At 37.9% G+C, this 72,089-nt stretch overlaps 1 protein-coding gene and 1 long non-coding RNA gene across 2 annotated transcripts; both read right to left on the bottom strand.

Moving 5' to 3' along the window:
• Window positions 1-46,379: 46,379 nt before the first annotated feature.
• Window positions 46,380-47,713, bottom strand: LOC149388420 (uncharacterized). The gene is made up of 3 exons (XR_016300956.1): window positions 47,601-47,713; window positions 47,428-47,486; window positions 46,380-46,848 (listed from the first exon to the last, which is right to left on the bottom strand). It is a non-coding gene; the product is annotated as an uncharacterized LOC149388420 (long non-coding RNA).
• A 5-nt stretch (window positions 47,714-47,718) lies between these two features.
• On the bottom strand, window positions 47,719-58,422 carry LOC149388419 (uncharacterized). The gene is made up of 5 exons (XM_089622428.1): window positions 58,312-58,422; window positions 58,135-58,239; window positions 57,790-58,071; window positions 47,897-47,973; window positions 47,719-47,791 (listed from the first exon to the last, which is right to left on the bottom strand). The coding sequence occupies exons 1-5, from the start codon at window positions 58,420-58,422 to the stop codon at window positions 47,719-47,721; spliced, it is 648 nt and encodes a 215-aa protein (XP_089478554.1).
• Window positions 58,423-72,089: the final 13,667 nt, after the last annotated feature.

Raw genomic sequence — 72,089 nt, 5'->3', positions numbered from 1 at the left:
TTGGGTGCACCTTATCATGAGATGCGTTACCTCAGTCAGATTTGCTTTCAACATCAACGGCTCCATTCGAGGCAGTGTGACTCCTTTCAGAGGCCTCCGCCAGGGGGACCCTCTCTCTCCTTTCCTCTTCCTCTTCTGCTCTGAGGGTCTCTCGAGCCTCTTTCGAGCGAGTGAGGATTCCGGAGCGATTTTAGGAGTCCGGTTCCGGGATATCCATGTGTCTCACCTTCTCTTTGCGGATGATAGCTTGGTTTTTTGCCGAGCGACTCCTGACGAGTGTGAGAGGGTTACTGACATTCTTCGAACTTATTCTATGGCCTCGGGCCAGATGGTGAACTTTCAGAAGTCCGATGTTTGTTTCGGTACGAAGGTTAGCGATGAGGAGGGTGAGGTGTTGGCTCAGATCCTAGGTGTCAGGAAGACGGACTGCCATAAGCGATACCTGGGTCTTCCCGCGTTCACGGGTCGGCGGAAGGCGAAGCTTTTTGGATTTGTGAGAGACCGTGTTTGGGCTAAGATTAAGAGTTGGAATGGCCTCTCCCTCTCACAAGCTGGTAGAGAGGTCCTCATTAAATCCGTCCTTCAGTCGATCCCCAGTTACGTGGCCTCGTCCCACAAGATCCCGCTGCGTTTGATTAGAGACATCCACTCGGCGATCGCCAGATTCTGGTGGGGGGGGGTGGAACGGCGACGAAGAAGATCCACTGGTGCAAGTGGGAGGACCTCACGCGACACAAGTCAGAGGGCGGGATGGGCTTCAGAGATCTGGAGAAGTCCAACCAGGCCCTTTTGGCTAAGAGTGTCTGGAGACTTCTCAGGAGACCGGATAGTCTGGTAGGTCGAGTCTATAGTCAGAGCTACTTCCCCGACGGTGATATTATGACAGCTCTCCCTGGCTCGTGCAGCTCTTCCATTTGGCGCAGTCTTCTCTGGGGACGTGAGATCATTCAGTCCGGTTCGAGATGGCGGATCGGGGACGGGGAGTCTGTGTTGGTCATGGGCGACAGTTGGGTTCCGAGGGACAGACCGGCCACCTGGATTGACCCCCCTTGGATTCCCCCCGATATGCGGGTAGCTGAGCTTATGAGACCCGACGGTAGCTGGGACGTTGATCTTATCACAGCGATGTTCGGTGAGGAGGACGCTGCGGCGATCCTGAGCATTCCGTGTGGGGGCGAGGGCACTCCTGACGTGCGTCGCTGGCATTTCACTGAGAACGGAGAGTACTCCGTCAAGAGCGGCTTCCGTGTTGCGATGGAGAGAGCCAGTACTCCGGTCGCCAGCTGTTCAGATCCGACGGTGATGGAGAAGTGGTGGACGAAGTTCTGGCAGCTGAGAGTCCCTCCTAAGGTGAAACTCTTCTGTTGGCGAGTCTGTTTAGGCCAGATCCCGGCCAGAGCAGTCTTAGCCAAAAAGAGGATCACCTCTGACGACAGCTGCCCTGTCTGTCAGGAGGCGAGAGAGACTGTTTTCCACAGGTGGAGCAGGAGAGTCTGGAAAGAGGTGGGCTTCGGCCACATTCTTCCGCCTTTTAGAGACAGCGATGTTTTCGACGCTATCCTCAGAGCGATGGAGACCCTTGAGGATCGTTTCCATGAGCTTTTCATTACCATTATTTGGGAACTTTGGAACCACAGGAACAATGTCTTGGCCGGGAGATCAGCTTGGAGCCAGCCACAGCTAGTCCAGTGGACGGCGAGCTTCCTCGAGGAGTACAGAGCGGCTATGGTTGGGGAGTCTCCGACGAACACGAGGGTGACTACGACCCCCAGATGGACCCCCCTACGGACGGGACCCTCTCGATTAACGTCGACGCGGCACTCGCTCGCGACCGTGGAGGCTTCGGTGTCGGTTGTATTGTTCGAGACCACACCGGAGAGGTGATCGCCTCGCAGACGCTTTTCCTGGCTAGGGGGTTCTCCCCCCAGCTTGCGGAAGCGTATGCTGTCCTCCAGGGCATAGAGCTAGTTCGCAGCGTCGGTGGCAGGAGAGCAGAGATCCAGTCTGACTGCTTGGGGGTGGTGAGGATGATTGATGAGGGCGTGACGCCTGCGACAGAGCTTGGGACGATCTTGCTCCGCATCTCCAGAGAGGCGAGGGAGCTTGAGGTTTTTCGCATTATGCATATTTCTCGTCTTTGTAATGTTGCTGCGCATAATCTAGCGCGTTATGCGGTTAACCATCACTCGTCCTCGACCTGGCTGGGTTTAGTCCTGCCTTGTTCGGAAGAGGCCATTAGGGCCGATGATCGCGAGTTGAGGTCCCGCATGGTCTCCTAGGGCCCTGTTTGTTTTGAGCTTCCTTTTCCTTTTCCGTTGGTTTCTGTTTATCTCCTATCTTTGTAACCACGGTTTTCCTCCGCCATACGTGAGGGCTTTTATGAATTTTCGTGGCTCCGACCACGTTTCCTCAAAAAAAAAAATATAACAGACGTCAAAGGTGCCATGGCTGATAACCAAAAGAATTTAGGGTATGTTTGGTTGGTGACTTTTTAAGGGAATGGAATGGAATGGATTCCTTAAATTTATTATTCTTTTATTTGATTCATTTTTAAATGAGGTAATCATCATTATACGGAATGATCATTGCATTAATTTGATTCTTTATAAATTGGGATGAATGAACCATTCCACCGTGTAATGAAATATTCTTCCCAAACTGACCTTTTATATCATTTAATATATATTTATATTTGTAATCTAAAACTAAAACGAGCGCCTTCTCGTAGAGCACGACGGAGACGATCATTCCCAGGGCGGCGACAGTGAAGATTGACGCCGGAGGGATCTCGAAGGCGCCGTCGACAGCCGAGCCACCGCAAATGGTAACTTTGATATGGGAGGTTGTGAAGGTCTTTGACGAGACATTCGGCACCACCCGCCTTCGCCGCCGTTCTCTTGCCGGAGAAGATGCGACGCCGACGATGAAGACGACGGAGACGAGTAGTCTAGAGTAGGTTCATAGATGAACGCAAAGCGATTTCAACATATTTTCATTTTTTTCTTTTATCGATTCTTTTGTCGAGTTTGTGTATGGAAATTGTTAGGCATGGGAGATTAACCAGTAAAGATCCAAAAAAATTGAAACTGGTTTTGCCTGCACAACACCCAATGAAAGGGAAAAAAAATCGGGCCCTCAGATTATTCTCCTAAATAGACAATGGATTTGAAGTTTTATTGAGAAATATGGTTTAAAGTCCATTTTAGTTCATCTTGTTTTACTGTATCAGTCCATGCTGAGAAGAAGACGAAGTGGTAGTGATAAAGAAGAGAAAGTTGGTAAAGTTATGAAAATGGTAATATGGTAAATTTTACTTTCCATTCTTTTGGAGTTAATATTACAAACCAAACAAAAAAATATAATACCATTCCATTGTCATTGCCATTATCATTCCCATTGCCATTAACATTCCATTTTTTATTTTAAACCAAACATGCCCGGCCTTCTAAAAAAAACAATATTGAAACACTTAATAAAATAGGTATAAAATAACACATATCAAATAGCCACATTTGTTTGGTGCTGATTAATTATTAATTTCCGTTCAAACAGCAGATTGCGTAAAATCACATTTTGAAACAACGTGCAAATTGCAAAGATGCAATGCAAATGTGGGAACCACAGCCCCAGGTCCATAAATGATAAATCATAGCGAAAAGAAACAGTGGAATTATTGGTGAGGACCTACAAAAACATAAATTTCTTTCATACAAAAAATGTTAGCGCTGCTAATCAATAATTGTAGATAATCAGTCCAGTTATGCATCTGTAAGGTTCACAATGTTGTAAGGAGTAATTATGTGTGTGCGATAATGAGTCCAGTTAGGTGCGTGCGACATTATATGTATAAATTCATTACAGAATTAAAACTACAGCGTTGCTCTTAGATAAAGTGACGCCAAAAGTCTGTTTTCACATCATGATCAGTCTCTTTGAGTGGTGGTTTACACCAGCCATAATTACCAATTGTCTTGTATTTTTTATTTCTATTTGATTGTTTGTTAGTTTATCACTTTGAATAAAAGATTAGAACTGCTTAAAAACGATCAGCTGGTCAACAAATTGTTTCATTCATAGTTGAACAACTATTTTACACCCGTTTAGTAATTTCAGAGGATTACTAGCAAATAACTAGTTTTCCATATGTTAACAAATATTTTATTTACTGTTTCCGAAAGAATCAATTAGCATATTAATTTATACGCACACCATTAATTTATTTTTATACGCACACCATTAATTTATTTCAAGTGATTGTTTCATCATTAAAATAAATAAATTAGGCTTTTTATACGCACACCATTAATTTCTTGGGCAACTACCAAGACTAGACAGATAGATGCTTTGGATTTTTTTGTGAGTGCATAGAGATAAAGTGAAATACGCACACCATTAATTTCTTGGGCAACTACCAAGACTAGACAGATAAAGTGATATGGTAGATAAGAAATGAGTGCAGAGATGCTTTGGATTTTTTTGTGAGTGCATAGAGATAAAGTGAAATATTTGTCGCACACCATTAATTTCTTGGGCAAGTTGCAATGGTGTCAGTATTGGAAGGTTAGAGAGAATGAGAGTTTAGAGGGCCAATCTCAATCACTTATTAAAGAAACGCTATTAATAAAAACAACAGCTTTCGATTTATATAAAGTTATTTAACCCTCGCGTAGTTGCGGGTAAGTGAAAAAAAAATAGAGTTATGCTATTTAAAAAAAATATTAGCTTATGAATATAATAATAATAAATTTTATGATATTTACATAACCAAAATTTAATATATATATATATATAATATTTGAGTAATGCATGCATAGAGAGATTAGAGACATAATATGCCTCTCAAGACTTTGTCATGAAGACCCAATCCAAAATTATTTTGTTTTCCTAAAATAAATAAATAAAATTAAACAGGAACGTATATAAATTATAGCGGGTACGAGTAACGACATCGGTGTACCCGACTTTACTCGTACCCGTTGCCATCCTATTTGCAGTTTGTGTTTGCATTCATTTCCAACTCATTGAAACAGTTTCCAACATTACTGTCGTAGCACAGTCCTACTATGCTAATGCTATTGCTAGCTAGTCCATATGAGACCAACTCAAACAATGCTGCTATTTTTATTTTTTTATTGTGGTATTAATTTGTCTTTTAAGCTGATCTCTCTTAATGATACATATTTATTGATCCCCAGCTACCTATTTTACATCTATAGCTGTTTCCTTTCTACCTATATCTATCTGCACCTCTCATATCTATCTCTCTCTCTCTCCACAGATCGTCGTCTGTTTGGACAGTTATCGTTGTACACTACCGACGTGCAAAGCATTTTTAATAGCCATAAATATTGTATTAATATTTCTTCTCCAATAATAATATACTCTTACAGTTTTAACGAAGAAAAAAAAAAGAACTATTATATATATTACAGATGTCTATACTGTCGGCTCAGATTGGTTTTTATTATTAACATTATCATTATGCAACTCATTTTTTTCTTTTTTTTTTTAAAGGGGGAATGCATCTGGTTGGTTATTAACTTATTACTATCATAATTAAATCTAATTAAATCAGATAAATGACAGACATGCCACATGAGAAGAGACAAAAGAGAGGTAAAGCATGCTAGAACCCCCAAGTTTAAAACGTGCGTGGTGACTTTTACCTTCATTTTTTTTATCACTCATACAATTTAATCGGTAAAAATTTCTATGTACTAATAAATTAATTTAAGGGCTCTCTTCAGATATAAAGTCATATGTAAATTTAAGTTTTGTCATATCTCCAAATTTTTATGGTATAGTTATTGTTATGCCGTCCTTTTCTTATGGTAAAAACGACGCCTCAATTGCAAAAACGACGTTACAATATAGAAGGACAATTTAGTCAAATGCTAAAAATACGCATGACTAAAAACAAGCGACAAGCGAATTTTCAACAAGCGACAAACGAATTTTCAACAAGCGACAAGCGAATTTTCAACAAGAGACAAGCGACAAGCGAATTTTCAACAAGCGGCATGTTTTCCCTATAAATAGCTCACTCACACAAATCAAAAGGAATAGAGAATCCTTTGAACTCAAAATTCTCTCAACCCCAGAATTCTCTCAGCCAAATACTCTCCCAACTTCAAAATTATCCCGGATCATAAACAAAAACCGAGAGCCACCTCTCGGCGGGAGGAAAAAAAAAACAAAAATCCAAGAATCCATTCACATAGCAAACACACTCGCCCTGAACTACGTCATGACCTGATCCCACAAAGCGGGTGCGTAGGCAGCTCACGAAGAGCACGGTCACACCCCCCAGGATCGACCTCCAGCCAGGTTCGACCTCCAGGCGAGCTCGACCCCCCAGGCGAGCTCAACCTCCAGGCAGGCCCGACCTCCAGCCAGGGTCGACCTCCAGGCGAGCTCGACCCCCCCAGGCGAGCTCAACCCCCAGGCAGGCTCGACCTCCAGCCAGGGTCGACCTCCAGGCGAGCTCGACCCCCCAGGCGAGCTCAACCTCCAGGCAGGCCCGACCTCTAGCCAGGGTCGACCTCCAGGCGAGCTCGACCCCCCAGGCGAGCTCAACCTCCAGGCAGGCTCGACCTCCAGCCAGGGTCGACCTCCAGGCCAGGCTCGGCCTCCAGGCGAGCTCAACCCCCCAGACGAGCTCAACCCCCAGGCCAGGCTCGACCTCCAGGCGAGCTCGACCTCCAGCCAGGGTCGACCTCCAGGCCAGACTCGACCTCCAGCCAGGGTCGACCTCCAGGCTAGACTCGACCTCCAGGCGAGCTCGACCTCCAGCCAGGGTCGACCTCCAGGCCAGGCTCGACCTCCAGGCGAGCTCGACCCCCCATGCGAGCTCAACCTCCAGGCAGGCTCGACCTCCAGCCAGGGTCTACCTCCAGGCCAGGCTCGACTTCCAGGCGAGCTCGACCTCCAGGCAGGTTCGACCTCCAGGCAGGCTCAACCTCCAGGCCAGGAATCAAAGACGAAGAACGCATTCCCGACGAAGAAGAAGGCAAAGCATTATTTCCCTCTTTGCGATTCTAAGATCCTCTGAAGCTCTTGGACGCTTTGGGCTTTGTCCCGAACTTCCTTGAGCCCTTTGGACTCTCGGAAAGTAATTTGGGCCGATCCAATACTAGGCACGTGACTATTGCAGGCCCACCACGTGTCCTCAAATGTTAAAACCAAAAAACGGCTTAACATTTTGGCGCTAGAAGGAGTGGGACTCGACACTGTCTTCGTCGAACGAGACAGTCGCATGGAGCGCCTCGAGAACAGTCTTTTCCTGCTAGCAAGCGAGTTCGCTAGAGATCGAGAGGAGATGGTCATGACTTTACACCCCCATGCAAGAGAAGGACGCCCGCAAAACGCTAACTCTGGGGGTGAAAGGCGCGAACAAGGGCAAACACTAAATGCGAACATCGAAGGCAGACAAGACGACGACCCTGACCCAAGTATTCGAGACATCGACCGCCACCACCAGGCAGAACGAAGAACCGCTCGGGGGCTAGATCAACATGGACCGCAGAACTTAGGCACCGACCCACAACGCGTCAGTATCCCCCAGGCCGCCCGCTCCGTCGTAGGAACCGGAGCCGAATCACGAAGGTCTGCTCTCGATAGATTGGGCCGCGACGTACGGGATCGCCAGGACGCTTAGTGCCCAACGTGGATCTACGACGTCACCTCAACGCTCGATGGGAGATCCCGGGGCGCCAAGTCGTCCCCGAAACAGGCGAACCACAAGAAGTCACCCCTCCAATTACGGCAACGCCGCCAGCAGCACATATCACTCTGATCGATCAAGCATCGAATGAAAGAGAACGTACCACCAGATTTGCGCCTACCACCATACATGCCGGAAATAATGAAGTAACTAACATGTTCCACGTGTTGAGAGAGGAAATCCGAGAGTTGCAGGCAGCACATACAAGAACCCCCTTGGTGAGAAGCATGATCGAGGGCGTGGCTTCGCCATTCGCGGCACACGTGCTCGCTAACGACACCGGGGGGAGCTTCCGTCCGCCCACCATGCCGCTCTATGACGGAAGCACAGACCCTCTTTACCACATCCACCAGTACCAGACCAACATGAGGATGGCGGGACAATCCCCGTCAACGATGTGCCAGGCATTTTGTCTCACCCTCACCGGTACCGCGTTCGAGTGGTTCCAAAGGCTCGTGCGAGGGTCCGTGCAATCGTTCGAAGACCTCCAGGAGAGGTTCCTCACTCGCTTCTCCGCCTCACGGGTCCGGAGAAAGGAAAAATCATACCTCCTGACGATCAAACAGGGCGGCTCCGAGTCGCTCCAACACTACCTCAACCGGTTCATCGAGGAGTCCAACAAGGTGGACAATTACGAGGACGGCGACGCTGTCTACGCCTTCATCGACGGCCTACGGGCTGGCGACCTCCTGACGTCGCTGGTGAAGCAGCGACCCGCCACGATGACGGAGCTCATCTCCCAAGCTACCCAGCACATCTCCGTCGAGGAGTACTACGAGAGTCGGAGGATCCGCGAGAGGGGAAACCGGCGCAGGGACAAGGACGAGGTCGACGACGAACAACGAAGAAAGAAGAGCCGGGGCGCCAGCGCCGCGGCTTCGAACGTCCGACCCTCGTCAAGACAGAGACCCCTACTAGTCGAGAAGTTCCAGAGGAACGCCGACTTCACGCCACTCAAAGCTACGCCGGATCGAATTCTGGCCTTGCACGGGGACATGTTCACCGAGCCCCGACCCATGGCGAAGGACCCATCAGAACGCAACAAGAACAAGTAATGCCGTTTCCACAAAGACCACGGTCACCTCACCGTCGAATGCTTCGAGCTCAGGAGGCAGATCAAAAGTCACATCCAAAATGGCGAGCTGAAGGAGTTCGTGATGGCCATGGTCGCCAATCCGAACCCCGCACCGAGGAGACAGGTTCCCCAAAACGACAGGCGGCAGAAACGTGGGAAAGAAGTTGTCGCGGGTGGAAGCAACAACAACAACACCCGAGGTAACGTGGCCAACGCCCCACTCAACTTGGTAACCACTATCTTTGGGGGGCCATAAATGGGAGATACCGCGCACGAACGAAGGAAATATGCGCGAGCGGCGAACGGAGAGGGTCCCTCCCACCATATCAACCTCACCCAGAGCACATGCCCGATTACGCCATACGAAACAATCCACTTCACCGAGGCAGAGGCCCGCCAGGTGATGCACCCGCACAACGACGCCATCGTTGTCAAGATGCAAGTAGCAAACAATATGGTGAAGAAGATTCTCATTGACAACGGGAGCTCAGCCGACATCCTATTCAAAACTGCCCTCGACCGGATGGACCTTGGAGAAGTTCGTCCAACCCCAGTCAAGACCCCGCTCTTCGGGTTTGCAGGAGAGTGCGTTTACACAGAAGGTTCCATAAGCCTCCCAGTCACATTTGGACAGGAGGGGGGAGCCCAGGTCACGCGCCTGGTGGACTTCCTAATTGTGGACCGACCTTCCACTCACAATGTCATTATAGAGCGACCGACGCTCAACAGGCTGCGCGCAGTCACCTCAACATACCACCTCCTCATGAAATTCCCGACACCGAAGGGAGTAGGGGTGATGCGATGAAGCCAAGTCGACTCCAGGGCATGCTACGTCCAGGGATCCCGCATCAGGAAAGGCGACGCCATGGTGAGTGTCATATGTGAGGTCGGAGACGACCTCTCAGGCGAGATCGGCAAGGCGCAAACACTCGAGGACCTGGACCCGCGAGAAGAAGCCAACTCCAAGAAAGTAGAGGCGTCGAGCGACCTCGTACCTGTGATACTCGACAGCGCCAACCCCGAACATGTCGTCATGATCGGAGCACACCTGCCAGCCGAACTAAAAGATCGGCTCGGAGCGTTCCTCCAAGAACACAAAGACGTCTTTGCGTGGACACACGCAGACATGCCGGGGATCGACCCGGAGATTATCACCCACAGGCTCAACGTACTCCCTGGAGAGAAGGGAAAAATCCAAAAAAGAAGATCGTTCAACCTCGAAAGGTATCTCGCGATCAACAAGGAGGTCGAGAAGCTAATCACCGCTGGATTCGTCCGCGAGGCCAAGGCTTGCCCGAAGGATTGCTTCCCCCTGCCGAGGATCGATCAGCTGGTCGATTCCACCGCAGGGCACGAACTCTTGAGTTTCATGGACGCCTACTCAGGAGACAATCAGATCAGAATGTACGGACCGGACGAGTTGAAGACCACTTTCACCACCGATCGAGGCCTATTCTGTTACCAGGTGATGCCGTTCGGGCTGAAGAACGCCGGAGCCACTTATCAGCGCTTGGTAAACCAAATGTTCGCCAAGCAAATCGGGAAGACGATGGAGGTCTATGTCGACGACATGCTCATCAAAAGCCTCGAGGCGCCTGACCACGTCAAAGACCTGGAGGAGACCTTCGCCCTTCTCCGAAAGTACAAGATGAAGTTGAACCCGAACAAGTGCGCGTTCGGTGTAGAGTCAGGGAAATTCATGGGATTTATCGTCAACCAGCGAGGCATCGAAGCCAACCCCGAAAAAATACAGGCACTCCTGGACATGAGGTCCCCAACCAAGGCGAAGGAAGTCCAAAGCCTCACTGGACGCGTGGCTACGCTAAGTCGGTTCGTCTCCAAGGCCACCGACCGATGTCAGCCTTTCTTCCAAGCCATCAAAGGAGGAGCCGACTTTAAGTGGACCAACGAGTGCGAAACCGCATTCCAGGACTTGAAGACATACTTCGCCACGCCACCGCTCCTAGCGAAGCCCAAGGACGGCGATGCCCTCTACCTGTACCTCTCTGTGTCGACGAGGGCGGTCAGCGCTGTCCTCGTCCGAGAAGAAGAGAAGATACAATGGCCCGTGTATTATGTAAGCAAGGCGCTCCTGGACGCTGAGACACGATACCCGGAGATAAAGAAGCTCTCCCTTGCTCTGACGATGTCCGCAAGAAAGCTTCGACCATATTTCCAAGCACACCAAGTCATAGTGAGGACCGGGTACCCAGTCAAGAAAGCTCTGCAGAAGGGCACCTCAACGAGAATGGCCGTCTGGTCCCAGGAGCTAGGAGAATACGGGGTGGAGTTCCAGCCAAGGATCACGATTAAGGGACAGGCCGTCGCCGACTTCATCGCCGAATTCACTTACGATGTGAATCTATGCAAAGACGAGGAAGACAAGTGAGAAGAAGAAACCGCGGGGGACAAGGATCCGAAAAAGAAAAGGAAGGCCGCTCCCGATGGGCCGGTCTGGAACCTGCACGTGGACGGAGCATCCAATGTCCGCGGGTCAGGGGCATGAATCGTCTTCGTCAACCCGGACGGAGAAAAGCTCAAGTACTCCATCCACTTCCAATTCAAAGCCTCGAACAACGAGGCCGAATACAAAGCCCTCCTAGCCGGACTCGACATAGCCAGGAAGCTCGGGGCCGAAAACCATAAGATCCACTACGACTCGCTCCTCATCGTCAACCAAGTCAAGGGAGAATACCAGGTGAAGGAGGAGAACATGGCGGCGTACCTGGAGGAAACCAAGCTCCGACTAGAGGCAATCTCCTGGTACGAGATCGTGCAGGTCCCCAGGGGTTCGAACGCTGAGGCCGACGCCTTGGCTAGGATGGCATCTGGCTGCGACAGCGAGGAGTTAGGCAAGGTACCTGTCGAGACCTTGAAGCTCCCGTCCATCACCAAGGAAGAAGTGAACCTGATCGAAGAAGAGCCCTAACCGAACTGGATGACACCGATCATCAAATACCTCCGCGATGGCGTCCTCCCCACCGACCAGGCTGAAGCTAAGAAGGTGAAGTATCACGCACACAAATATGTTTGGCGAGGATCCACACTCTATAAGAGATGGTATTCGCAGCCACTCCTCCGATGCCTGGACGACGCCGAAGCCGACTACATCTTGAGGGAAATCCATGAAGGAATTTGCGGGAATCACTCCGCAGGTCAGTCCCTGACCTTGAAGGCGCTCAAGCAAGGCTACTTCTGGCCAACGATGAAGAAAGACGCGTTCAGTTGGGCGCAAAAATGCGACAAGTGCCAAAGATTCTCGCATATTCCGAGACAGGCCCCGGCCCCATTGTGCCCGATCCTCGTGGCACGTCCATTCGCGAAGTGGGGGTGGACCTCATAGGCAAGCTCCCGATGGCGTCCGGCCAGCGAGTCTGGGCGATAGTCGCCATCAACTACTTCACGAAATGGGTGGAGGCGGAGCCTCTGGCCACAAACCGAAGCAAACACTACAAGCTTTATGTGGAAATCGATCATATGCCGCCACGGCATCCCCGCCTCGATCGTCACCGACAACGGCAGCCAGTTCGACAACGCGATGGTCCGAAGGATATGCGAGCAATTGAAGATCAGCAAGACCTTCTCCTCACCACGCCACCCACAGGCAAACGGCCAAGTTGAGGCCGTGAACAAGACGATCAAGGAGACTTTGAAGAAAAAGCTGGAAGAAAAGAAAGGCGCATGGGCCGACGAGCTCCCCCTTGTCCTTTGGGCTTACCGGACAACCACGCGGACCGCCACAGGCGAAACGCCTTTCTCCCTCACTTACGGGGTTGAAGCCGTCATCCCCGTTGAGATCGGAGCGCCGTCATTCCGAACAGAGACCTTCGACGAAGACAGCAACAACGAAGCCCTCCGAATGGAGCTCGACATGATCGAAGAAAGGAGAGCTGAAGCGTTCGCCGGCATGGCCGCGCAGAATAGGATCGTTGAGAAGCATTACAACACAAGGGTCAAAATCCGCCGTTGCGCCGAAGGAAGCCTCGTCCTGAGGAGGGTGTTCCAAAACACCCAGGTTCACGGAGCAGGGGTACTCGGGCCGAACTGGGAAGGGCCTTACCGAATTCGAAAGGTGATACACGACGGAACTTACCATCTCGACGAGATGGACGGCAAGGAAATTAGACACCCGTGGAACGCGGAGCATCTCCGCCAATACTACCAATAGGCCGTGGCGCCAAGGCACCTGAAGGTTAGCAAGCGACGAAACCTGAACAACAAATCAAGTCCTTTCAAATTTTTAGTTTTCCAAAAGCGACCACCGGCCCCAATGAACTTTGAATTTTTCAAAAGCAGGCCATTCGCCCAATTAATGAATGAAGTCGAAATTCGCGTTCAGTTTGCAATCTTTAGCTCCTAACTTTTCATACAATTTAAACAAAATTGCATAAAAACTGGGGGGTTAATAGAGTAAGACAAACACCAAGCACCACGGAAAACGCAACAAAAAAAAATATATGCATACATGTGAAAATGCAGGAATACAGACATAGCAACCGCGACATCGAGCCTCAAACGCACCTCAAAGCGTCCACGGAGTCCGAGATATGGGGTTTCGCAACGTTGAAACCCCGAGCATATCGCAAAGAACTCCGTGCGACCCGAGATGAGGGGACTTGCACCATCAAGTCCCCGACCGACCTCAAAGCGTCCACGGAGTCCGAGAAATGGGGTTTCGCAACGTTGAAACCCCGAACGTATCGCAAAGAACTCCGTGCGACCCGAGATGAGGGGACTTGCGCCATCAAGTCCCCGACCAACCTCAAAGCGTCCACGGAGTCCGAGAAATGGGGTTTCGCAACGTTGAAACCCCGAACGTATCGCAAAGAACTCCGTGCGACCTGAGATGAAGGGACTTGCGCCATCAAGTCCCCGACCAACCTCAAAGCGTCTACGGATCCGAGAAATGGGGTTTCGCAACGTCGAAACTCCGAACACATCTAAAAAAAATCCCGTACGACCCGAGATGAGGGGGCTTGCGCCACCAAGTCCCCGACCGACCTCAAAGCGTCCACGGAGTCCGAGAAATGGGGTTTCGCAACGTTAAAACCCCGAACGTATCGCAAAGAACTCCGTGCGACCCGAGATGAGGGGACTTGCGCCATCAAGTCCCCGACTGACCTCAAAGCGTCCACGGAGTCCGAGAAATGGGGTTTCACAACGTTGAAACCCCGAACGTATCGCAAAGAACTCCGTGCGACCCAAGATGAGGGGACTTGCGCCATCAAGTCCCCGACCAACCTCAAAGCGTCTACGGATCCGAGAAATGGGGTTTCACAACGTTGAAACTCCGAACACATCTAAAAAAAAATCCCGTACGACCCGAGATGAGGGGACTTGCGCCATCAAGTCCCCGACCGACCTCAAAGTGTCCACGGGATCCGAGAAATGAGATTTCGCAACATTGAAACTCCGAACACACCTCAAAGAATCTTGTGAAGCCCAAGATAAGGGAACTCGCGCCATCGAGAACCCGACCCACCTCGAAGCCTGCTCAAGGCGCAAGAAGGGAAAAGGCAGCAGGAGCCCCGCACAAGCTCAAAGCATTTCCATACGACAAACACGAAAAAGACGTTTGGACGAAGTGTCGAAGTCATTCCGGCTCGTCACGGACTGTGTGACGAGCTCGACTAGACGAGGAGACAAGCTCGACTAGAAAACGTGACGAGCTCGACTAGACGAGGAGACAAGCTCGACTAGACGAGAGACGAGCTCGACTAGACAACGTGACGAGCTCGACTAGACGAGGAGACAAGCTCGACTAGACGAGAGACGAGCTCGACTAGACAACGTGACGAGCTCGACTAGGCGAGGTGACGAGCTCGACTAGTTGTTGACGAGCTCGACTAGACGAGGAGACAAGCTCGACTAGACGAGGAGACAAGCTCGACTAGACGAGAGACGAGCTCGACTGGACAACGTGACGAGCTCGACTAGACGAGGAGACAAGCTCGACTAGACAACGTGACGAACTCGACTAGGCGAGGTGACGAGCTCGACTAGCTGGTGCCGAGCTCGACTAGACGAGGAGACAAGCTCGACTAGACGAGAGACGAGCTCGACTGGACAACGTGACGAGCTCGACTAGACGAGGTGACGAGCTCGACTAGCTGGTGACGAGCTCGACTAGACGAGCGGACTAGAAGGACGCTCAAACAAGCTGCGCCACCAAAAGGAAAAAACCAACAAATGACAGTTTTCCCAAAAGCATACAAACACAGAAACTACGCAAAAAAGGGAAAATGCCCATTCGTCAGAGTTATACCCGAAATCGGGGCCCGCAAAAAACACAACGGGTCTTGAGAGACGCACAACCGACCGCGCCATCAAAAAGAAAAATCCTGACGAATGGAAGTTTGCCCGAATTCACATACAAAAAGGGGCGATAAGGCCGTTAGTCCATCACAAAAAAAGGTAAAATTCCAAATTTTATGACCTAAGGGAGATATGAGGTTTCCCTTACCTCCGGGTATTGACGAACACCGGCGAGGTTCTCGCCCTCTGTCTCTTCCTCGAGCAATTCGGCCGGAAACTGTGAACGAACAAAACCCCCAAAAATTCGAATTTCAAATTTCAGTTCATCCAAGAAATTGTTCTTCAATTTCGGGCAAAAGATGAAGAAGAATTTCGAAATTACCTTAAATGATTGTGACCTTTCTGCCTCTTCTTCTTTTCCAAAAATCCGACCACAACCATGAAAAGAAAAGCCCCAAACTTTGATTTCGAAATACCCTCAAAATAAGGACAAACCTCCGGCGAGAATCTCTTTCTCTCGGCTGACCCACGGCGCGCGCAACCACGGAGAGCGCGAGCTCTGATCTCCTCGCTGGTCTCTTCTTCCTCCCGCCCAATGTATCTCACTCTCTATCTCATCGTTTCTCTCTTTCTCAGTCTCTGATCTCCCGCTCCCTCTCTCTCTCTCGGTTACTTCTTTTTCTCTCCCGATTTTCTTCTTTCTTCTTCTTCCCCGTTCTTTTCTTTTTTTCTCGTTTTTTTTTCCTGGTCTGGTGGCTACTTTGGTCGGCCAAGAGATAATCACAAATGAAGAAGATGATTCCTTAAGGTAAGTGGTAATGTTGACGTGGCATAAAATGAGTGGATGAAGATAAGGCAAGAGATAAGACCAAGAGAGCATATCTTCGAGAATTACAACTCAGCCCTTCTTTGTAAATTCTCTTCAAATAGGTCCTGAAAATTGTTACAATTATATCCTTCATCGCCTAATTATATAATTAAGTCCGTAACCGATGGCACTTTTAATTATATGTTTCAAACCGATAATTTTCTCGTTCGTTCTCGATTAATTCAAATATATTCAAGGTTTCTCGGAATTAATTCTCGTCCTTGAGAATTTATTTTCTTAAATTAAATTCCGGAATATCTCCTCGGAAAATAATTTATTATACGAAACGAACTCGAAAAATCCTTTATTTTATTCCGAGATTTCTCCTTACCTTAATATATTTCAAATCCAAAAATACTGGAAATACTTCTTAGAAAATTAATTTACATAATTTTCTCGTCCTTTGTTTAACTTAATTTACGACATTAAGCTTAAATTTCGAGTCGCTACAGAAACATAAACCTAACTTTTCCAAAAAGAATCAACGCAAAAACAATTTTTTTGAAACCTTTAAGAAATCGTTTTCAAGAAATCCGAACCAGATAAAAAAGGAAGCATACCTAAAAAGAGCTGCGAATTTCTAAACCAAGAGAGGGATAAGGGAGATAGAGCAGAGAAGAAGCGTTAAAAGAAAAGATTGGGATGCTTATATATGGTTTAATTAAACCCTAAAAGCCCAAACCCTAAAAGCCCAAACCCTAATCCTACTTTTAATTATTAATAAAAATATATATATAATAATTACTATTATAATAAGGACATACACGCTGGCTGATTGTTATATTATATAGGACCACCTAATATGTATATATTACTTACAATAATATATATATATATATATATATATATATATATTATGATATATATACGTAATATGCATATATATTATGTATTACGTTTTTATCTATATATATACATTACTTACGTACATGATCTTTAATACATAACTATAATATATGTGAAATATGTATATAATTTATACCAACATGATTTATTCATAATATATATAACTTATATATACATAATATCCATATTTGTAATCTAAAGAGTATATTATAATTTAAAAAAAAAAACCCTAAAGCATACGTAAAAGAAAAACTTCAAAAACTACCACATGAATAAATAAATAAAAAAATCATTCAATACTACTTTACTTAAAAAAAATCACTCGAACACAAATATTTTAGCCTTTTAATTAAGCTTGATATTTTGGGATTTCACAATTTTAGTTAGAAAATAATTTTTGATATATGAGTTGGACATCTTCGATATATATTCCAGGTTTAGTAAAAGCAAGGTTTAAAATATCGTTTTCGACGCCGTTTGAGTATCCTGAATTACGAAAAAACGATACGTTGACGGAAAATCGAATAGAAAAAATGTGAAAAATGACAACTGATTTTCCGTTTTCAAATGACATTTTCTATGAAAAATCAAACGGAAATAATGTTGCATAGTATGTTTAAAATATATACATATATACACATATATTTTTCAATTTTTTCAATTTGCAAAATACTATATGATCAATAGACTTAATGCTAGTACGTATAATTTTAATAAGTAGACAAAACAAATTATTTTCATTTTAATTCTTTCGGACCCATAAACTATAATAACCATAAAATAAAAAGAAGACTTGGATTAACTTAAAAATGTCTAACATATTAATTTAAATAGGTCACTATATTTTTTCTCAATAGATATAGATAAGTTTCTTATTTCATTTTTTTTTATACATTTTAAAAATCTATTTTTTTTGTCTTAATTAAAATAGAATAGATATAATAAAAAAAAAAACCTAAACCAACCCATACAAATCATAGGTCAAGTGATTAGTATTATGTATTTGGACCAGGATGTTGCATGTTCTGTCTATGAGAGAGCCCATTCCTTTTTCTTTGTTTCGAACAAGTAAAAAACGACATCAAAATATATGTGAAATCCAGAATATTAGATGAAAAAAAAAAATTAGTTATGGAATTTTGTTTTTTTTAGTAAATATTTATGTGCTTTTATGCTTGCTTTGGATGGGTTTAGATAATATGGAGTATTGTCTTCAAAAAAAAAAAATGAAATATAGATATACGTTTAAAGATATATACATATGAATATGTATGCATACAGTAAAAGTTAATTGTTTCTAGTGAAAACATCCTCTATAATATATATATATATATATATATATATATATATATATATATATATTCCTTATAAAATATATTGTTTTGCACATACACGTGTTTTTTTTTTCCCTACTTAAAAGATATATGAATATTTACTTATATATATAGATACTATGCTGAGTGGTTATTATAAATTATATATATATATCTATATCTATGTATCAGATAATTTTGTGTACGTAGTTATCCATTAAGAGCTTTTGACGTAATATTTTTTTTCTGATCTTGATATTTTCTTGCTTACCGACTTTGGACAGCCTTATAAATAGTTTAGGTTAGGGTTACAAAAGAAGGTTACGCTCCCAGCCTCTCTCCCTCTTCTTCTCTCTACTGCTCTCTCTATCTCTATCCCTCCTTCTTTTCCAAAATAAAAATAAAAACCCTGATCACCAAATAGTCACTTTATTCTCTAGGTTTTGGTTCAAGAAGTGTTAGTGAGTTTTTCCAATCTCTTGTAAGGTATTTTTTTTTCTTCGTGCTCAGTTCATACTATCCCTTTATATTTTTTTTATGCTTTTATTTCGTTTTTCATAAGAAAAATTAGGTTTAATATTTCCTGTTTAGAAATCAGTTTTAAGCAGTGTCAAAATCGCACGTTTTAAAATATCTAAAAACGGTTTTTGAATCTAATTTTTTTACAGAATATACTTTCACATGTTATTTAATTGTGGTTTAAATTTCAGAATTTTTCGAGTTATCAATATTATTTTATGAATTAATTACGATCAGTGCGCAGACTAGTTTTTACCCTGATCTTTTTACAACAAAACGTCTTGTTTATATATCTACAAAATTCTTTTTGAGCTAATTTTTATACACGGCCTAGTTCTATATGTTTATGATATATAAACCAAATTTTATAATTTTTAAATGCCCACAGAATATATTTGGGATAAAATCCAAACGGTGCGCAGAATCGTTCCAAAGCAGTTTTTGTTTTTAAAAAGACTAAATATTGCTTTCTTATACCTTTTATTTTTTTTAAATAATCTGAGCATATTTTGTACATGTCTCTGAAGTATGAAGTGTTCAAAATATTATTTCGCTCTCACAGTAGTTTTTATAGATTTATTTTTCAAAAAATATTTTATCGACCCCAAGGGTATTTTTGTAATTTTACACCTTCAGCCGAAATTTTGAAATTTCCAAAGACTAAGTCATGTATTAAATCCTTTTCTTACCTGATAAGTAATAGTCAACCTTTTCCGTTTAGGTTCCGAGTCATTAAGAGCATCATTTTCCTTCGACGGTCTTCGATCGTAATTCCGATATCCAGGTGAGAATAATCTCACTGCAACACGGATTAGTTCAAAATATACTAAATATAATGTGATATGAAGTATTTATGTATTGTGTGAATTTTTGTGTGTGTGTTTGTTCGGAATGTTCTTGGTATGATATGGTATGACGTTATATGTGAGTTATGTTATCTTATGTTGTGTATTAGAATATCTATAACACATCTTATCTTGCTAGCTATGTTATCATGTATGTTTATTTTATCTTATGTCGCTCATGCTTTTAACGTAATAAACACGGTTAATAAGTTAAGTAAGCAAGAGAGTCGTACCGCCTCGAACTACGGAGGTAACTAGAGGAATTTCTCGAGCCGAACTACGGGCTCACATAGAGAGTTCCTCATATGTTTATGTATGTGACGGGGCGTTCTATGGGAGGTCGCAGCCCCATGGTTCGTTACCAAAGTGTACACTGAAATCGGTACGGCTACTCTAGGGGACCCCCGAACTAAAATACGATAGACTTTTAATAGGGTATCTCATGTCACGGTTAAATTTAAAGTACTAATAACCGGTTCATGCATTTTATTTTATTACTTATGTTTTGTGAGTTATAGTTATTCTCGCTGAGCGTTAGCTCACTCTATGTTTATACGTCCGTGTTGTAGGTAAACAACATATGAACAAGTGAGGAGGGTGGATCAGCGGCGGCGATAGCGAGAGGGTTGGGTTATGGTTGCCGTTTTCGAAAATAAAAGACTTCCGCTTTACTTTCAGTTTTTCAATAATCCAAACCCAAGGTTTTATTGTTCATGGTTAAAGTTATGTTTTTCAATTTCGTTAAAGGTTACGATTTTATTTATGGTATTTATTTACAATGGTATTTTTGGGTTTTAATTTCCGATTATACAACTTCGACTTTTGGTTGTTTTTGTTCATTAAGTTTAAATGAAAATTTATTTTTAGGTTACGATTTTTCAAATTTTATATTTTAAGTTATGTTTGAAAAAAAAATTTTACCTCAAAATTTCTAAAGTTTTTAAAAAGTAAGATAAGTAAGATGGTCCGAAAAGTCGGGTCGTCACAATATAATACGACAAATCGAAACGAAATAAAAACTGCAAAAATCGAAAATCGACAAAAAACGAAAAAATCGACATTCGTCGGTCGGACAACCATCGGCAGCGGCGCTGCCGTCGGAATTTAAAATTATAAAAACAAAATAGATTATTGCAATATCAAAATCTAAGTGTCATTGGACAAGGAAACAAGTATCTCCTTAAGGTGATTATTATACACAAAAGGCCTCTCTGCTTGTACAATATGGCCTCCCTTCTCTATGCTTTTGAACGTTATTGCCTTTTCTCCCAAACATCTACAATTACATTATAAAATTGAACGTCAATCAAATACATAATTAATAATATATAAATAAACGGTAAAATACTTGTTTTTTTAAAACCAAACATTTTTTAATCATATATCTTATATGTTTACACATTACAAGTATATACTTATAATCATATTTTTTTAATCAAGTGAACAATTAAATGAGTTGAAATAATTAAGCATATGATAAAATAATTATTTTAATTTACCCTTATGAAATAAATTTAGACACATCTGCCTTTCCTGAAATTTTATTTTAGCTCAATATATATACACACACACACACGCATATATATATATATATATATATATATATATATATATTGGTGTCGTATTATATATAATGTTTCATGCCTAAACATGGCTTTTTGAATAGAAAGTGGATATTTATTTTAGTTCACATTCATGTGTCTTGAAACTTCACAGTGGCACTTGCATGGTTAATTCTATTCGAACCATTAGTTGTTTGGTTAGAGTGAAATGTCATTTAATGTTATGTCCAACAAAATAACTAATAAAACGAGGTGGGACATGAATGAAATGTAAAAAATTTCGGTTGGCAGAAGATAAAAGCATTGAGGTAAAAAAAAAAAAAAAAAGGCTGCAAGAGATAAGTTTTTTTTTTTTCAGAAAGAGATAAGGTTAATAATTAATGTTACAATGACAACACTCACGTTGCCAAGAGATGACAACACAAAAGAGAATCCCTCATCACACATGTCATATCTCTAGCTTGTCTTATTGATTCACACACATACGGGTTGATAAAAAAAAGAGAGTATTCAATCAGAAGTGTACTCAAAATCAAAGTTGAAAATGCCATTTTGGACCACTGTGTGAATGTAATGCGGTGGTTGAGTTTGTTGACAAGTTATATATTAATATAATTTCTTCCATAGTTTCTTCCACGCAAATATTCGTATACCTTTATATTTGCTTCGTTCACGTTATTAGGTCTCATGAATGTTTGACTGCAAAGCAAATTTTTTTTTTAAAGGGATACGTAAATGAAAATGTAATGCAATGCACGTGCACCAACCCCTATATTTATTGTTCTTCAACACGCAAGTCATCGCAATTATTGATTAATTATTTAGAAAATAAAAATTGATAAAATGAAAAATGATTCATGAGATGAGACTAATAACGATTTATTTTTTAAATGAATTATTATTTTAACTTAGTGTTTAGCATATGGTGGATGTTAACTCATAAAAATATTTTTACAGAGACTTGTCCTGGGAACAGCAACTGATTTATTTATTTATCCTATAGTGATCATTACAACAAATCATGGAAATCAGGCAGAATAAATGCGTATGTATTTATTGATGATATCAAGGAATCAGCGACGACATAGTCCCCGCGAACCAAAAAAAATCATATAACAAATTGTAAAAAAAAAAATCATATTAAAAATTTTGTTAATTCACAGGTCTGTGACATTATTTGATCATGCGTGGCAATCAAAGAATGTCAAAAATCTAAATAAATTTTGTGATTATTTGGTGCTATATTTTATGAAATCTTTGTCGGTATATAATTTTGAAATATTTTAGGAAGATTCATTTTATGTTTAAAAAATTTGGCATTTTTAAATGAATTATTATTTTAACTTAGTGTTTAGCATATGGTGGATGTTAACTCATAAAAATATTTTTACAGAGACTTGTCCTGGGAACAGCAACTGATTTATTTATTTATCCTATAGTGATCATTACAACAAATCATGGAATTAAGGCAGAATAAATGCGTATGTATTTATTGATGATATCAAGGAATCAGCGACGACATAGTCCCCGCGAACCAAAAAAAATCATATAACAAATTGTAAAAAAAAAAAAATCATATTAAAAAGTTTGTTAATTCACAGGTCTTTGACATTATTTGATCATGCGTGGCAATCAAAGAATGTCAAAAATCTAAATAAATTATGTGATTATTTGGTGCTATATTTTATGAAATCTTTGTCGGTATATAATTTTGAAATATTTTAGGAAGATTCATTTTATGTTTAAAAAATTTGGCAAAATCTTAAGCCGTGATTTTTTTTCCTTTTAATGTTATTATTGAATCTCGATCACTTTACCATCAATGATTTTTTATATTCTATAGAGTCATTGTCGACAATGTCGCTACAGTCCGACCTATAGGTTAAATCAATGTTCGGATTCTTCTTTTTCCCGTCTCTCAATTGATTTTTTCACAGGTTTTTTTTTTTTTTAAGGCAGCTTTGCTGCAGTGGAGATTGAACCGACGACCACCACACGGGAGGTGGTGTGGAATTACCACTAGGCTATTCTAGGTACCACGATTTTTTCACAGTTAACCGTCTTTATATTCGTGTTTGAGCATTGTATACGAAAATAGTGAGAGATTTTTATTACCTTTGCACACATTTGACCCTTTTTTTTTCTCTCATCCACTGTTTATTTTATTGAAATACTTAATCCTTGTAACTAATGTCACAAAAATGCGCGAGGGAATATTTGGTCATCCAACGGAAAACAAAAGTATAGATTCGAAATTTGATTCAAGTTTTAACAACACATCCTTGAAATGACAAAAATAAAATAAAAAACTACATTAATAAAAATATAAAATTATAGATACAACACCCACCAAGCCTTTGACATAAAAACGTTTGGTCCTCCAACGAAATACAAAATTATAGATTTGACTTAAGTTTCAAAAATGAAAAAAAAAAAATTCCCTAAAAAAATTTACATTTATGAAAAAAAAAATCATACACATACCGTTGGTATATGTACTAAACATTTATTATCGTAGTTGAAGTAAAATAACAAATAAACACACTGTCCAAGTCTTTGACGAAAAAATAGGATATTCACACCGCTAGCCCTTATTAATAGCGCGTCGGTTTAGCCAAAGTATGATCGGTTAAGTTTAACTGCACCGTTATGTTTAACCGCCAATCATGGTTATATATATAATCAGCTAAACTTTATTTGATCGTGGTGGTAAATTATTAATCGGCTAATTAGCCACCTTCCTTCTACCGGCCCACTTGATCATACATAAAGTTGGCCATATATATGGAACCGAGGAAATAGGATCCCTTTATCCATCTCATAGTTCGCGGAAAATGGAACCCCCGAAATCATAAAAAACGGTACCAATGAATTCCCAAACCATTTTCCACGGAATCGAAAATTTCTTGTACCATATTTTACGATTCTAGGAGTTCATACTTTTATTTTCTTTTAGTTTGTTACTAATTAATTCAATTTTAATGTATTTTATATAAGCAAAAATCATAAACAACTTAAAAAAAACACTACAACATTACGAAATGGGAACGAATGATGATATCAATTCCGTCCTACTTTCCGCAGGATACTGGAAAAAAAAATCTCGATATAATTTTTTAGAATATTAGTTTATTTTTCAGATGGTACTAATGTTACAATAAATGCGTCCACATGATCTAATATGAGATCCGACACGACTCGTATCTCCTTCCATCGCATCTTTCGTCGCTCGTCCCTTTGGCAGGAATTTCCTCCGCCACGTCTTGGCTGTGCCTCCTCGTATAAATTATTAAAAAAAATTCTTCATGTTTTTTCGTCATTTTCTCCCACCGTAATTGTGGCCGTTATGTGGTCGCCGCATTCTCTTTAATCCGTAAATTTAATTTTGTTATTTATGACTGACTGTTCCAAACAGCACTCTACGGTCTACATCAAAATATATTTATATGCCAATTTGCACTCTATAAATGAATAGTGATGTAGTTTGTTATTTTCCACTAAGCTTTAATGCATATTAGTTAATATTAAGAAACTAAAATGTTGTCATCACTTTTGACTATTTGATAGTGAAATGAATTGACCAATGATATAACAATGAATATGTGTTAACATTGAACATGCTTATAAATACAGTGTATTACATTGCAAACCCTTTTCTATTTGTTTCTCTTCCCGTTATATGCTATGAATTGTTGTATTATGGTGAAACCTTATCACTTCATCAATATGGGAAATAAATGTCTCATTGAATGAAAATACAGACAATATTAATTAATATCTACAAAGGCATATATATCTTAACTCATTTTATGGTTATCTCATTAGCTATGGCTGATCGAGGCTGGCAGATATACACCAAACATAATATAAATAAGTGAGAGAAATGGCTTTTCAATGTTTTAGTTAGATAACAACATGGACTTTAAAATGAAAACTATAGTTTTGTTGGTCGTTTGCTTCTCTTTAAGAAGCCATGAATGTAGTGCAGCTCCGAAAATGAGGAGAAATTATGTCTTCATATATAACTATAGTTTTTTTTTTCTTCCTTTTTTATATTTATATTAGTTTTTATTGACCGGTAAAGTAGTGAAGTACTAACATTCATATTTCTATTATATGTAATTTAGTTTTAAAGCATTTACTTCCTAAAAACCCGGCAGCACTGATTATTTGGCTTAATTAATCTTTTGCTCCTGGACAATATTATATAAAAAATAAAATAAAAAAATTCACTTAGCCTACGTTGATTTATTCATTCATCTTGATTAACTACATACATACATATAACTGAATTTTAGGTATATGTGAACTGTGATAATCACCAATATAGTAAATGATTAACTGATAATATGTATGTGTGGTGATTTAGGATTCGACGTTAGCGTCCATGCTTTTAAGGCCAGGACCTCTAACGGCAATCCTATCAGCCAAACTTTGTTACGATGAAAATACGACAAATTGCAAGATTTTTTCCATTAAGAAAGATTGTGATCCACTGTCATTAAAATCTGGTTTTTTTTTTGTGACATCTTTGTCACTAAATATAGTTTTCTTCATGACATTTGTTGTCATACTTTTGAAATAACTCATGAACATACCTGGGCAAGTCTGCGGCGAGCGGGGACTTGCCGGTGAGAATCTCGAGGAGGAGGACGCCGAAGGAGTAGACGTCGGACTTCTGGGTGAGCCTCCGCGGGTCGGCGGCGGCCTCCGGTTCCCAGTAGCCGAGGGAGTGGTGGTGGCGGTGCGGCACCGGAGGAGGAAGAATAGGGGCTGTGAGTGGGGAGAGGCCGAAGTCGGAGACCGAGGCGTGGTGGTCGGCGGAGAGGAGGATCTTCACTCTCGATTCCCAGTCCACCGGGGCTCTGTCTGAACCCTTGAATCCTGTTTATCCCTCGGTGACAAACAAACAATGTCTATGTCATGATGTGTTTCTTATGTTCTACCATTGAAATTGCAAGAGACTTTTGTAAATCAAGGCTAAATCAAGGCTAGCCCTAGCCCTTACTTATTGAAATGGAGGGTTTTGTGTTAATTGTGAATGCAGCGTGGCTTTTTGAGAGAGAGAGAGAGAGAGAGAGAGAGAGAGATTAGAGATGTGGTGGTTTTGAGGTAATATAGGAATAAAGGGGTAAATAAAAAAGTAGAGATAACCTATGTATAAAAAAGTGAAGAAGAATCTATGGTAGATTGGTGGTAGATAAACGCCGTCAACAGAAGCAGTGAATGCTTTTTTGTGTGTGTGTCCGTACAAGACCCCTGAAAAATCTCATCCTCTCTCTCTCCACTGCAGCCAATAACGACATGCACACACTTAGACAGCCAATCATAGATCGACAACGCATCATAAAAAACCACCGTTGATTTTACCTCAAAACCACCACATCTCTAATCTCTCTCTCTCAAAAAGCCACGCTGCATTCACAATTAACACAAAACCCTCCATTTCAATAAGTTTTCCTTTTTATTAATTACCTAACCCTTTCTTTAAATATAGTGTACCCATTTATTTCTCATGCTATCTGAGACACCGTCACATTTGGCAAACAAGAAACGCTTTCCTTTCCCTCTCTTAAATGGGGGGTTTTTAGTTTCCAGGTTGGGTATTTGTTTCTTTTTATGTTCGAGGACTTACCTTCTTTGTGCTTTTTTATTTTCCCCACAAGCAATAATAATAATAATTATTAGCGAGAAAAATAGAATTGAAAATAGTTTTATTAGGGATGGGTTGCTCAATTGATATAACATTTACTGTAAAATTAAGTTAAAAAAAAAATATGGAGTGGTTCATTGGAGATGCAGACAAATTGCATAATGTTTAAGCTATTTCGATATTTAATTATATTATACATAACTTTTATATTTTTATTTAATCATAATATATAATAGAGCTTGATCTGAAAGTTGTAATAGAGCTTGGTGTGAGTGAATGCTTGAAGGTAAATGGTTACAATGCACAGTTTATTATAAGAAAACCTATAGTTAGGATTTAGGACTTAATCTAGCTAGTAAATTAGACGTAGACAACACTAATAAAGCATGTGAGCACCACACATTCGAGAGAGAGAGAGAGAGAGAGTCCTTTTCTTCAAAAATATATATCCCATGAAATTATTGGTCCAATCCAATTCTATGACCCAATTCTTCGAGGCTCATGCTTAATAATGCCCTCATAAATGACAGCGAAATAATGCTTCCTAACATATAAGAATCTGTGGTTGAGCTATACTGCATTGATTTTTTAATTGCTAATTTTTAACTATATATAGATGTTTCGATTCAGCACATTTTATTTTCTCGAGTAGGTAAAGCCGTACAGGTGATTTTAAAATGGACTGTTAGAGAAAGAGTGAGAGAAAGAGCTACTTCAGCTACCGTTGGAAAAAAAAATACAGTTGTTTGTGAAATTCCAAAAATACAGCCTTTAAGAAATTTAGAAATTTTGTCTTTAGATGAAATTATTTGTATATGATACGTGTGAAGTGTTATTTTATTTGAATGGCTCAAGCCTTACTAGTTAATGAGAATTGTCTTCTTATTAGTAAATATATATATATATATATATATATATATATTGTTGACATAAAAAATTAGTACAATAAATGTCTCACTAAGAGTACATGATTTCGAGAATGTAGTCTCGAGAACTCCGAGCGTCTATGCAAGATTATTTCTAAGGACCGACGAATCTAGCAAAAGAGAGAAGATAAATGATAGGTGAGACTTCTAACATGTGAATTGTGCGTGCGTAAAAGTGAAGTATCCTTTCTTCAGTGAGCTCATCTTCTATTTATAGGGGTTTTGCGTCGAATATGTGGGGTCAATAAGTCCCAGCTCTTGACGGTTATTGAGTAACCGTTCTCTGGACGTGTGTAATGGGTGGTTATTCCTTATATTATCGGTGCATAACCGTTGGAGTGTTCGTTTTTCTTTAGTTTTGATTAATTTATACGTGTTTGTTTTGTTTTGACTAGTCTTTGACCTACTATATTCTCTCATCTTCGAAGTTCTACTTAATAGGGTTCATTCTTGACTTCATATCGTTCATTAACTTTCATGAGCTATTGGTCTTATTTGACTCCGGCTTGGTGTTGGATTCCTCTTGTTCTCGGTGCTTCCGAGCTCGTAAACAGACTTATGCAGTTTATACGAGTAATATATATGTATTTATATATATATATATATATATATATATGTATATTAACGACAAGAAATAAAAAGAGAAAGAAGTTAGTGGGTCGTTTTAATAATGTATTACGCATCCAAGCAAAAAGAAAGAGATATGATTGAGTTATAATTTTTATTTTTTCATACCTTCTTTTTTGGTAGAAAAAGAAGGGTGTTACGCACTTGTACGTCAAAAATTTGTTAAACGCAATATTAGGAGTAGGTTTTGTTATATTGTGTTTTAAAAAATAATTCCTCGTAGTCCCAGTCTCTCAATTCTCCTAATCCGTATTTCTCTCTTATCACTTCCCATTCTTCACCATAAAACCCTAGCCACCAAAAAAATATATCTTTATCTCTTTGTTCACAGATTCTAAAAGCGTTAAAGACTAATTGTTTCACCACCGTTTGAAAAACTAGATTCCGAGTCGGTTGTTTGAGCTATAATGTTATCCTCATATATTTCATCCCACTTTTGGGGAGAAAACAGTTCTCACATCCACCTACCTCATAAATCGAATGTCATCTCAAATCCTTAACTCCAAAATTTCAGTTAGTGTCATCCTTGACAAATACACTAAAACATGACTCATTTTCAAACTCCCTCCAAAAGTATTCGGTCGCTCCGCATTTATCCACGCATACAATCAAGGAAAACTCGAGCCCAAACAATGAAGTATAACTTCCTTGATTACTCGACAACTCAAAAAAGATATAAGTGTTTATGAACCCGTAACCAAAAAAATTCATAGTATATATGGATGTTACCTTCCACGAGCTAAGTCCTTATTTTCCCAATTACGGTCGTCAGGGGGAGAGCAATAATGACTTGCCGAATTGTCTGATCATTAATCCGGACTTCAGCTCGGTCGGCTCCGAGCTCTGACCTAGTTATCCCAGACACTGATCCCATTTCCAGTCTTCCAAAACCTTTTTGATCTCCTTTTGAGCTCGGAACACTCAGACCCTAACTCGGATGTCCCTTATAGTTCAAACCTCACCCAGAATCAGGCTTAAGCTCGCATCCACGAAGGCTCTCCATCCTGGACACCAAAAACAGTGAACGAGGTAATAGTGCTTCTCTTTCAGACTTATCTATTGCCTTAAGGAAACCTAGTCGGTCATGTGGTCCATACAAGATAGAAGATTATGTGTACTACGAAAATCTCTCAGCGAGCTATCAAGCCTATGTGACGAGAATAAATTAGGGAGTCGTGCCCAACTTCATCAAAGAAGCTCCCCAGATTCCAGCTTGGTGAACTGTAACTCATGCAAAATCTAAACTCTCGAATAGAACGATACTTGGGAGATCACCGAGTTACCACCAGGAAAGCGAACTGTCGGATGCAAATGGTTGTTCACCATCAAACTTAATCTTGATGGCACAATGGAGAGGTTCAAAGATCTTCTTGACGCTAAAAGGTACACTCAGGTTTATGGCATTTATTATCAAGAAACATTCGCACCGATAGCAATAATCAACAAACAACATCAGGGTCATTCTCTCTCTAGCCGCCAACTTAGATTGGCCTCTGCTCCTGCTTGATGTGAAGAATGCTTTCTTGAATGGAGCACTCGAAGAAGAAATCTACATGCAAATTTCACCGGGTTTCGAAAGCGATCAGAATGCCACTAAAGTATGCAAACTCAAGAAGTCCTTATACGGATTGAAACAATCACCACTTACTTGGTTTGGTAAGTTTACTCACGTCCTCAAGCAATACAACTACTCAAAAATTCAAGCATATCATACAATATTCTTAAAAGTCTCAGCCCAAGGCAACCATTCCATCCTAAGAGTATATGTTTATGGCATCGTCATAACTGGAGACGATCTCGAGGAAATAGCGAGATTAAAGCAGATCCTGTTATCTGGGTTTGAAGTCAAGGATTTTGGAAACTTGTAATATTTTCTCGGCATGGAGGCCATCTCGATATCTCAGTAGAAATACACTATTGACCTTCTCTAAGAAACTAACATGCTCGATTGCACTATTTCCTGAGCCCCTGTCAACATAACCCGTGACAGTCCTCTGATCAGAATGGTGCACTCTCCACACCCTTATATATATACGATTGCACTCTCCGCTTCATATATATACGTTTCCGGCTCTATCAGGATATACAAAACATTTTCTTTCGCAAATACGGGATATATGTATAATATCGAAAATATTCTCAACTTCATAATCGGATATCCCGAGTTGAAGTTCCGCCACATTTTGAAAACGATTCTAGGTTTCGTGGCACGTTCACAAACATTTTCATTTCGAAAATAATATATACTTGAGGCCAAACCATAAAATCAGGAGAGAAGGGTTATAATAACCTACCTCGAGAGTAAGCGTCTATGTCGCTCTTCCACGAGACGTTCGCTCGTCTTGTGAACCCGAACGTTCACTAAAACCGAGAATCCAGACGTTCACTTACTCCGTGAACCCTCTAAACGACTTTCAGTCTTGAGTCCTATCACTGTAAATCAAACCGATCCTGAATCAGAATCCTATGAGTAGTCAACAATACTCAAACTCAAACGTACGATTTAATAATCGTAGAACCCAAAGACATATCCAATTATAAGGAAACCAAGTCCTCGGAACAAAGCCTCAAACGATACGAGAACGTGTAAACTCGAACGAGAAACTACGATAAATCTCAAAACCGAGAAATAATTCTAATAAGCAAGTTCGTTCTCCTTTGAACGAATCTAATCTCATTTCTATAACGAAAACCGAGAAATCAAACATCAAACTAATGTCGAGTTTTAATCCAAAAACTCATAAACAAGTCTCAAATACATTTCTGCTTAATTTCTTGAAATCCAACAAAACCCGTTCAACAACAATTCGGGAATTAATATCGTCGTACAACATAACCAACTTTTGAATTATTACGTATCTGAGTTCAACGAGTGTAAATTCTGAGTTCTCACAGTAATTCTCAAATTCTCACTTAGCTCAAAAATTAAATCCAAATACAACCCAAAGAAATTTCCAGACATCTCGATAATAAACTCGACCCGGAACATATAAATTAGTCATTTACTTATAATCTCCATATCACAACGAGTCCAATGCTTCCGCGTAGAAGCATCAACTCCGAACCTGTGACACGAGATAATCCATTAATTCAGAATCACTAACATTTGTCCAATACCTCGATGAAACACTCAACCCCTAAAATTTCTGAAACTCAAACTCAAAAATTAGAAACCTAACCATCCAGAAGTTTGAAACCAACACGCAGCAAAACCTAACATCGATCGGACCACTCGCACCCAAATTTCCGAAATTAAAATTCCAAATTTTATGACCTAAGGGAGATATGAGGTTTCCCTTACCTCCGGGTATTGACGAACACCGGCGAGGTTCTCGCCCTCTGTCTCTTCCTCGAGCAATTCGGCCGGAAACTGTGAACGAACAAAACCCCCAAAAATTCGAATTTCAAATTTCAGTTCATCCAAGAAATTGTTCTTCAATTTCGGGCAAAAGATGAAGAAGAATTTCGAAATTACCTTAAATGATTGTGACCTTTCTGCCTCTTCTTCTTTTCCAAAAATCCGACCACAACCATGAAAAGAAAAGCCCCAAACTTTGATTTCGAAATACCCTCAAAATAAGGACAAACCTCCGGCGAGAATCTCTTTCTCTCGGCTGACCCACGGCGCGCGCAACCACGGAGAGCGCGAGCTCTGATCTCCTCGCTGGTCTCTTCTTCCTCCCGCCCAATGTATCTCACTCTCTATCTCATCGTTTCTCTCTTTCTCAGTCTCTGATCTCCCGCTCCCTCTCTCTCTCTCGGTTACTTCTTTTTCTCTCCCGATTTTCTTCTTTCTTCTTCTTCCCCGTTCTTTTCTTTTTTTCTCGTTTTTTTTTCCTGGTCTGGTGGCTACTTTGGTCGGCCAAGAGATAATCACAAATGAAGAAGATGATTCCTTAAGGTAAGTGGTAATGTTGACGTGGCATAAAATGAGTGGATGAAGATAAGGCAAGAGATAAGACCAAGAGAGCATATCTTCGAGAATTACAACTCAGCCCTTCTTTATAAATTCTCTTCAAATAGGTCCTGAAAATTGTTACAATTATATCCTTCATCGCCTAATTATATAATTAAGTCCGTAACCGATGGCACTTTTAATTATATGTTTCAAACCGATAATTTTCTCGTTCGTTCTCGATTAATTCAAATATATTCAAGGTTTCTCGGAATTAATTCTCGTCCTTGAGAATTTATTTTCTTAAATTAAATTCCGGAATATCTCCTCGGAAAATAATTTATTATACGAAACGAACTCGAAAAATCCTTTATTTTATTCCGAGATTTCTCCTTACCTTAATATATTTCAAATCCAAAAATACTGGAAATACTTCTTAGAAAATTAATTTACATAATTTTCTCGTCCTTTGATTAACTTAATTTACGACATTAAGCTTAAATTTCGAGTCGCTACAGAAACATAAACCTAACTTTTCCAAAAAGAATCAACGCAAAAACAATTTTTTTGAAACCTTTAAGAAATCGTTTTCAAGAAATCCGAACCAGATAGAAAAGGAAGCATACCTAAAAAGAGCTGCGAATTTCTAAACCAAGAGAGGGATAAGGGAGATAGAGCAGAGAAGAAGCGTTAAAAGAAAAGATTGGGATGCTTATATATGGTTTAATCAAACCCTAAAAGCCCAAACCCTAAAAGCCCAAACCCTAATCCTACTTTTAATTATTAATAAAAATATATATATAATAATTACTATTATAATAAGGACATACACGCTGGCTGATTGTTATATTATATAGGACCACCTAATATGTATATATTACTTACAATAATATATATATATATATATATATATTATTATGATATATATACGTAATATGCATATATATTATGTATTACGTTTTTATCTATATATATACATTACTTACGTACATGATCTTTAATACATAACTATAATATATGTGAAATATGTATATAATTTATACCAACATGATTTATTCATAATATATATAACTTATATATACATAATATCCATATTTTGTAATCTAAAGAGTATATTATAATTTAAAAAAAAAACCCTAAAGCATACGTAAAAGAAAAACTTCAAAAACTACCACATGAATAAATAAATAAAAAAATCATTCAATACTACTTTACTTAAAAAAAATCACTCGAACACAAATATTTTAGCCTTTTAATTAAGCTTGATATTTTGGGATTTCACAATTTTAGTTAGAAAATAATTTTTGATATATGAGTTGGACATCTTCGATATATATTCCAGGTTTAGTAAAAGCAAGGTTTAAAATATCGTTTTCGACGCCGTTTGAGTATCCTGAATTACGAAAAAACGATACGTCGACGGAAAATCGAATAGAAAAAATGTGAAAAATGACAACTGATTTTCCGTTTTCAAATGACATTTTCTATGAAAAATCAAACGGAAATAATGTTGCATAGTATGTTTAAAATATATACATATATACACATATATTTTTCAATTTTTTCAATTTGCAAAATACTATATGATCAATAGACTTAATGCTAGTACGTATAATTTTAATATGTAGACAAAACAAATTATTTTCATTTTAATTCTTTCGGACCCATAAACTATAATAACCATAAAATAAAAAGAAGACTTGGATTAACTTAAAAATGTCTAACATATTAATTTAAATAGGTCACTATATTTTTTCTCAATAGATATAGATAAGTTTCTTATTTCATTTTTTTTTATACATTTTAAAAATCTATTTTTTTTGTCTTAATTAAAATAGAATAGATATAATAAAAAAAAAACCTAAACCAACCCATACAAATCATAGGTCAAGTGATTAGTATTATGTATTTGGACCAGGATGTTGCATGTTCTGTCTATGAGAGAGCCCATTCCTTTTTCTTTGTTTCGAACAAGTAAAAAACGACATCAAAATATATGTGAAATCCAGAATATTAGATGAAAAAAAAAAATTAGTTATGGAATTTTGTTTTTTTTAGTAAATATTTATGTGCTTTTATGCTTGCTTTGGATGGGTTTAGATAATATGGAGTATTGTCTTCAAAAAAAAAAAAATGAAATATAGATATACGTTTAAAGATATATACATATGAATATGTATGCATACAGTAAAAGTTAATTGTTTCTAGTGAAAACATCCTCTATAATATATATATATATATATATATATATATATATATATTCCTTATAAAATATATTGTTTTGCACATACACGTGTTTTTTTTCCCTACTTAAAAGATATGTGAATATTTACTTATATATATAGATACTATGCTGAGTGGTTATTATAAATTATATATATATATATATATATATCTATATCTATGTATCAGATAATTTTGTGTACGTAGTTATCCATTAAGAGCTTTTGACGTAATATTTTTTTCTGATCTTGATATTTTCTTGCTTACCGACTTTGGACAGCCTTATAAATAGTTTAGGTTAGGGTTACAAAAGAAGGTTACGCTCCCAACCTCTCTCCCTCTTCTTCTCTCTACTGCTCTCTCTATCTCTATCCCTCCTTCTTTTCCAAAATAAAAATAAAAACCCTGATCACCAAATAGTCACTTTATTCTCTATCTCTTGTAAGGTATTTTTTTTTCTTCGTGCTCAGTTCATACTATCCCTTTATATTTTTTTTATGCTTTTATTTCGTTTTTCATAAGAAAAATTAGGTTTAATATTTCCTGTTTAGAAATCAGTTTTAAGCAGTGTCAAAATCGCACGTTTTAAAATATCTAAAAACGGTTTTTGAATCTAATTTTTTTACAGAATATACTTTCACATGTTATTTAATTGTGGTTTAAATTTCAGAATTTTTCGAGTTATCAATATTATTTTATGAATTAATTACGATCAGTGCGCAGACTAGTTTTTACCCTGATCTTTTTACAACAAAACGTCTTGTTTATATATCTACAAAATTCTTTTTGAGCTAATTTTTATACACGGCCTAGTTCTATATGTTTATGATATATAAACCAAATTTTATAATTTTTAAATGCCCACAGAATATATTTGGGATAAAATCCAAACGGTGCGCAGAATCGTTCCAAAGCAGTTTTTGTTTTTAAAAAGACTAAATATTGCTTTCTTATACCTTTTATTTTTTTAAAATAATCTGAGCATATTTTGTACATGTCTCTGAAGTATGAAGTGTTCAAAATATTATTTCGCTCTCACAGTAGTTTTTATAGATTTATTTTTCAAAAAATATTTTATCGACCCCAAGGGTATTTTTGTAATTTTACACCTTCAGCCGAAATTTTGAAATTTCCAGAGACTAAGTCATGTATTAAATCCTTTTCTTACCTGATAAGTAATAGTCAACCTTTTCCGTTTAGGTTCCGAGTCATTAAGAGCATCCTTTTCCTTCGACGGTCTTCGATCGTAATTCCGATATCCAGGTGAGAATAATCTCACTGCAACACGGATTAGTTCAAAATATACTAAGTATAATGTGATATGAAGTATTTATGTATTGTGTGAATTTTTGTGTGTGTGTTTGTTCGGAATGTTCTTGGTATGATATGGTATGACGTTATATGTGAGTTATGTTATCTTATGTTGTGTATTAGAATATCTATAACACATCTTATCTTGCTAGCTATGTTATCATGTATGTTTTTTTTATCTTATGTCGCTCATGCTTTTAACGTAATAAACACGGTTAATAAGTTAAGTAAGCAAGAGAGTCGTACCGCCTCGAACTACGGAGGTAACTAGAGGAATTTCTCGAGCCGAACTACGGGCTCACATAGAGAGTTCCTCATATGTTTATGTATGTGACGGGGCGTTCTATGGGAGGTCGCAGCCCCATGGTTCGTTACCAAAGTGTACACTGAAATCGGTACGGCTACTCTAGGGGACCCCCGAACTAAAATACGATAGACTTTTAATAGGGTATCTCATGTCACGGTTAAATTTAAAGTACTAATAACCGGTTCATGCATTTTATTTTATTACTTATGTTTTGTGAGTTATAGTTATTCTCGCTGAGCGTTAGCTCACTCTATGTTTATACGTCCGTGTTGTAGGTAAACAACATATGAACAAGTGAGGAGGGTGGATCAGCGGCGGCGATAGCGAGAGGGTTGGGTTATGGTTGCCGTTTTCGAAAATAAAAGACTTCCGCTTTACTTTCAGTTTTTCAATAATCCAAACCCAAGGTTTTATTGTTCATGGTTAAAGTTATGTTTTTCAATTTCGTTAAAGGTTACGATTTTATTTATGGTATTTATTTACAATGGTATTTTTGGGTTTTAATTTCCGATTATACAACTTCGACTTTTGGTTGTTTTTGTTCATTAAGTTTAAATGAAAATTTATTTTTAGGTTACGATTTTTCAAATTTTATATTTTAAGTTATGTTTGAAAAAAAAATTTTACCTCAAAATTTCTAAAGTTTTTAAAAAGTAAGATAAGTAAGATGGTCCGAAAAGTCGGGTCGTCACAATATAATACGACAAATCGAAACGAAATAAAAACTGCAAAAATCGAAAATCGACAAAAAACGAAAAAATCGACATTCGTCGGTCGGACAACCATCGGCAGCGGCGCTGCCGTCGGAATTTAAAATTATAAAAACAAAATAGATTATTGCAATATCAAAATCTAAGTGTCATTGGACAAGGAAACAAGTATCTCCTTAAGGTGATTATTATACACAAAAGGCCTCTCTGCTTGTACAATATGGCCTCCCTTCTCTATGCTTTTGAACGTTATTGCCTTTTCTCCCAAACATCTACAATTACATTATAAAATTGAACGTCAATCAAACACATAATTAATAATATATAAATAAACGGTAAAATACTTGTTTTTTTAAAACCAAACATTTTTTAATCATATATCTTATATGTTTACACATTACAAGTATATACTTATAATCATATTTTTTAATCAAGTGAACAATTAAATGAGTTGAAATAATTAAGCATATGATAAAATAATTATTTTAATTTACCCTTATGAAATAAATTTAGACACATCTGCCTTTCCTGAAATTTTATTTTAGCTCAATATATATACACACACACACACACGCATATATATATATATATATATATATATATATATTGGTGTCGTATTATATATAATGTTTCATGCCTAAACATGGCTTTTTGAATAGAAAGTGGATATTTATTTTAGTTCACATTCATGTGTCTTGAAACTTCACAGTGGCACTTGCATGGTTAATTCTATTCGAACCATTAGTTGTTTGGTTAGAGTGAAATGTCATTTAATGTTATGTCCAACAAAATAACTAATAAAACGAGGTGGGACATGAATGAAATGTAAAAAATTTCGGTTGGCAGAAGATAAAAGCATTGAGGTAAAAAAAAAAAAGGCTGCAAGAGATAAGTTTTTTTTTTTTTCAGAAAGAGATAAGGTTAATAATTAATGTTACAATGACAACACTCACGTTGCCAAGAGATGACAACACAAAAGAGAATCCCTCATCACACATGTCATATCTCTAGCTTGTCTCATTGATTCACACACATACGGGTTGATAAAAAAAAAGAGTATTCAATCAGAAGTGTACTCAAAATCAAAGTTGAAAATGCCATTTTGGACCACTGTGTGAATGTAATGCGGTGGTTGAGTTTGTTGACAAGTTATATATTAATATAATTTCTTCCATAGTTTCTTCCACGCAAATATTCGTATACCTTTATATTTGCTTCGTTCACGTTATTAGGTCTCATGAATGTTTGACTGCAAAGTAAATTTTTTTTTTAAAGGGATACGTAAATGAAAATGTAATGCAATGCACGTGCACCAACCCCTATATATATTTATTGTTCTTCAACACGCAAGTCATCGCAATTATTGATTAATTATTTAGAAAATAAAAATTGATAAAATGAAAAATGATTCATGAGATGAGACTAATAACGATTTATTTTTTAAATGAATTATTATTTTAACTTAGTGTTTAGCATATGGTGGATGTTAACTCATAAAAATATTTTTACAGAGACTTGTCCTGGGAACAGCAACTGATTTATTTATTTATCCTATAGTGATCATTACAACAAATCATGGAAATAAGGCAGAATAAATGCGTATGTATTTATTGATGATATCAAGGAATCAGCGACGACATAGTCCCCGCGAACCAAAAAAAATCATATAACAAATTGTAAAAAAAAAAAAAATCATATTAAAAAGTTTGTTAATTCACAGGTCTGTGACATTATTTGATCATGCGTGGCAATCAAAGAATGTCAAAAATCTAAATAAATTGTGTGATTATTTGGTGCTATATTTTATGAAATCTTTGTCGGTATATAATTTTGAAATATTTTAGGAAGATTCATTTTATGTTTAAAAAATTTGGCATTTTTAAATGAATTATTATTTTAACTTAGTGTTTAGCATATGGTGGATGTTAACTCATAAAAATATTTTTACAGAGACTTGTCCTGGGAACAGCAACTGATTTATTTATTTATCCTATAGTGATCATTACAACAAATCATGGAATTAAGGCAGAATAAATGCGTATGTATTTATTGATGATATCAAGGAATCAGCGACGACATAGTCCCCGCGAACCAAAAAAAATCATATAACAAATTGTAAAAAAAAAAAAATCATATTAAAAAGTTTGTTAATTCACAGGTCTTTGACATTATTTGATCATGCATGGCAATCAAAGAATGTCAAAAATCTAAATAAATTATGTGATTATTTGGTGCTATATTTTATGAAATCTTTGTCGGTATATAATTTTGAAATATTTTAGGAAGATTCATTTTATGTTTAAAAAATTTGGCAAAATCTTAAGCCGTGATTTTTTTTCCTTTTAATGTTATTATTGAATCTCGATCACTTTACCATCAATGATTTTTTATATTCTATAGAGTCATTGTCGACAATGTCGCTACAGTCCGACCTATAGGTTAAATCAATGTTCGGATTCTTCTTTTTCCCGTCTCTCAATTGATTTTTTCACAGGTTTTTTTTTTTTTAAGGCAGCTTTGCTGCAGTGGAGATTGAACCGACGACCACCACACGGGAGGTGGTGTGGAATTACCACTAGGCTATTCTAGGTACCACGATTTTTTCACAGTTAACCGTCTTTATATTCGTGTTTGAGCATTGTATACGAAAATAGTGAGAGATTTTTATTACCTTTGCACACATTTGACCCTTTTTTTTCTCTCATCCACTGTTTATTTTATTGAAATACTTAATCCTTGTAACTAATGTCACAAAAATGCGTGAGGGAATATTTGGTCATCCAACGGAAAACAAAAGTATAGATTCGAAATTTGATTCAAGTTTTAACAACACATCCTTGAAATGACAAAAATAAAATAAAAAACTACATTAATAAAAATATAAAATTATAGATACAACACCCACCAAGCCTTTGACATAAAAACGTTTGGTCCTCCAACGAAATACAAAATTATAGATTTGACTTAAGTTTCAAAAATGAAAAAAAAAAATTCCCTAAAAAAATTTACATTTATGAAAAAAAAAATCATACACATACCGTTGGTATATGTACTAAACATTTATTATCGTAGTTGAAGTAAAATAACAAATAAACACACTGTCCAAGTCTTTTACGAAAAAATAGGATATTCACACCGCTAGCCCTTATTAATAGCGCGTCGGTTTAGCCAAAGTATGATCGGTTAAGTTTAACTGCACCGTTATGTTTAACCGCCAATCATGGTTATATATATAATCAGCTAAACTTTATTTGATCGTGGTGGTAAATTATTAATCGGCTAATTAGCCACCTTCCTTCTACCGGCCCACTTGATCATACATAAAGTTGGCCATATATATGGAACCGAGGAAATAGGATCCCTTTATCCATCTCATAGTTTGCGGAAAATGGAACCCCCGAAATCATAAAAAACGGTACCAATGAATTCCCAAACCATTTTCCACGGAATCGAAAATTTCTTGTACCATATTTTACGATTCTAGGAGTTCATACTTTTATTTTCTTTTAGTTTGTTACTAATTAATTCAATTTTAATGTATTTTATATAAGCAAAAATCATAAACAACTTAAAAAAAACACTACAACATTACGAAATGGGAACGAATGATGATATCAATTCCGTCCTACTTTCCGCAGGATACTGGAAAAAAAAATCTCGATATAATTTTTTAGAATATTAGTTTATTTTTCAGATGGTACTAATGTTACAATAAATGCGTCCACATGATCTAATATGAGATCCGACACGACTCGTATCTCCTTCCATCGCATCTTTCGTCGCTCGTCCCTTTGGCAGGAATTTCCTCCGCCACGTCTTGGCTGTGCCTCCTCGTATAAATTATTAAAAAAAATTCTTCATGTTTTTTCGTCATTTTCTCCCACCGTAATTGTGGCCGTTATGTGGTCGCCGCATTCTCTTTAATCCGTAAATTTAATTTTGTTATTTATGACTGACTGTTCCAAACAGCACTCTACGGTCTACATCAAAATATATTTATATGCCAATTTGCACTCTATAAATGAATAGTGATGTAGTTTGTTATTTTCCACTAAGCTTTAATGCATATTAGTTAATATTAAGAAACTAAAATGTTGTCATCACTTTTGACTATTTGATAGTGAAATGAATTGACCAATGATATAACAATGAATATGTGTTAACATTGAACATGCTTATAAATACAGTGTATTACATTGCAAACCCTTTTCTATTTGTTTCTCTTCCCGTTATATGCTATGAATTGTTGTATTATGGTGAAACCTTATCACTTCATCAATATGGGAAATAAATGTCTCATTGAATGAAAATACAGACAATATTAATTAATATCTACAAAGGCATATATATCTTAACTCATTTTATGGTTATCTCATTAGCTATGGCTGATCGAGGCTGGCAGATATACACCAAACATAATATAAATAAGTGAGAGAAATGGCTTTTCAATGTTTTAGTTAGATAACAACATGGACTTTAAAATGAAAACTATAGTTTTGTTGGTCGTTTGCTTCTCTTTAAGAAGCCATGAATGTAGTGCAGCTCCGAAAATGAGGAGAAATTATGTCTTCATATATAACTATAGTTTTTTTTTTCTTCCTTTTTTATATTTATATTAGTTTTTATTGACCGGTAAAGTAGTGAAGTACTAACATTCATATTTCTATTATATGTAATTTAGTTTTAAAGCATTTACTTCCTAAAAACCCGGCAGCACTGATTATTTGGCTTAATTAATCTTTTGCTCCTGGACAATATTATATAAAAAATAAAATAAAAAAATTCACTTAGCCTACGTTGATTTATTCATTCATCTTGATTAACTACATACATACATATAACTGAATTTTAGGTATATGTGAACTGTGATAATCACCAATATAGTAAATGATTAACTGATAATATGTATGTGTGGTGATTTAGGATTCGACGTTAGCGTCCATGCTTTTAAGGCCAGGACCTCTAACGGCAATCCTATCAGCCAAACTTTGTTACGATGAAAATACGACAAATTGCAAGATTTTTTCCATTAAGAAAGATTGTGATCCACTGTCATTAAAATCTGGGTTTTTTTTTGTGACATCTTTGTCACTAAATATAGTTTTCTTCATGACATTTGTTGTCATACTTTTGAAATAACTCATGAACATACCTGGGCAAGTCTGCGGCGAGCGGGGACTTGCCGGTGAGAATCTCGAGGAGGAGGACGCCGAAGGAGTAGACGTCGGACTTCTGGGTGAGCCTCCGCGGGTCGGCGGCGGCCTCCGGTTCCCAGTAGCCGAGGGAGTGGTGGTGGCGGTGCGGCACCGGAGGAGGAAGAATAGGGGCTGTGAGTGGGGAGAGGCCGAAGTCGGAGACCGAGGCGTGGTGGTCGGCGGAGAGGAGGATCTTCACTCTCGATTCCCAGTCCACCGGGGCTCTGTCTGAACCCTTGAATCCTGTTTATCCCTCGGTGACAAACAAACAATGTCTATGTCATGATGTGTTTCTTATGTTCTACCATTGAAATTGCAAGAGACTTTTGTAAATCAAGGCTAAATCAAGGCTAGCCCTAGCCCTTACTTATTGAAATGGAGGGTTTTGTGTTAATTGTGAATGCAGCGTGGCTTTTTGAGAGAGAGAGAGAGAGAGAGAGAGAGAGAGAGAGATTAGAGATGTGGTGGTTTTGAGGTAATATAGGAATAAAGGGGTAAATAAAAAAGTAGAGATAACCTATGTATAAAAAAGTGAAGAAGAATCTATGGTAGATTGGTGGTAGATAAACGCCGTCAACAGAAGCAGTGAATGCTTTTTTGTGTGTGTGTCCGTACAAGACCCCTGAAAAATCTCATCCTCTCTCTCTCCACTGCAGCCAATAACGACATGCACACACTTAGACAGCCAATCATAGATCGACAACGCATCATAAAAAACCACCGTTGATTTTACCTCAAAACCACCACATCTCTAATCTCTCTCTCTCAAAAAGCCACGCTGCATTCACAATTAACACAAAACCCTCCATTTCAATAAGTTTTCCTTTTTATTAATTACCTAACCCTTTCTTTAAATATAGTGTACCCATTTATTTCTCATGCTATCTGAGACACCGTCACATTTGGCAAACAAGAAACGCTTTCCTTTCCCTCTCTTAAATGGGGGGTTTTTAGTTTCCAGGTTGGGTATTTGTTTCTTTTTATGTTCGAGGACTTACCTTCTTTGTGCTTTTTTATTTTCCCCACAAGCAATAATAATAATAATTATTAGCGAGAAAAATAGAATTGAAAATAGTTTTATTAGGGATGGGTTGCTCAATTGATATAACATTTACTGTAAAATTAAGTTAAAAAAAAAAATATGGAGTGGTTCATTGGAGATGCAGACAAATTGCATAATGTTTAAGCTATTTCGATATTTAATTATATTATACATAACTTTTATATTTTTATTTAATCATAATATATAATAGAGCTTGATCTGAAAGTTGTAATAGAGCTTGGTGTGAGTGAATGCTTGAAGGTAAATGGTTACAATGCACAGTTTATTATAAGAAAACCTATAGTTAGGATTTAGGACTTAATCTAGCTAGTAAATTAGACGTAGACAACACTAATAAAGCATGTGAGCACCACACATTCGAGAGAGAGAGAGAGAGAGAGTCCTTTTCTTCAAAAATATATATCCCATGAAATTATTGGTCCAATCCAATTCTATGACCCAATTCTTCGAGGCTCATGCTTAATAATGCCCTCATAAATGACAGCGAAATAATGCTTCCTAACATATAAGAATCTGTGGTTGAGCTATACTGCATTGATTTTTTAATTGCTAATTTTTAACTATATATAGATGTTTCGATTCAGCACATTTTATTTTCTCGAGTAGGTAAAGCCGTACAGGTGATTTTAAAATGGACTGTTAGAGAAAGAGTGAGAGAAAGAGCTACTTCAGCTACCGTTGGAAAAAAAAATACAGTTGTTTGTGAAATTCCAAAAATACAGCCTTTAAGAAATTTAGAAATTTTGTCTTTAGATGAAATTATTTGTATATGATACGTGTGAAGTGTTATTTTATTTGAATGGCTCAAGCCTTACTAGTTAATGAGAATTGTCTTCTTATTAGTAAATATATATATATATATATATATATATATATATATTGTTGACATAAAAAATTAGTACAATAAATGTCTCACTAAGAGTACATGATTTCGAGAATGTAGTCTCGAGAACTCCGAGCGTCTATGCAAGATTATTTCTAAGGACCGACGAATCTAGCAAAAGAGAGAAGATAAATGATAGGTGAGACTTCTAACATGTGAATTGTGCGTGCGTAAAAGTGAAGTATCCTTTCTTCAGTGAGCTCATCTTCTATTTATAGGGGTTTTGCGTCGAATATGTGGGGTCAATAAGTCCCAGCTCTTGACGGTTATTGAGTAACCGTTCTCTGGACGTGTGTAATGGGTGGTTATTCCTTATATTATCGGTGCATAACCGTTGGAGTGTTCGTTTTTCTTTAGTTTTGATTAATTTATACGTGTTTGTTTTGTTTTGACTAGTCTTTGACCTACTATATTCTCTCATCTTCGAAGTTCTACTTAATAGGGTTCATTCTTGACTTCATATCGTTCATTAACTTTCATGAGCTATTGGTCTTATTTGACTCCGGCTTGGTGTTGGATTCCTCTTGTTCTCGGTGCTTCCGAGCTCGTAAACAGACTTATGCAGTTTATACGAGTAATATATATGTATTTATATATATATATATATATATGTATATTAACGACAAGAAATAAAAAGAGAAAGAAGTTAGTGGGTCGTTTTAATAATGTATTACGCATCCAAGCAAAAAGAAAGAGATATGATTGAGTTATAATTTTTATTTTTTCATACCTTCTTTTTTGGTAGAAAAAGAAGGGTGTTACGCACTTGTACGTCAAAAATTTGTTAAACGCAATATTAGGAGTAGGTTTTGTTATATTGTGTTTTAAAAAATAATTCCTCGTAGTCCCAGTCTCTCAATTCTCCTAATCCATATTTCTCTCTTATCACTTCCCATTCTTCACCATAAAACCCTAGCCACCAAAAAAATATATCTTTATCTCTTTGTTCACAGATTCTAAAAGCGTTAAAGACTAATTGTTTCACCACCGTTTGAAAAACTAGATTCCGAGTCGGTTGTTTGAGCTATAATGTTATCCTCATATATTTCATCCCACTTTTGGGGAGAAAACAGTTCTCACATCCACCTACCTCATAAATCGAATGTCATCTCAAATCCTTAACTCCAAAATTTCAGTTAGTGTCATCCTTGACAAATACACTAAAACATGACTCATTTTCAAACTCCCTCCAAAAGTATTCGGTCGCTCCGCATTTATCCACGCATACAATCAAGGAAAACTCGAGCCCAAACAATGAAGTATAACTTCCTTGATTACTCGACAACTCAAAAAAGATATAAGTGTTTATGAACCCGTAACCAAAAAAATTCATAGTATATATGGATGTTACCTTCCACGAGCTAAGTCCTTATTTTCCCAATTACGGTCGTCAGGGGGAGAGCAATAATGACTTGCCGAATTGTCTGATCATTAATCCGGACTTCAGCTCGGTCGGCTCCGAGCTCTGACCTAGTTATCCCAGACACTGATCCCATTTCCAGTCTTCCAAAACCTTTTTGATCTCCTTTTGAGCTCGGAACACTCAGACCCTAACTCGGATGTCCCTTATAGTTCAAACCTCACCCAGAATCAGGCTTAAGCTCGCATCCACGAAGGCTCTCCATCCTGGACACCAAAAACAGTGAACGAGGTAATAGTGCTTCTCTTTCAGACTTATCTATTGCCTTAAGGAAACCTAGTCGGTCATGTGGTCCATACAAGATAGAAGATTATGTGTACTACGAAAATCTCTCAGCGAGCTATCAAGCCTATGTGACGAGAATAAATTAGGGAGTCGTGCCCAACTTCATCAAAGAAGCTCCCCAGATTCCAGCTTGGTGAACTGTAACTCATGCAAAATCTAAACTCTCGAATAGAACGATACTTGGGAGATCACCGAGTTACCACCAGGAAAGCGAACTGTCGGATGCAAATGGTTGTTCACCATCAAACTTAATCTTGATGGCACAATGGAGAGGTTCAAAGATCTTCTTGACGCTAAAAGGTACACTCAGGTTTATGGCATTTATTATCAAGAAACATTCGCACCGATAGCAATAATCAACAAACAACATCAGGGTCATTCTCTCTCTAGCCGCCAACTTAGATTGGCCTCTGCTCCTGCTTGATGTGAAGAATGCTTTCTTGAATGGAGCACTCGAAGAAGAAATCTACATGCAAATTTCACCGGGTTTCGAAAGCGATCAGAATGCCACTAAAGTATGCAAACTCAAGAAGTCCTTATACGGATTGAAACAATCACCACTTACTTGGTTTGGTAAGTTTACTCACGTCCTCAAGCAATACAACTACTCAAAAATTCAAGCATATCATACAATATTCTTAAAAGTCTCAGCCCAAGGCAACCATTCCATCCTAAGAGTATATGTTTATGGCATCGTCATAACTGGAGACGATCTCGAGGAAATAGCGAGATTAAAGCAGATCCTGTTATCTGGGTTTGAAGTCAAGGATTTTGGAAACTTGTAATATTTTCTCGGCATGGAGGCCATCTCGATATCTCAGTAGAAATACACTATTGACCTTCTCTAAGAAACTAACATGCTCGATTGCACTATTTCCTGAGCCCCTGTCAACATAACCCGTGACAGTCCTCTGATCAGAATGGTGCACTCTCCACACCCTTATATATATACGATTGCACTCTCCGCTTCATATATATACGTTTCCGGCTCTATCAGGATATACAAAACATTTTCTTTCGCAAATACGGGATATATGTATAATATCGAAAATATTCTCAACTTCATAATCGGATATCCCGAGTTGAAGTTCCGCCACATTTTGAAAACGATTCTAGGTTTCGTGGCACGTTCACAAACATTTTCATTTCGAAAATAATATATACTTGAGGCCAAACCATAAAATCAGGAGAGAAGGGTTATAATAACCTACCTCGAGAGTAAGCGTCTATGTCGCTCTTCCACGAGACGTTCGCTCGTCTTGTGAACCCGAACGTTCACTAAAACCGAGAATCCAGACGTTCACTTACTCTGTGAACCCTCTAAACGACTTTCAGTCTTGAGTCCTATCACTGTAAATCAAACCGATCCTGAATCAGAATCCTATGAGTAGTCAACAATACTCAAACTCAAACGTACGATTTAATAATCGTAGAACCCAAAGACATATCCAATTATAAGGAAACCAAGTCCTCGGAACAAAGCCTCAAACGATACGAGAACGTGTAAACTCGAACGAGAAACTACGATAAATCTCAAAACCGAGAAATAATTCTAATAAGCAAGTTCGTTCTCCTTTGAACGAATCTAATCTCATTTCTATAACGAAAACCGAGAAATCAAACATCAAACTAATGTCGAGTTTTAATCCAAAAACTCATAAACAAGTCTCAAATACATTTCTGCTTAATTTCTTGAAATCCAACAAAACCCGTTCAACAACAATTCGGGAATTAATATCGTCGTACAACATAACCAACTTTTGAATTATTACGTATCTGAGTTCAACGAGTGTAAATTCTGAGTTCTCACAGTAATTCTCAAATTCTCACTTAGCTCAAAAATTAAATCCAAATACAACCCAAAGAAATTTCCAGACATCTCGATAATAAACTCGACCCGCAACATATAAATTAGTCATTTACTTATAATCTCCATATCACAACGAGTCCAATGCTTCCGCGTAGAAGCATCAACTCCGAACCTGTGACACGAGATAATCCATTAATTCAGAATCACTAACATTTGTCCAATACCTCGATGAAACACTCAACCCCTAAAATTTCTGAAACTCAAACTCAAAAATTAGAAACCTAACCATCCAGAAGTTTGAAACCAACACGCAGCAAAACCTAACATCGATCGGACCACTCGCACCCAAATTTCCGAAATTAAAATTCCAAATTTTATGACCTAAGGGAGATATGAGGTTTCCCTTACCTCCGGGTATTGACGAACACCGGCGAGGTTCTCGCCCTCTGTCTCTTCCTCGAGCAATTCGGCCGGAAACTGTGAACGAACAAAACCCCCAAAAATTCGAATTTCAAATTTCAGTTCATCCAAGAAATTGTTCTTCAATTTCGGGCAAAAGATGAAGAAGAATTTCGAAATTACCTTAAATGATTGTGACCTTTCTGCCTCTTCTTCTTTTCCAAAAATCCGACCACAACCATGAAAAGAAAAGCCCCAAACTTTGATTTCGAAATACCCTCAAAATAAGGACAAACCTCCGGCGAGAATCTCTTTCTCTCGGCTGACCCACGGCGCGCGCAACCACGGAGAGCGCGAGCTCTGATCTCCTCGCTGGTCTCTTCTTCCTCCCGCCCAATGTATCTCACTCTCTATCTCATCGTTTCTCTCTTTCTCAGTCTCTGATCTCCCGCTCCCTCTCTCTCTCTCGGTTACTTCTTTTTCTCTCCCGATTTTCTTCTTTCTTCTTCTTCCCCGTTCTTTTCTTTTTTTCTCGTTTTTTTTCCTGGTCTGGTGGCTACTTTGGTCGGCCAAGAGATAATCACAAATGAAGAAGATGATTCCTTAAGGTAAGTGGTAATGTTGACATGGCATAAAATGAGTGGATGAAGATAAGGCAAGAGATAAGACCAAGAGAGCATATCTTCGAGAATTACAACTCAGCCCTTCTTTGTAAATTCTCTTCAAATAGGTCCTGAAAATTGTTACAATTATATCCTTCATCGCCTAATTATATAATTAAGTCCGTAACCGATGGCACTTTTAATTATATGTTTCAAACCGATAATTTTCTCGTTCGTTCTCGATTAATTCAAATATATTCAAGGTTTCTCGGAATTAATTCTCGTCCTTGAGAATTTATTTTCTTAAATTAAATTCCGGAATATCTCCTCGGAAAATAATTTATTATACGAAACGAACTCGAAAAATCCTTTATTTTATTCCGAGATTTCTCCTTACCTTAATATATTTCAAATCCAAAAATACTGGAAATACTTCTTAGAAAATTAATTTACATAATTTTCTCGTCCTTTGATTAACTTAATTTACGACATTAAGCTTAAATTTCGAGTCGCTACAGAAACATAAACCTAACTTTTCCAAAAAGAATCAACGCAAAAACAATTTTTTTGAAACCTTTAAGAAATCGTTTTCAAGAAATCCGAACCAGATAGAAAAGGAAGCATACCTAAAAAGAGCTGCGAATTTCTAAACCAAGAGAGGGATAAGGGAGATAGAGCAGAGAAGAAGCGTTAAAAGAAAAGATTGGGATGCTTATATATGGTTTAATCAAACCCTAAAAGCCCAAACCCTAAAAGCCCAAACCCTAATCCTACTTTTAATTATTAATAAAAATATATATATAATAATTACTATTATAATAAGGACATACACGCTGGCTGATTGTTATATTATATAGGACCACCTAATATGTATATATTACTTACAATAATATATATATATATATATATTATTATGATATATATACGTAATATGCATATATATTATGTATTACGTTTTTATCTATATATATACATTACTTACGTACATGATCTTTAATACATAACTATAATATATGTGAAATATGTATATAATTTATACCAACATGATTTATTCATAATATATATAACTTATATATACATAATATCCATATTTTGTAATCTAAAGAGTATATTATAATTTAAAAAAAAAACCCTAAAGCATACGTAAAAGAAAAACTTCAAAAACTACCACATGAATAAATAAATAAAAAAATCATTCAATACTACTTTACTTAAAAAAAATCACTCGAACACAAATATTTTAGCCTTTTAATTAAGCTTGATATTTTGGGATTTCACAATTTTAGTTAGAAAATAATTTTTGATATATGAGTTGGACATCTTCGATATATATTCCAGGTTTAGTAAAAGCAAGGTTTAAAATATCGTTTTCGACGCCGTTTGAGTATCCTGAATTACGAAAAAACGATACGTCGACGGAAAATCGAATAGAAAAAATGTGAAAAATGACAACTGATTTTCCGTTTTCAAATGACATTTTCTATGAAAAATCAAACGGAAATAATGTTGCATAGTATGTTTAAAATATATACATATATACACATATATTTTTCAATTTTTTCAATTTGCAAAATACTATATGATCAATAGACTTAATGCTAGTACGTATAATTTTAATAAGTAGACAAAACAAATTATTTTCATTTTAATTCTTTCGGACCCATAAACTATAATAACCATAAAATAAAAAGAAGACTTGGATTAACTTAAAAATGTCTAACATATTAATTTAAATAGGTCACTATATTTTTTCTCAATAGATATAGATAAGTTTCTTATTTCATTTTTTTTTATACATTTTAAAAATCTATTTTTTTTGTCTTAATTAAAATAGAATAGATATAATAAAAAAAAAACCTAAACCAACCCATACAAATCATAGGTCAAGTGATTAGTATTATGTATTTGGACCAGGATGTTGCATGTTCTGTCTATGAGAGAGCCCATTCCTTTTTCTTTGTTTCGAACAAGTAAAAAACGACATCAAAATATATGTGAAATCCAGAATATTAGATGAAAAAAAAAAATTAGTTATGGAATTTTGTTTTTTTTAGTAAATATTTATGTGCTTTTATGCTTGCTTTGGATGGGTTTAGATAATATGGAGTATTGTCTTCAAAAAAAAAAAATGAAATATAGATATACGTTTAAAGATATATACATATGAATATGTATGCATACAGTAAAAGTTAATTGTTTCTAGTGAAAACATCCTCTATAATATATATATATATATATATATATATATATATATATATTCCTTATAAAATATATTGTTTTGCACATACACGTGTTTTTTTTCCCTACTTAAAAGATATGTGAATATTTACTTATATATATAGATACTATGCTGAGTGGTTATTATAAATTATATATATATATATATATATATATATATATATATATATATATATCTATATCTATGTATCAGATAATTTTGTGTACGTAGTTATCCATTAAGAGCTTTTGACGTAATATTTTTTTCTGATCTTGATATTTTCTTGCTTACCGACTTTGGACAGCCTTATAAATAGTTTAGGTTAGGGTTACAAAAGAAGGTTACGCTCCCAACCTCTCTCCCTCTTCTTCTCTCTACTGCTCTCTCTATCTCTATCCCTCCTTCTTTTCCAAAATAAAAATAAAAACCCTGATCACCAAATAGTCACTTTATTCTCTATCTCTTGTAAGGTATTTTTTTTTCTTCGTGCTCAGTTCATACTATCCCTTTATATTTTTTTTATGCTTTTATTTCGTTTTTCATAAGAAAAATTAGGTTTAATATTTCCTGTTTAGAAATCAGTTTTAAGCAGTGTCAAAATCGCACGTTTTAAAATATCTAAAAACGGTTTTTGAATCTAATGTTTTTACAGAATATACTTTCACATGTTATTTAATTGTGGTTTAAATTTCAGAATTTTTCGAGTTATCAATATTATTTTATGAATTAATTACGATCAGTGCGCAGACTAGTTTTTACCCTGATCTTTTTACAACAAAACGTCTTGTTTATATATCTACAAAATTCTTTTTGAGCTAATTTTTATACACGGCCTAGTTCTATATGTTTATGATATATAAACCAAATTTTATAATTTTTAAATGCCCACAGAATATATTTGGGATAAAATCCAAACGGTGCGCAGAATCGTTCCAAAGCAGTTTTTGTTTTTAAAAAGACTAAATATTGCTTTCTTATACCTTTTATTTTTTTAAAATAATCTGAGCATATTTTGTACATGTCTCTGAAGTATGAAGTGTTCAAAATATTATTTCGCTCTCACAGTAGTTTTTATAGATTTATTTTTCAAAAAATATTTTATCGACCCCAAGGGTATTTTTGTAATTTTACACCTTCAGCCGAAATTTTGAAATTTCCAGAGACTAAGTCATGTATTAAATCCTTTTCTTACCTGATAAGTAATAGTCAACCTTTTCCGTTTAGGTTCCGAGTCATTAAGAGCATCCTTTTCCTTCGACGGTCTTCGATCGTAATTCCGATATCCAGGTGAGAATAATCTCACTGCAACACGGATTAGTTCAAAATATACTAAGTATAATGTGATATGAAGTATTTATGTATTGTGTGAATTTTTGTGTGTGTGTTTGTTCGGAATGTTCTTGGTATGATATGGTATGACGTTATATGTGAGTTATGTTATCTTATGTTGTGTATTAGAATATCTATAACACATCTTATCTTGCTAGCTATGTTATCATGTATGTTTTTTTTATCTTATGTCGCTCATGCTTTTAACGTAATAAACACGGTTAATAAGTTAAGTAAGCAAGAGAGTCGTACCGCCTCGAACTACGGAGGTAACTAGAGGAATTTCTCGAGCCGAACTACGGGCTCACATAGAGAGTTCCTCATATGTTTATGTATGTGACGGGGCGTTCTATGGGAGGTCGCAGCCCCATGGTTCGTTACCAAAGTGTACACTGAAATCGGTACGGCTACTCTAGGGGACCCCCGAACTAAAATACGATAGACTTTTAATAGGGTATCTCATGTCACGGTTAAATTTAAAGTACTAATAACCGGTTCATGCATTTTATTTTATTACTTATGTTTTGTGAGTTATAGTTATTCTCGCTGAGCGTTAGCTCACTCTATGTTTATACGTCCGTGTTGTAGGTAAACAACATATGAACAAGTGAGGAGGGTGGATCAGCGGCGGCGATAGCGAGAGGGTTGGGTTATGGTTGCCGTTTTCGAAAATAAAAGACTTCCGCTTTACTTTCAGTTTTTCAATAATCCAAACCCAAGGTTTTATTGTTCATGGTTAAAGTTATGTTTTTCAATTTCGTTAAAGGTTACGATTTTATTTATGGTATTTATTTACAATGGTATTTTTGGGTTTTAATTTCCGATTATACAACTTCGACTTTTGGTTGTTTTTGTTCATTAAGTTTAAATGAAAATTTATTTTTAGGTTACGATTTTTCAAATTTTATATTTTAAGTTATGTTTGAAAAAAAAATTTTACCTCAAAATTTCTAAAGTTTTTAAAAAGTAAGATAAGTAAGATGGTCCGAAAAGTCGGGTCGTCACAATATAATACGACAAATCGAAACGAAATAAAAACTGCAAAAATCGAAAATCGACAAAAAACGAAAAAATCGACATTCGTCGGTCGGACAACCATCGGCAGCGGCGCTGCCGTCGGAATTTAAAATTATAAAAACAAAATAGATTATTGCAATATCAAAATCTAAGTGTCATTGGACAAGGAAACAAGTATCTCCTTAAGGTGATTATTATACACAAAAGGCCTCTCTGCTTGTACAATATGGCCTCCCTTCTCTATGCTTTTGAACGTTATTGCCTTTTCTCCCAAACATCTACAATTACATTATAAAATTGAACGTCAATCAAATACATAATTAATAATATATAAATAAACGGTAAAATACTTGTTTTTTTAAAACCAAACATTTTTTAATCATATATCTTATATGTTTACACATTACAAGTATATACTTATAATCATATTTTTTAATCAAGTGAACAATTAAATGAGTTGAAATAATTAAGCATATGATAAAATAATTATTTTAATTTACCCTTATGAAATAAATTTAGACACATCTGCCTTTCCTGAAATTTTATTTTAGCTCAATATATATACACACACACACACACGCATATATATATATATATATATATATATATATATATATATATATATTGGTGTCGTATTATATATAATGTTTCATGCCTAAACATGGCTTTTTGAATAGAAAGTGGATATTTATTTTAGTTCACATTCATGTGTCTTGAAACTTCACAGTGGCACTTGCATGGTTAATTCTATTCGAATCATTAGTTGTTTGGTTAGAGTGAAATGTCATTTAATGTTATGTCCAACAAAATAACTAATAAAACGAGGTGGGACATGAATGAAATGTAAAAAATTTCGGTTGGCAGAAGATAAAAGCATTGAGGTAAAAATAAAAAAAGGCTGCAAGAGATAAGTTTTTTTTTTTTTTTTCAGAAAGAGATAAGGTTAATAATTAATGTTACAATGACAACACTCACGTTGCCAAGAGATGACAACACAAAAGAGAATCCCTCATCACACATGTCATATCTCTAGCTTGTCTCATTGATTCACACACATACGGGTTGATAAAAAAAAAGAGTATTCAATCAGAAGTGTACTCAAAATCAAAGTTGAAAATGCCATTTTGGACCACTGTGTGAATGTAATGCGGTGGTTGAGTTTGTTGACAAGTTATATATTAATATAATTTCTTCCATAGTTTCTTCCACGCAAATATTCATATACCTTTATATTTGCTTCGTTCACGTTATTAGGTCTCATGAATGTTTGACTGCAAAGTAAATTTTTTTTTTAAAGGGATACGTAAATGAAAATGTAATGCAATGCACGTGCACCAACCCCTATATATATTTATTGTTCTTCAACACGCAAGTCATCGCAATTATTGATTAATTATTTAGAAAATAAAAATTGATAAAATGAAAAATGATTCATGAGATGAGACTAATAACGATTTATTTTTTAAATGAATTATTATTTTAACTTAGTGTTTAGCATATGGTGGATGTTAACTCATAAAAATATTTTTACAGAGACTTGTCCTGGGAACAGCAACTGATTTATTTATTTATCCTATAGTGATCATTACAACAAATCATGGAAATAAGGCAGAATAAATGCGTATGTATTTATTGATGATATCAAGGAATCAGCGACGACATAGTCCCCGCGAACCAAAAAAAATCATATAACAAATTGTAAAAAAAAAAAAAATCATATTAAAAAGTTTGTTAATTCACAGGTCTGTGACATTATTTGATCATGCGTGGCAATCAAAGAATGTCAAAAATCTAAATAAATTGTGTGATTATTTGGTGCTATATTTTATGAAATCTTTGTCGGTATATAATTTTGAAATATTTTAGGAAGATTCATTTTATGTTTAAAAAATTTGGCATTTTTAAATGAATTATTATTTTAACTTAGTGTTTAGCATATGGTGGATGTTAACTCATAAAAATATTTTTACAGAGACTTGTCCTGGGAACAGCAACTGATTTATTTATTTATCCTATAGTGATCATTACAACAAATCATGGAATTAAGGCAGAATAAATGCGTATGTATTTATTGATGATATCAAGGAATCAGCGACGACATAGTCCCCGCGAACCAAAAAAAATCATATAACAAATTGTAAAAAAAAAAAAAATCATATTAAAAAGTTTGTTAATTCACAGGTCTTTGACATTATTTGATCATGCATGGCAATCAAAGAATGTCAAAAATCTAAATAAATTATGTGATTATTTGGTGCTATATTTTATGAAATCTTTGTCGGTATATAATTTTGAAATATTTTAGGAAGATTCATTTTATGTTTAAAAAATTTGGCAAAATCTTAAGCCGTGATTTTTTTTCCTTTTAATGTTATTATTGAATCTCGATCACTTTACCATCAATGATTTTTTATATTCTATAGAGTCATTGTCGACAATGTCGCTACAGTCCGACCTATAGGTTAAATCAATGTTCGGATTCTTCTTTTTCCCGTCTCTCAATTGATTTTTTCACAGGTTTTTTTTTTTTTTAAGGCAGCTTTGCTGCAGTGGAGATTGAACCGACGACCACCACACGGGAGGTGGTGTGGAATTACCACTAGGCTATTCTAGGTACCACGATTTTTTCACAGTTAACCGTCTTTATATTCGTGTTTGAGCATTGTATACGAAAATAGTGAGAGATTTTTATTACCTTTGCACACATTTGACCCTTTTTTTTCTCTCATCCACTGTTTATTTTATTGAAATACTTAATCCTTGTAACTAATGTCACAAAAATGCGTGAGGGAATATTTGGTCATCCAACGGAAAACAAAAGTATAGATTCGAAATTTGATTCAAGTTTTAACAACACATCCTTGAAATGACAAAAATAAAATAAAAAACTACATTAATAAAAATATAAAATTATAGATACAACACCCACCAAGCCTTTGACATAAAAACGTTTGGTCCTCCAACGAAATACAAAATTATAGATTTGACTTAAGTTTCAAAAATGAAAAAAAAAAATTCCCTAAAAAAATTTACATTTATGAAAAAAAAAATCATACACATACCGTTGGTATATGTACTAAACATTTATTATCGTAGTTGAAGTAAAATAACAAATAAACACACTGTCCAAGTCTTTTACGAAAAAATAGGATATTCACACCGCTAGCCCTTATTAATAGCGCGTCGGTTTAGCCAAAGTATGATCGGTTAAGTTTAACTGCACCGTTATGTTTAACCGCCAATCATGGTTATATATATAATCAGCTAAACTTTATTTGATCGTGGTGGTAAATTATTAATCGGCTAATTAGCCACCTTCCTTCTACCGGCCCACTTGATCATACATAAAGTTGGCCATATATATGGAACCGAGGAAATAGGATCCCTTTATCCATCTCATAGTTTGCGGAAAATGGAACCCCCGAAATCATAAAAAACGGTACCAATGAATTCCCAAACCATTTTCCACGGAATCGAAAATTTCTTGTACCATATTTTACGATTCTAGGAGTTCATACTTTTATTTTCTTTTAGTTTGTTACTAATTAATTCAATTTTAATGTATTTTATATAAGCAAAAATCATAAACAACTTAAAAAAAACACTACAACATTACGAAATGGGAACGAATGATGATATCAATTCCGTCCTACTTTCCGCAGGATACTGGAAAAAAAAATCTCGATATAATTTTTTAGAATATTAGTTTATTTTTCAGATGGTACTAATGTTACAATAAATGCGTCCACATGATCTAATATGAGATCCGACACGACTCGTATCTCCTTCCATCGCATCTTTCGTCGCTCGTCCCTTTGGCAGGAATTTCCTCCGCCACGTCTTGGCTGTGCCTCCTCGTATAAATTATTAAAAAAAATTCTTCATGTTTTTTCGTCATTTTCTCCCACCGTAATTGTGGCCGTTATGTGGTCGCCGCATTCTCTTTAATCCGTAAATTTAATTTTGTTATTTATGACTGACTGTTCCAAACAGCACTCTACGGTCTACATCAAAATATATTTATATGCCAATTTGCACTCTATAAATGAATAGTGATGTAGTTTGTTATTTTCCACTAAGCTTTAATGCATATTAGTTAATATTAAGAAACTAAAATGTTGTCATCACTTTTGACTATTTGATAGTGAAATGAATTGACCAATGATATAACAATGAATATGTGTTAACATTGAACATGCTTATAAATACAGTGTATTACATTGCAAACCCTTTTCTATTTGTTTCTCTTCCCGTTATATGCTATGAATTGTTGTATTATGGTGAAACCTTATCACTTCATCAATATGGGAAATAAATGTCTCATTGAATGAAAATACAGACAATATTAATTAATATCTACAAAGGCATATATATCTTAACTCATTTTATGGTTATCTCATTAGCTATGGCTGATCGAGGCTGGCAGATATACACCAAACATAATATAAATAAGTGAGAGAAATGGCTTTTCAATGTTTTAGTTAGATAACAACATGGACTTTAAAATGAAAACTATAGTTTTGTTGGTCGTTTGCTTCTCTTTAAGAAGCCATGAATGTAGTGCAGCTCCGAAAATGAGGAGAAATTATGTCTTCATATATAACTATAGTTTTTTTTTTCTTCCTTTTTTATATTTATATTAGTTTTTATTGACCGGTAAAGTAGTGAAGTACTAACATTCATATTTCTATTATATGTAATTTAGTTTTAAAGCATTTACTTCCTAAAAACCCGGCATCACTGATTATTTGGCTTAATTAATCTTTTGCTCCTGGACAATATTATATAAAAAATAAAAAATAAAAATTCACTTAGCCTACGTTGATTTATTCATTCATCTTGATTAACTACATACATACATATAACTGAATTTTAGGTATATGTGAACTGTGATAGTTGAGGCCGGGCACCTGACTCTGTATTGTCATGGCAAACGCGGCGAGGGTCGATGTCAACACCTCCTGCAAGACATATCCTGGTTGCGACGTCCCAGCCTCCGAACCGTAGACTTCGGCGACTTCAGCCGCCATCCGTGCTCCCTGTGGCACCAAACGTCCGACGCCGGTCAAGTGATCAGCCCGCGAACCCATAATATCGCGGATCGCCTGCTGCTCTAGGACGGAAATATCGACGTCCGCTCCTTGTTGCTCAGCCTCCGCTCGCAACGTGTTGAACCTAGCGACCAGTCGATCCTGATATAATTAACTAGTTAGTATCTATTAATCGAAAAATAAGAAAAATAAATGTAAACTTACATAACGTGCGGAGGCTTCAGGAGTCAGCCACTCGGACTTGTCAGACTGATGTTGGCGCTTGTAGTTCGCAAACAAGCTCTCGAAAGCGCCTGTCTCGGCGCTCTTCTGCATGTAAACAAAACTTCAAGTGTTAGATAATTTTAACGATTTGATGTATCATATAAACATAAAACTTACATTCTTCATGCCGTGGGTCGAGAACCCAATCGTCCCCTGTCTCGTCTTCGTCTTCTTCTTCGAGCGATTCGCCTTGTTCTTCGCTTGAATGGCACTACTACAAATTAACATATTGGGTGCGGAAGGGTATTAGGTGCGACATGTCGCACCTAAATGTCGCACCTAAGAACATATTAGGTGCGACATGTCGCACCCGATAGTCTTCCATGCGCCTAAAAATTTCGCTGATGATTATGGCTATCAGGTGCGACAAAGTCGCACCTGATATGAAATTGTCGCACCGGATACTATTAGGTGCGACATCTGTCGCACCTAATAGTATTGGGTGCGACTGGTGTCGCACCTAATGGGTTTAAAAATTTAAAACGGTCAGAAGTTCCCCCCGAATGTTTTGGGTTCTGGAATTTCACATTGGGTGCGACAGTGTCGCACCTAAAAGTCATATTAGGTGCGACACTTATGACTAGTAGGTGCGACAATGTACGCGATGCGCGATGTTTTGGGAGTGCGCAGAGACTGGGAAGTCGGTTTAGGGCCTTCGATCCCAAGGTCATCGTTGGGTGTTGCCCAAACGCTAGATGGAGGCTCGTCAAGTTCGTCATCTCAGACCGATCCATTGGTTGCCGAGATGCGAGCTCAGATGGATGCCCAACAAGCCGAGCTGCAAGGGATGCGGCAACAGATCGCCTTCCTCAGCCAGCAGCACAACCAGCCTCCCACGACTCCTCAACCTCCGCCTGCATCGCAACCAGGTGGGACGGATCAGCAGACGCCAGGTTCCACGCCAGGTTCAATCTCCACTGCAGCAAAGCTGCCTTAAAAAAAAAAACCTGTGAAAAAATCAATTGAGAGACGGGAAAAAGAAGAATCCGAACATTGATTTAACCTATAGGTCGGACTGTAGCGACATTGTCGACAATGACTCTATAGAATATAAAAAATCATTGATGGTAAAGTGATCGAGATTCAATAATAACATTAAAAGGAAAAAAAATCACGGCTTAAGATTTTGCCAAATTTTTAAAACATAAAATGAATCTTCCTAAAATATTTCAAAATTATATACCGACAAAGATTTCATAAAATATAGCACCAAATAATCACATAATTTATTTAGATTTTTGACATTCTTTGATTGCCACGCATGATCAAATAATGTCAAAGACCTGTGAATTAACAAACTTTTTAATATGATTTTTTTTTTTTACAATTTGTTATATGATTTTTTTTGGTTCGCGGGGACTATGTCGTCGCTGATTCCTTGATATCATCAATAAATACATACGCATTTATTCTGCCTTAATTCCATGATTTGTTGTAATGATCACTATAGGATAAATAAATAAATCAGTTGCTGTTCCCAGGACAAGTCTCTGTAAAAATATTTTTATGAGTTAACATCCACCATATGCTAAACACTAAGTTAAAATAATAATTCATTTAAAAATGCCAAATTTTTTAAACATAAAATGAATCTTCCTAAAATATTTCAAAATTATATACCGACAAAGATTTCATAAAATATAGCACCAAATAATCACACAATTTATTTAGATTTTTGACATTCTTTGATTGCCACGCATGATCAAATAATGTCACAGACCTGTGAATTAACAAACTTTTTAATATGATTTTTTTTTTTTTTACAATTTGTTATATGATTTTTTTTGGTTCGCGGGGACTATGTCGTCGCTGATTCCTTGATATCATCAATAAATACATACGCATTTATTCTGCCTTATTTCCATGATTTGTTGTAATGATCACTATAGGATAAATAAATAAATCAGTTGCTGTTCCCAGGACAAGTCTCTGTAAAAATATTTTTATGAGTTAACATCCACCATATGCTAAACACTAAGTTAAAATAATGTGGACGAGGACGAGGAAGCGGTTCTCGAAGTTCTGGCAACTTATTCGGCAGAGGAAATTCTACTATCGATAAGTTTTATAAGAAAAAAAAAAGGAATTCATTTTTTTCGTTTTTTGTAAAGAATTTGTATTTTTAATTAAGAATTCTATTTTTAGAATATTATTTTTAATTCATTTAGAATTTTGTTTAATTAATATTATTTTGTTAATTTACTTTTTTTAATTTTGTATTTTTTTTAATTAAACAAACGTATTGGGTGCGACATTGTCGCACCGAATACCATGGCGCGAAAACTTTCAGGTGCGACATGTCGCACCCGATATGCCATTACCCGCCAATTCTAAAAATTTGGCAGGAAAATAACTTGGGCATTAGGTGCGATTAGTCGCACCTGAAAATGTCGCACCTAATGGGGTACCTATTAGGTGCGACATGTCGCACCCAATACCTTCTGCGACTGGTTATCAGGTGCGACAGTGTCGCACCTATTGTCGCACCTAATAAACCATTAGGTGCGACATTTGAGGCATTAGGTGCGACATTCGTCGCACCGGATAACGTCTTTAGTCCTAGTGTGGCCTGTAATATAAGTAACCGTACACGTAAAGAACAAATCGTTTAATAAAAGGGTAAACACATATTTAACGTAAATGATTTGATTACCTTAAATTCATCGCTCGTATATCGTTGTATCAGCGTCTCCCATTCGGTGTCGAGCTTAACGGTCCTCGGTTTCAGCGACCGCGCCACCTGTACGCTGCTCTTGCTGTCGATGTCGAACCATGACCGCAAGGTATGCCTCCAATCGCGAAGACGAGTCTTCGCGTCTCGAATGATTTCCGCATCGACAATCGCCTTCTTCTTCCCGGTTGCATCACCACCTACTCGAATGTCGTACTTGTCTCGAATCGCTGCTCGGATCTCGGCCTCCTTCGCCGGCCCCACGTTCGCATTCGTCCACCTTGGGACCGTAGGCGAGATCTTGTCTCGGACGACCAACCCGAGCGTGTTCGCGAACGTCGCGAGATCCGGATCCATCTCGCGCTCGGGCTGCAAGAACGACTGAAACTCCTCGTTATAAACGACGACTTCCTTCACCCCGGGGCGTCGTGCACGCTCAGATCGAAGGCCGACCGTCGGCCCACGCACGGCCGGTTTGATATGCTCGTCTTCTTCTTCGACGCCATCACGTACGGGCGCCGACTGGTACTTCCCCGCCTCCGCTGCCTCCAGCTCCTGTAGCCGCAGCCATCTGAAATTCAAAACAAAATACGATCCTACCGAAATTTCGGCAGAACCTCCCCTATAAACTTAACAACCCGGCATCAGCCTTTAACTTTAAAACCTGCATAGAAACATCCTAAAACTAACAATAAATCCAACCTCAGTGGTTCGATCATTTTTAAATCTATAAACAACTAATTAATTTCACATTTTTAGTCATTTCTAACAAAAATTAAATCCAATTTCAATTTCAATCCATAACCAATTAATGAATTTCACATAAACTACCTAATTTTCGTTAAACTAATTCATTAATTTAAGTTTGTTACCTTTAGATAATCGGTTAGTAATTACCTTTAAACTAATTCGTTAAATTACCTTTAATTCATTAATTCATACATAAACTACACAAACTTAAACCATTTTAAATTTTCTAATCGTAATTAACAAAATTACATTTCCTAATTTATTAATCTCTAATCTACTATACTTATATACATAATTAATCTCTAATCCTAATTTACAATTTTATATCCTAAATAATTAATATATAACTAATTATGTAAATACTTATATCCTATATAATTATAACTAATTATATAAATACTTATATCTATATACTAAGTTATGAAAATTATATAAAATATAACTTATATATATATATAAATATTTATAACACCCAAATAAGCATAATATCACAATTTTTAAAACCTAATCTGTTAATTAACAATTTATAACTAATTAATTCATTACCATTTATAACTAATATATAAATAAAGTTATATATATATAAATATTTATAACTAATTCATACAATTTCATTTTTTATAACTAATTTAATTTAAATAATTTAAATTACCTAATATAAATAACTATATACTAATTAATAACTAACTATATAATATAAATAACTATATATAACAACTTTTATATATAAAGTTATAAAAAAAAAACAAAAAAAAACTTACCGTACGTGCGTGGACGCGGACGAGGAAGACGAGGACGAGGACGAGGACGAGGACGGCGTTGGTGGTGGAGCGGCGACGGCGTCGGCGGAGCTGCAGACACAGGAGAGAGATAGTGAGGAGAGAGAGAGATGTGAGGAGAGAGAGAGAGGTGAGGAGAGAGAGACTTACCGGGGAGGCACACGGCGTCGACTGCGTCGGGGCGGCACACGGCGGAGGAAGCGCACGGCGGAGGAGGAGAAACCAGAGAGAGATTTTAGAGATTTTAGGGTTTGGGAGCGAATGAGGGGTCTGGGTCGCGACCTGGTATTTACAGACATTTAGCGACGATTTAATCGTCGCTAAATGTCTTTAAATTTCGTAGCTAAATCAACTTAAATTTTTAGTTAATTAGCCAGACATTTAGCGACGATTTCCTCGTCGCTAATAGATTTTTTACACATTTAGCGACGACAAAATCGTCGCTAAATCATTTCATTTAAATTATTTTGGGGGGATTTTTCCCTCTTTGAATTTCGTTAAATTTCGAAATTAATTCCAAACTATTAGCGACGATATAATCGTCGCTAATTGTTTCCTCGCGAACTTAGCGACGAATTTACGCATTTAGCGACGATAAATTCGTCGCTAATTATCTTTGCCGCCAAACTTTAGAAGTTTTGGCACCAAATAATTAGCGACGGAATTATCGTCGCTAAAAGGGTGATTAGCGACGATAAAGTCGTCGCTAATACTTCCGTCGCTAAATGTCATATTTCTAGTAGTGATTTCACCCGTGATATTCGGATTCATAACAATTGTATTATTGCACGAATATCAATAGGATAGGTTTCTGTATAAAGTTTTTGGCATATTGTTCATGAGGAATTTCTTTTGCTTGGTCATGCAATTATGGATTCATCAGTTTCTTTTTCGGGAATTGATATTGAAAATTGCTTTTTGTCAGACCATTATTGTTTCTTATGCGTTATATGGATTTGTAACTTTTGGTATATAAGAAAATTCCTCTTTCGTTTTATTAGGCAGTTTGCCTGCATATAAAAGTATACGTATATATGTGTATATAGTAGTTTTGTTGGAATAGGTTTCAGACTCTTGTTTATAAGTTTTTGCAAATTAAAGTTCGTTCAGTATTTCAGTTTGGCGGCCATATTTGGTCATCACAGATGAAAATCCTAGGTTTTCACAAAGTTTGGGTTTTGGCCCATAGTTTATTTTTGTTTGGGCTGTGGTTTCAGCCCACATAAAAAAAATCAAATCATGGTATTATTTAGTGTATATATTTTAAAATAAATCAATTAAAGCAACATGTCACCAAAGTGGCCTCTCTTGTGGAAATTTATTTATTTTTAAAATATAAAAAATTTTGTACTTGTAATTATTGTGAATATTTATCGGCCCAAAGGAAGGTAAATGTTTAACTTGATTGCATGTATGTTTGCGTTAATAAATACGTGACAATTATTTGGTTTTACATATGAGTAGTAAATCGGCCCAAAGGAAGGTTTATTATTTGATATGTTCTTATTGTCAGTGTTTGATTAGTGCACCCAGATATCACTTACAAGTCATTATTTTTGCCCAAAGGCATAATATTGATGGAGTGCTCGATATCTTGTCACTACTACAAAAATAGGATTCTACAACGCTTAAAAACAGTTGTAGAATGATTCTACAATGCTTCTTAAGCGTTGTAGAATCCTGCGTTGTAGAAGCTTCTACAACGCTTAAAAATCCGTTGTAGAATCCAACAGCTTTCTACAACGCTTAATTATCCGTTGTAGAAACTAAGCTTCTACAACGGATTCTTAAGCGTTGTAGAAGCTTCTACAACGGTTTGAATCCATTGTGTAATTTTTAAATATTTTCAAACATCTTGCCGCGGCGAAGTATATTTCTCGCCGCGGCGACATATTCTACAACGGATCTTCAATCCGTTGTAGAAGCACGTCGCCGCGGCGAGAAATATACGTCGCCGCGGCGAGTTATTTGCCGCGGCGAGGTACGTTCCGAGACGCGGCGAGAACATTCTACAACGGATATTGAAGCGTTGTAGAATCAACTCGCCGCGGCGAATCATACACTTCGCCGCGGCGAGAAATTCGCCGCGGCGACGTCAAATCTTAGCCGCGGCGAGATTATTCTACAACGGATTATTATGCGTTGTAGGAAGGCGATGAATTTTTTTAAAAAAACTTGCCGCGGCGAAGAAAAAATCTCGCCGCGGCGAGACTAAGATTTCTAATTTGCCTGCTCTCGGTATCTTGTCTCGCCGCGGCGAATAATATTTCCCGCCGCGGCTCGAATTACTTGCCGCGGCGAGAAGTATAGTTCGCCGCGGCGAGAATCATTTATTTTCAATCCAAAATCTGTTTTTACACGGTACTAGCACCTGAAAATAATCTTCAATACAAAAAATATCTAATATATACATTCATCTTCAAATATCCTCATCTTCAAAACATTCAAAATAATATATACATCTACAACCAATCCATAATTCAATAAAAAAAAACTAGCTAATCATCACAGTTAATAAATGTTTGTACATAACTTACCCATTCTTCCCTAACTCTCTCTAAATCCTCTTTTGTATAGGATTTCTTATTTTCTAATTTTCCTACACCTCCTACGACTATATCACGCATATAAGAAATGACAAAATACCCGCATTCCGTGTTTCCCGTGTGTCTCGGAGCATCCCAAGCCTTGATGTACGTTGATTGCCCGTTACTATGGGCGTTTTGATGCTCGAGCTTGAAATCAACAAGAACCCTATATAACACGGAGATTATAAGAGAAAAAACATCTAGAACGATTTATAATGAAAATTATTTAAGAAATCAGAATATTACCTTTTTACCAATCGATTTAAATCGATTGAGATTTTATTTCTCAACGGCTCAAAGAACATAGCGCTATTTCTCCAAAGGTCGAGGACAACGAGCATCCAATGCGCACCTTTGTTATACGGCATCAAAACTAATTCACCAAATTTGCAATCTCGTACCACGTCTCCAACGTCCTTGACTCGTTTTGACAAATAAGCCTCCTCGTCGTCATTTTCGATATACGAACTTAAGCTCGGATTTATAAAACAATAATTTCGAGTCTTCTTCGCCTTTTCTAGCCTCGAGCGTAGATAGCTATGACAAACAAATATTTAATTGATCAAAACACTAAATATTGAATATTGATATTAAAAAACGCATATAAAGAAAACTCTTACTCCATATAACCGTTATGCTCCCCGCGCCAATTTCCAAGTATTGCTAAAAATCGGAAATGTCTTCAAATGACACCGGAATCGGGATAGCCGCGAGACTTGGACTAACGTTGACCATAATCACATCTCCTTCCGGTAACATTACTTTGTTGGCATGTTGAGCGAGCAATCGATACTTGGGATTAATCACCTTGTACGGAATCTTCTTAGCATCATCGATGCTAGCTTCACTCTCAAAACCGAGCTTTGAGAGTTGTTTGACAACCGGACCGCGACTCTCTATTCCCGAGTCCATTTCCATGAGTCTCTTCGGCCACGAGACAAACCCGCCTATAGCATCTTCAACGGTTTGAGCTTCTTCGGTGGGAATTGGCAATTTTGCTTTTTTAATCAAAACCCCCAAAACGGCCACGCGTAAATTTCCTTCCTCCAAAGGTGAGAAATGAACTACGCCTCCATTCATGTACGCTCGCCCATTTGCAACATGAATTGTGCCTCCGAACTCGGTGTCATCAATGAAAAGAAGACACTCGACGCTTTCATCCGAACTCGGTGTCACCGGCGTGGTTGGATTCAAAGAGCAACTAGCACGAACACTATTGGGTTTTTCCACAACAATAGGATCGATCTTCGGACGATCATCAACAATGATAGGATCGATCTTCGGACGATCATCAACAATGATAGGATCGATCTTCGGACGATCATCAACATCGTCGTGTTCTAAGCGAATCAAGAATTTTATCAATAACTTAATACCAAAACATTTATCTTTAATAAATAGATAAAAAAAATTAAACATACCTAAAGAGACCGCTTCATTGACGTGTTCTTCAACATTTGCCATCTCTTTATCATCAACAACCTTCGCGTTGAGATTCTCTTCCACTTGCTCGACACTAGGCGACTCGACATTAATGCTACCATTTCCACCGAATGCCTTCATCACCAAAGACTTTAACTCGCTCATTTCCCGACGCATCTTCATTACTTCTTCGTTGGGCGTTGGAGGAACAAAGTACTTAAAACGCGACGTGTGTTTGGATTGACCGCAAACTCGGGACGTTCCCAAAGCTTCTTGCAAAACACTCTTTCCCGATTCCGGCAACCATGTCCCTTGCGATGCTTGTTGTGATAACGTTTTCTACACATAAAATTATTTGAAAATAAAATTACAAGGTTAATTGTTATAACAAAGGTAAAGAACTTACGATTTTTTCTCCCATCAATTTGTCTTTCTCATCCTTGTAGTTATCTACGTCTTTCATTCGCGAGTCAATCCAAAGTTCCTCTTTCGTAGGCCATTCCCCCGTTTCGTCATGCTAGTAATAAGTAATTATATAATAAATTAAAAAATAATTGCAACATTTGAAATAACTAAAAGAAAAAAATGAATCTAACCTTTTCTTGATCAAGCTTTCGATATCCATTTCGGCCCGTTCGAGATTTGTACACACTTTTTCCGATATTTGATTTCCCATGTTCCGATGTTTGTTTGAACATTTCGGTTCGTCTATACTCAACAAATGCTATCCAATCTTCTTCTGTGATACTTGTATAGTATTTCAAAATACAAGCCGGTCTCTTTAAGGCGATTGGTTCGTTGATTATGTCTTTGAGTAGATCGTGGTATATCTCATGACGAAATAACCTTGCGGCTTCTCCGACTCTCATAAGGCAATCGTGTTTTTGTTCGATAGGAATCGTAAATCCTTCTTGCATTTCGTTCCAAATCCGTTCTTTAATTTGGGCGTTGTCTTTACATCTCCAATCACGCATCGAAAGTGGAACGTGTTCTCTTGCTAACACGCCAAAGTAACTCGACAACTCATCACCCTCTTTACCGATTGGTTGCCCTTTATCATCAAATTGTACCGGGATTTTTTTACCAAGTGTTTTAGCCTTATTAACCCGACCCATAAGAGTGTTTCTTCGTTTTCCTTGTTCATCGGAGTTAAGCGCTAGTTGTCTTCTAATTTTTCTTTTACCACTACCGCTAGAAGTAGTAGTAGTGGACGACATTGAATCTAATAAACAAAATTCAAAACATAATTTCAATTTTCAACTCAAATGTAATCAAAATTTCAACTCAAATGTAACAAAAATCCAATATAAACTCAACTCCAATCACAATATAAACTCAAATCCAATCCGATTCTAAACAAAAACACAATTTCAATCCCAATTCAATCTAATATCAAATATATTTCCCAAATCAAATCAATATCAAACTTCAATTCAATAAACTCAAATCCAATACAATATCTCCTAATTTCAAATCAATATCGAATTCACACTAAATAAGTCCATGTAAAAATGTTCAAAAACATTACCCGGAGTTGGACGAGCACAAGGGCGGCGAAGAGAAGGTGGTGAGATGAGGGCCGGAGAGGTAATGGCCGAAGGCGGCGAGGTGAGGGCGCGCGGCGAGGGTGGGCGCGAGCGCGGCGAGGGTGGGCGCGAGGGAGGTGAGGGCCGGAGGGCGGCGTGGACGCACGGCGAGGTGAAGGAGGGGGCGGGGGCGCCGAGAGAGATGAGTGAGGTGAGGGTCGGAGAGAGGGAGAGAGCGCGCGGGGCGAGGGCATGGGGGCTCAGCGAGGTGAGGGACGGAGAGAGAGAGAGAGGCCGAGAGAGAGAGAGTGGTGGGGAGAGAGGGGCGGGGCGGCAAGAGAGTGGCGGAGAGAGAGAGAGAGGGACGAGAGAGAGGAGTAGTGGAGAGAAAGATGAGAAGAAATGAAAGGAATGAGAAATGAGGGAAAATTGAAAAAAAAACGCTAAGTATAGATATGAAATGGGCGCGGGTAGTTAAAAAAATTTGAAATTTTCAGATTTTAAGACACTCCTACAACGCTTATTCTAAGCGTTGTAGGAGCTCGCCGCGGCGAAGTCTATTTTTCGCCGCGGCGAGATGATTCTACAACGCTTATAATAAGCGTTGTAGGAGCCTCGCCGCGGCGACACCAAATTCTCGCTGCGGCGAGAGTTACCCAGAAACGTCTCGCCGCGGCGAAAATGTGCCATCGCCGCGGCGAGGTAACCCTAGATGTCCTCGCCGCGGCAGTATACAATTTCCGCCGCGGCGAAACCTTTCTACAACGCTTAAAAAAGCGTTGTAGAAGCCTCGCCGCGGCGAAAGAGAATTCCCGCCGCGGCGAGGAATACCCTCGCCGCGGCGAAAATGTATGATGCCGCGGCGAGACTATATGTCTGGAAGATGGTGCTCTCGGTAAGATTTTCGCAGCGGCGAAGACGTGTTCCCGCCGCGACGCAGGACTCCTGCCGTGGCGGGATTTGTACCTCGCCGCGGCGTGATTTGTCGCCGCGGCGAACGCATATTTTTGCCGCGGCGAAGACATTCTACAACGCTTATGTGAAGCGTTGTAGAATGTCTCGCCGCGGCGAAGTAGAAATTTTGCCGCGGCGAGTGACACGAGACTGGTGATATAAATTCTCATTTCTGGTCTTTTTCACTTTGAACTCTCTCATAACCTCACTCGAAAAAATTCTCGTAACCGCATTCTAGAGCGTCCTCGTTTACTAGTCTCATCTACACATTCAAATCTTGTAAGTTCTTCTTTAATTAACTTGTTCTAATTGTTGTTGTTCTCTTGATTGTTTACTAATTAGAATTGGAAATTTTTTGTATAATTAGGGTTTTTCTATGAATATGAGAAAGTGGATGTGGGAGAATAGATTGAATGAGATATATCGAAAAGGTGTAGATGAGTTTTGTGATTTTGCTAGAGAGAACATGGTAGATTTGAAATATATTCGTTGTCCTTGTATTAAATGTGGAAATCATAGACATTTTTCGATTGATGTCGTTCGGACCCATTTGTTTGCATATGGAATAATGACCTCGTATCAAAGATGGTTCTACCATGGTGAGGTTTTTCGTTCTACGGCAAATGAGGATGATGTTGAAGATGATATTGATGATATGTGCGGAATGATTAATGATTTGGAGGACGATTTTGTTGAGCGACCGGAATTGTTTGAGTCCATGATGAATGATGCGGAGACACCATTATATGAAGGGTGTACAAGCTATTCGAAGTTGTCATTTTTAGTTACATTATTTCATTTGAAGGCGTCGGGGGGTTGGACTAACACTAGTTTTACTCTATTGTTGGAAACACTGAAAGAAGCATTTCCGAAAGACAATAAAGTACCTTTAAGTATGTATGAAGCAAAGAAGACTTTGGGTACATTAGGCATGAAGTACGAGAAATTCCATGCGTGCCCAAATGATTGTGTTTTATATAGACACGGGTATGAAGATCTAGATGAATGTCCGACGTGCAAAGAGTCATGGTGGAAGAAGGGTAAAATTCCATGTAACGGGGTTAAAGGAGTTCCAGTTAAGGTACGTACATTTTCATCACTTGATTAGGAAATACATGTAGCTCATATTCATTATTTATTACTGATTTTTGTTAAATATATTTCAGTCGTTATGGTACATTCCTCCCATGCCGCACTTTCGTCGAATGTTTAATAGTGTCAAACACGCGAAGAACATGGTTTGGCACTCCGAAAAGCGTATCGATGATGGTATGTTGAGACATCCTGCTGATGCTGCACAGTGGAAATCATTCGATTTAGAGTATAAGGATTTCAGTGTTGATACTCGAAATTTGCGCCTTGGTCTAGCTTCTGATGGAATGAACCCGTTCAGCATGATGAGCAGTAAATACAGTGTTTGGCCGGTTATACTTGTGAACTACAATCTCCCTCCAAAGCTATGTATGAAGAGAAAGTTCTTGATGTTAACGCTTTTGATTTCAGGACCGAATCAACCAGGAAATGATATTGATGTCTATTTGGCACCGTTGGTCGATGATTTGAAGATGTTATGGGAGAAAGGGATGGAAGTTAAAGACGCTTACCGTGGAGATTCGTTCAACTTAAGGGCAATGTTAATGTGGACTATTAACGATTTTCCGGCCTATGGAAACTTGTCAGGATACTCTGTGAAATGCTCGATTGGTTGTCCGATTTGCATGAAAGACACATCTTCCATCCGTTTGAAGCATGGTAAGAAAACTGTTTTTCTGGGTCATAGAAGATTCTTACCAAGAGATCACTCGTATAGAAGATTGAAACAAGCGTTTGATGGAAATTTAGAAGAACGACCCCCTCCTAGAATTTTGTCTGGTGAAGATGTCTATGAGATGGTTAAAAACGTCAATGAAGTGCTTGGGAAAAGAAAGCGGAGTGCTAGTACTAAAGAATGGTTCAAAGAGAATCCTTGGAAGAAGAAATCGAAACCTTCCTTATTTGAAGACACACTACGTCCGGCATTGTCTGGATGTTATGCACATCGAGAAAAATGTTTGCGAATCGCTTATTGGTGTTGTCGCACGAAAATGAACAACTATTTAAAACCTCGGGCGGTTCGATCCAAGGCCGGACCAAGTGATTGCACCCGGGCCAAGAGTGGGAACCCGATAGTCTCGAGCTAGGGTTTTCTCCGATCAACCCGCCTCTCGGGAGAGGTAGGGGGTGAGGAGGAGGAGTGACCGTGCCTTGGTTGTCGGCTGCCTACGTACCCGTGCGTGGGATCAGGTCAGAACGTACTTCAAGCGTGTGTGACGCAGTATGAGGCGTGGAGCCTTGGCGAAGAGGCGTGCTCGACGAAGGAGACGGGGCGCGAGGAGTCCTCGGCGGCGTCTCAGGACTTCGGAGATCGCGAGCGCGAGAGAGAATGTGTGTTTTCTCTCTTTTGGAGACGTGGAAGACTCTAAGTCAAGAGTTCCTTGTTGTGGCGGAGATTCCGGACGCGTAGGCGATTCCTAGTCGGAAATGCCGGACGCGTAGGCGATTTCTTGTCAGAAATGGCGGACACGTCTAGGGGGCTAGACGCGTAGGCGATTTTCAGTAGAAAACCGTTAGAGCACTCGTGGGCTCAAGATTAATCGCTCGATCAAGAGAGGCGGCACTCGGGAGTCCCCGGAAAGCGCTTCAGAATCTCCGAGAGCGAGAAATCGAGGAGAATCCGCTTCAGGCCAAGGATGGCATCCAGAGAAGCAGAGAGAAGTCTCAAGTTCCTTGAGAATGAATGGGATGGCTTTCCCCTCAATGGGAGGGGGTATTTATAGGTGTTTGGGGGCCTTAGGAGGCTCCTTTTTCGTCCATGTGGGACTAGGAACGCGCGTGGCATTAATTGGAGGCGCACGGCGCACAAAGAGCGGCGCACAACGCGCGGAGCGCGGCGCGCGGCGCAGGGGGCGCGGCGCGCGGGTCATCTAGCGCGGCGCGCGGGTCTTTGGACGTGGCGCAGGATGCGCGGCGCATGGAGCGCGCGGCGCGGGCGCGTCTTGGTGCGGCGCGCGGTCTGCCTGACGCGGCGCGCGGCCTGTCTGGCGCGGCGCGCAGGCTGCTGTGCTTGGTTGGCCGGCGCGGCTGCGCGCGCGGCGCACGACCCGTTTCGTCGGGCTCTTGCGAGCCTTTGAATACCATTCTTGCCACATGAAATATGAAGGTTTCC

Source organism: Urtica dioica, chromosome 8 (assembly GCF_054948205.1).
Source record: "Urtica dioica subsp. dioica isolate 48M chromosome 8, U.dioica_male_clone48M_v1_H2, whole genome shotgun sequence".
NCBI lineage: Eukaryota > Viridiplantae > Streptophyta > Magnoliopsida > Rosales > Urticaceae > Urtica > Urtica dioica.
This window is presented reverse-complemented; position numbering and strand designations above follow the sequence as displayed.

Coding starts and splice junctions, on each gene's coding strand:
- LOC149388419 (XM_089622428.1), bottom strand. CDS start 58,422: ATGTTAATTTGTAGTAGTGCCATTCAAGCGAAGAACAAGGCGAATCGC. Junction 58,240..58,311: donor CGACCCACGGCATGAAGAAT/GTAAGTTTTATG, acceptor GTTTACATGCAG/AAGAGCGCCGAGACAGGCGC. Junction 47,792..47,896: donor AAAGGTCACAATCATTTAAG/GTAATTTCGAAA, acceptor GTTCGTTCACAG/TTTCCGGCCGAATTGCTCGA.